The sequence below is a fragment of the Salvia miltiorrhiza genome, chromosome 1 (genome assembly GCF_028751815.1).
Source record: "Salvia miltiorrhiza cultivar Shanhuang (shh) chromosome 1, IMPLAD_Smil_shh, whole genome shotgun sequence".
Lineage (NCBI taxonomy): Eukaryota > Viridiplantae > Streptophyta > Magnoliopsida > Lamiales > Lamiaceae > Salvia > Salvia miltiorrhiza.
Genome location: NC_080387.1, coordinates 23,125,214 through 23,197,302, shown reverse-complemented (window position 1 = coordinate 23,197,302; position 72,089 = coordinate 23,125,214). Strand labels below are relative to the sequence as shown.

General features: G+C 38.4%; 3 protein-coding genes and 2 long non-coding RNA genes across 5 annotated transcripts; 2 read left to right on the top strand and 3 right to left on the bottom strand.

Moving 5' to 3' along the window:
* Positions 1–5,500: 5,500 nt before the first annotated feature.
* On the bottom strand, positions 5,501–8,951 carry LOC131007059 (uncharacterized). Its single transcript, XR_009095879.1, has 4 exons — positions 8,542–8,951; positions 8,418–8,452; positions 6,302–6,366; positions 5,501–5,716 (listed from the first exon to the last, which is right to left on the bottom strand). It is a non-coding gene; the product is annotated as an uncharacterized LOC131007059 (long non-coding RNA).
* A 7,132-nt stretch (positions 8,952–16,083) lies between these two features.
* LOC131007058 (uncharacterized) lies at positions 16,084–19,659 on the bottom strand. The gene is made up of 4 exons (XR_009095878.1): positions 19,202–19,659; positions 19,078–19,112; positions 16,962–17,026; positions 16,084–16,376 (listed from the first exon to the last, which is right to left on the bottom strand). It is a non-coding gene; the product is annotated as an uncharacterized LOC131007058 (long non-coding RNA).
* A 9,867-nt stretch (positions 19,660–29,526) lies between these two features.
* On the bottom strand, positions 29,527–31,270 carry LOC131007057 (uncharacterized). Its single transcript, XM_057934205.1, has 6 exons — positions 30,952–31,270; positions 30,793–30,863; positions 30,567–30,619; positions 30,141–30,509; positions 29,914–30,064; positions 29,527–29,817 (listed from the first exon to the last, which is right to left on the bottom strand). The coding sequence occupies exons 1-6, from the start codon at positions 31,094–31,096 to the stop codon at positions 29,680–29,682; spliced, it is 927 nt and encodes a 308-aa protein (XP_057790188.1). The 5' UTR covers positions 31,097–31,270; the 3' UTR covers positions 29,527–29,679.
* Positions 31,271–39,894: 8,624 nt separating this feature from the next.
* Positions 39,895–44,199, top strand: LOC131007056 (ATP synthase subunit O, mitochondrial-like). The gene is made up of 6 exons (XM_057934204.1): positions 39,895–40,173; positions 40,671–40,721; positions 41,864–42,107; positions 42,923–43,035; positions 43,626–43,712; positions 43,810–44,199. The coding sequence occupies exons 1-6, from the start codon at positions 40,072–40,074 to the stop codon at positions 43,936–43,938; spliced, it is 726 nt and encodes a 241-aa protein (XP_057790187.1). The 5' UTR covers positions 39,895–40,071; the 3' UTR covers positions 43,939–44,199.
* A 23,050-nt stretch (positions 44,200–67,249) lies between these two features.
* On the top strand, positions 67,250–71,564 carry LOC131007055 (argininosuccinate lyase, chloroplastic). The gene is made up of 7 exons (XM_057934203.1): positions 67,250–67,639; positions 67,711–67,974; positions 68,246–68,362; positions 69,214–69,362; positions 70,037–70,328; positions 70,508–70,672; positions 71,112–71,564. Exons 1-7 carry the CDS (start codon positions 67,346–67,348, stop codon positions 71,361–71,363), a joined length of 1,533 nt encoding a protein of 510 aa, XP_057790186.1. The 5' UTR covers positions 67,250–67,345; the 3' UTR covers positions 71,364–71,564.
* Positions 71,565–72,089: the final 525 nt, after the last annotated feature.

The window sequence follows — 72,089 nt, the reverse complement described above, 5'->3', positions numbered from 1 at the left end:
GCCTGAGAAAAGAGGCTCTAACCCTTCCAACAAATAAAGGAACCCCGAGATAAGTGAAGGGCAGAGAGCCAGGAGTGAAATCAATGCATCTCCCAATAGCTCTCTTCAAAGAAGTAGGGACCCGATCAGAGTAATATACATGAGATTTTTCAGGGCTATAGAACTGGCCAGAGATAGAACCATAAAAGCTAAGAATGTGCCGAATAGTACGCGCATTCTGCTCCGTGGCTTTGCAGAAAACCAGAATATCGTCAGCATAAAAGAGATGCGTAGGGAAAGGACGTGCTCTACACATATTCATCGGGGTAATGTGACCAGAGGAAACACAGTTATTGAAGAGCATACTAAGGACATCTTCAGCTATCCCAAAAAGAATGGGAGAAAGAGGATCTCCTTGTCTGACGCCACGAGAGCAAGCAAAGTAACCATGCAGCCGACCATTGTAAAGAATGGATAGACGAGCAGACTCCAGAATAATCTTGATCCAATTAATGAATTTAGCATCATACCCACCAACTCTAAGGACCGCCAGAAGAAAGTCCCAACGAATCGTGTCGAAGGCTTTTCTAATGTCAATTTTACAAGCCATATTAAGACCACCACCTGACCTCCTCATGCAATTAATTCCTTCCGAACCCAGCATGATACAATCATGTATCGATCTACCACTAATGAAGCCAAATTGGTTCTTGCTCACATACTTAGCAGCGACAACTCCAAGACGAGAAGCAAGGATTTTAGAAATAATCTTGAAAAAAAAGTTAGAGAGAACAATGGGCCGAAGATCACCGACCGTGTTCACAATGTCCTTCTTAGGCAAGAGAATCATAACGCTAGAGTTGCAGCCAACCGGCAGGTAAGACCTCTCGAAAAAAGCAGTAACGGCTTTACAAATGTCGTGCTTAATAATGTCCCAGCAAACTTGAAAGAATTTACCTGAAAAACCATCTGGACCAGGCGAGCTATTAGATTCCATGCTGAACACCGCAGCTTTAATCTCATCCTCATCAGGGGTCTTAACAAGCAACGCATTGTACTGATCTTCCACCACCTCGTCAATCACACCCTCAATATTAACGATATCCAAGGCCTCCTGGTTGTCCTCCTTGAAAGGAGAAGAAAAATGATCAATGATATGTTCGCCAATAGTATCTTGATTATAAACAACTTCCCCCTCAATAGTCAAATGAGAAATAAGATGCGGTTTCTTTTTGTATTTGAGCATATTATGGAAGAAGGCCGTGTTACGGTCGCCATCAGTGAGCCACGACACTCTGCTCTTTTGCTGAAGAAGATTGTTTTTTCTAGTCAACGCACTATTGATTTTAGCTTGAGCAGACACCTCCTCGTCAAACAAAACCGACGTATAGCCCTGCACCCCAATCTGCGATTGAACCTGAAGCAAATGATCCTGGGAAGCCGCAATCAATGCATCAACATTCCCAAACTCCGAATTGTTCCACTGTTTGAGCACACCACGCAAACGCTTGATCTTTGTCATCACAATGAAAATCGGGCAGTAGCTTAGGACATCCTCAAACCAAGAGTTTTTCACAACATCCAAAAACGAATCATGAAGAGTCCACATGTTAAGAAATTTAAAAAACCGCAGCCCTGGAGGAAGAGCAGGACAACAGCGCAAAATGATAGGGGAATGATCAGAGGTTAACCGGGGAAGAACCTGAGTGTAAACATTACTCCAATTAGCAGCAAACTTTGAAGAAAAAAGCACTCTGTCCAATTTGGATTCAACATGAGTAGGCATAAACCGTCTACCCGACCAAGTATACTGAAGGCCCACAGTAGGCGACTCAATGAAGCCCGTCGCATCAATAAAATCGCAAAAATCACGACAAGAAGTAGCACTAGGCATGCAGTCACTACTACGCTCATTGGCGCCTTTCACAGCATTGAAATCCCCGGCAAAGATAGTAGAACCACCGACAAAACTGAGAAGATCAATCCAAAGCTGACGTCGTAAAACATGCGAGTTCGAACCATGGATAATGGCAACTTTAAATCTCTAACAGTTCCAGACACAGTCAATAATAATAGTTTGATCAGAAGAGAAAACAACCACCGCAGCCACATCTGGATGAGTAAAAACCCAAATGTTCGAACGTTTAGGAAGCCGGGAATTTTGATGACAAGGGACCATATTGATGGAACGCCAAAAACCATCCAAAATCTTGTGAAATCTGACTTTCGGTTCTAGAATACCAACCACCATAGGAGAAAAGGAACGGCAATGTTCCTTAAGAGTGAGTTTAGATTCGTCCGAGAGCCCTCGGGCGTTCCAAACTAACATATTCATAAAAACAGTTAGAGGTTCGTGGTCGGGGGAAACCCCGAAACCACTTCAGAATCCCAACTCTTATTCACAATGTTAGTTATAGTCCGAGTACTAGAGGAAACTCCATTATCGACCATATAAGCACGTGGTTGTTGTCCCGCTTCCATCGCCGAAGCAAGCTTCTAATTGATATAATCCTCCGAAGGCGACAGCTGTTTGTGATCGGGTTTTCTAGTACCCGTCTCTTGTTTTCTCAGCCTATTTTTTATACCATCCTCTTGAATAGGTTTTTTACTTTGTTCCGACTTTGGAGGGCGACCACGTTTCTTGACCTGCAGATCAGTACTTTTGGCTGGATTCATAACCTCCATCACCCGAGACACACCCATACGATGTTCAATAGGAGGGGAAGGGCGTGCAGTAGGTGGGGCATCAGTGACAATATCCTTATCAGAATTATCCTTCGCCGGCGAGACCCGCTGCTCCGAATCACCAATGGAGCTCGCCATTTCCGGAGAAAAAACGCCCATATTAGTGGTGATCTTCAAATTCTGCCGATCAGAAGTGTCCTGAATTCCCTCTGAAGAGGGATGCACATGTTGTTCCTCGCAATTCTGTTGTATCAAAACCTCTGTTTTCTCATGTTGAATTTCGTCAAAAACATTCTCAACCTCCTCATCCTCCGATGCTTCATCCTCTTCATGATAACCCGACTCCTCAGAGTTACGTTCTTGTGTATCCTCCTCGACCACAATCTTACTAGTGTTTCCAATATTTGCAGAATGATGCTCCCGTTCCTCAGCATCAATCAAAACCACATTAGTTTCCTTAACAGGAACAGGCACTTTCTCAAGTAGATCAGGGACAGAGATCTCACCTTGAGTTTCAGGTGCCTCGTTTTCAGATAGACAAGCAAAAGCATTCGATTGAGCCCCCTCTTCAAAAGCCTTGGGTTTCCAGTTGGACTTTTTCACAGGTCCTTTGTTAGTGAAATGCTTTGCGCCTTGACCTTGTGTTTCCTTCTCTTTGCTCTCCTTTTTGTTTGCAGCTTCATTATCCTTTTTACCAGTATGATGGACCTCAACCTTTTTACACTTATCAAGTGCATGTCCGGTAAGTTTACATCTGGAGCAGTATTGCGGCAATTGCTCGTAGCTGAATTCCACGTAGAAAGATCCCTCATCAGAGTTGATTAGAAGAGTTTCAGGTAAAGGGAGAGATAAGTCGACCTCAATTAAGATACGAGCAAAGTGCCCAAACTCCCTGTGCGCCGAAGCGGAATCGATTTTGAGAGGAAGACCAACATGACGACCAATTCCGATAATAATCTCCGGATACCAACATTCAACGGGTAAGTAATAGATACGAACCCATACATGGCATAAGGATGAAATTTCCCTATAAGGATCAAACATTTTAACCCACTCACGTATCCTGATAGTTCCCGTAGAGAGTTCCCATATCACATGATTTTTAACCTTAGTTTTATCTTCCGCGCTGGAGAATTTCAACGTGAAATATCCTTTTCCCATGGGGATTAGGTTCCAATCATTCTGGACATCCCAAACATGTTGTAGTTCTTTCTTCAAGTCCATATTGTGTCTCGGCTTATCACCCTTCCTCAGAAGAAGTCTCCCTATAAGGGCATGTTGAAATTCAGAGACTTGTTTTTGGTAAATAGCAGAAGGAATGGTGAACGCTACGGCATCGCCATGCCTTTCAGGTTTAAGCGCCACAAAGCTATGGGCCGGAATATCTGCCTTACGCGGCAATCGGGGCCCCATGATCGAAGCATAGGTATGTTTTTTGACAGTATCAGCGTCGACAACCGCGTTCAAGGTTTGAACAGAATCCTCCTTCGAATGATTTTGCACTTTAGGACCAGTAGCAGCAGGAGTGTTTCCTTTCGGAGGGGGAAGGTCGAAGTTAGTAGAGACCTTCGGGAATCCAGTTTGTAACGCAGCAGTGTTGCCGGAAGCGGCAAAGTTAGGGTTTTCCGTAACCCTAGGAGTAGCAGCAGGAGTGTTTCCTTTCTGAGGGGGAAGGTCGAAATTAGTAGAGACCTTCGGGGATCCAGTTTGTAACGCAGCAGTGTTGCCGGAAGCGGCAACGTTCAGCACCGGCGCATCCATGAAGAGACGACGGCTAGGGTTTTTTAGAGAGAGTTTTCGAGAGAGTCATGCTTGGTCAATTATAGTTAGAAATTAATTACGTGGAAAACAATAATCCACATAAGCTCCAACTTATCACTCCGATGGCCGGAAAAAATTGAGGAGACGAAATTGCAAAAATTGAAAAGGTTATGATTTAATTTGCCACACTTCAAAAGTCACGTTAAAATTACAAATTTAAAATTGTTCGTGATTTTATTTGTAAAAACCCCTTTAAAATTTTATTAAACAATATTATTTGCCATTGATTTTAAAGATTTATTTTTTGAATTGTAAGTGCTACAAATGTATTCCTATTAAAAATAAAGTTGATTAGTGAAGTTTGTAAGTTTATTAAAATTTTGTATTGTTTTTTTAATGTTTCTATTGCATGTAAGATGTTGTTAATTAGCATAACAATTTTATGCATTGAAAATAAGGTATTGGAAAAAGTTGAATTGAAGATGATGAAATAAAATTTTATTGAAAAATAGAAATGAAAAAAAAAACTTAAGAACTCAATAAATATAAAATTATTTGAATTGAAGATATTATTAATGATTTTGTTTTTTAAAATGCTAAAAAAGTTCTAAATTATTGCAATAATTATTTGATCATTGTTTTGTAGTTTAGAACATTTTATAGACTAAAATTATGTAGCCAATCAATTATAGAAGACGATCATGTGTTATGTCTAGCTAATAACAAAAATCTTAATATATTTTTTTAAGAAACTTTTTTTTTTTGGTTTCGCCTAAAGCCCCCAATGTTTTTGGATACTTCTAGTCCCTCGAGAATATTTTTGCTTGCAAGTTGTTTCTTTTAACGTTTTTTTTCGTTTGTTTATTTCTATCCTTTTCATATTTTTCTTTATTAATTTGAACATCAAAGGCCCTTCTTGTCACAGCCCACTATCCCAATGACGGGTTAACCGGGGTTATGACTTGGGTGAACAATAAGAAATGGAAATTTAAAAGGGATTTACTAAATAACCAACATTAATAACAACAAACTAGTGGTATATATATATATATATATATATATATAACCACTTGGGTAATTAACAAATGAGCCAGCCATAACGACTAAACCCCAAATGAAAGTTAAACAAAATGAAGGAGTAATAAGTTCCACAATACGATAACAAATTCAGAGTGTTTGCAGCGGAAAAACGTGTGAGTTATGCATATGGAGATGCATACTCAAGGTTTCATTACATAAACATCAAAAGGGAAATCCGCTCAACACCGATCCATTCCATCGCCTGCTCAACCTGCACATTTAGAAATACATGCAGGGCTGAGTATAAAAATACTCAGTGACATAAGCGGAAAATACAACATGCATACATATATAAATTGAACTGCCATAACAGTAACACACAGGGGTTTTCATAAATGACCTGCGCTTACTAAAACATTTCGTTCATTTTCATAAAGGTGGATGCATCCCATTTTCAGTCTATATGATCCATATCTGTCCTTTCTATCACGCGCCGGGAAGGAGGCCTCCTTACCACGGACGCCAAGACCGGTCGCAAGCGACTCGCGATCTCCATGAGTGTACACGGTAACCCTAGCTAGCGACCTTTGTCTAGCATAGGATCCCAATTGGATTTCCTTTAAAGTTGGCGAACCAACACAGATAGGATACATATAAAAACATAAACATTTTGGCAGTTAATCATTTCATAAACATTTCAATTTCATAACATTTTCATTTTCATAAAGGGCATTAACATATAAGCATTTCATAAGAACTGAATAAATAGTCAAAACATATCATGCATATATATTCGCATATGAGGCCTACGTCACGCAGGGGATCTCTATATACGTAATAATAAAATAATGCCCACCTCAATTGTTCTTAAAGCTGGCGTGGAGTCGTTTCTTCTTCTGCTTCACTTTCTGTCGCCCGGACCTTCATTGATGAAGAGTCGATAAGTTCGTGAAGAAATTGTCATAAGACAAAGTCTAATTCTACGTGCCTAGGGTATCTTTTAAAGTTTTAGGGTTCTAGCAGCATCCATATTAATCTCGTTTCATTCAATCAATAAAATGTTATCACTTATCATGTAACTATCATATAGGTTCGAACCCAATTGTTCGAACATCAACATGTACATAATCCATAACTTCCTTCTACACCCGTCATTTAGTCAAGTACTCCATCAATTAAGAACAAGCTATATATTATTACCCTGAAAATTTAATCATTATAAATCATGCTTTCTCATACTTCGCACATTTTCATCACTTAAATAAATAAATCATTTATAAACATATGCTTAGCAATTTAATATCTCAATTAAATCCCAAGCTCATTTGATAAAGTAAATCATATACTTAATCATTCTATAACACAATTTCACATAAATAGTCTCAATATTTTTTTAAAAACATGAAGCCATTCTAATAGGACATTTTAATTCCATTATAATGGAATTACTCATAAAATAATTTAATCCTTTTTCTTTTAAAAGAAACCATATTTATAATATTCTATACATTTCATTTTTTTTTATGTAAATAAATAAGAAATTCCATTATTCATTTATAAATAATAAAACATTTTAAAATCCATTGAGATGAAATAAAACATTTTAACCATTTAAAAAAAATCCATACTCGTAAGCTTTGAAAATAATTTTATCATATAATAAATGGGGCTTAATCCCAAAATATTTGCTTTAAAGTCCATTAATAATTTAAATAATAGAATGGACTTCATTTAGAATAAATAATCCCAACTTTAAATATTAAAATTTAAATCAAGAGATTTAAATTCACAAAAATAATTTAGTGAAAATTCAAACATTTTTTTTTAAGAAATAAGGCCAAAATTCGTAGGCCTATATTTAAAACAATAGCCCAACCATTTAAATAAAATTAGCCCACACAACTAAAATAAAAACCCATCAATTAAGAACAAAAAGAGCCCGGCAGAATTAAAATAAAATCGGCCCACATAGAAATAAAAATCGGCCCACTCTCTTTTTTTTTAAAAAATAAATTTCGGACCACATAAATTAAAACTCGGCCCAAACTAATTAAACTCGGCCCAAACTAATTAAAACTTGGACCAAACTAATTAAACTCGGCCCAAACTAAGCCCTACCTCTTTAAACACACCCACACACACAAACACACGCACACACACACACACGCTACGCCGCTCTCTCACTCTCACACCTCTTCTCTCTCTATCTCGCCGGAAAAACAGAGCCACGCTCCGCCTCCGCTGTGCGCTGTCGTCGCCGCTTGCTTGCCTCCTTCTCCGGCCCCTTGCTCGGAATAGGGCAGCAGAGGCTACCCCCACCGTCGCATCCATCTTCGCCGCCCACAACCACCGCCGGACTCACGGGGAAGAGCCGAGCGTCGCCGCTCCCGTCATCGTATCGCCACCGCCGAGGCCGCCTCCGGAAAGATAAGTTCTCTCTCCTTTATCTCTCTTTCCCTCCCCTGTTCTCCCTTCTCTTCTCTTTTTTTTTTTTACACAGAAGCCCTAACCATCTCTCTCTCTACCCTCTTCTCTCTCGTTTTGGCAGGACAAGGGCTAGGCGGTTACCGCCGCGCCGTCGCCGGCCATGAGCAGCCGTCGGCTGCTCTCACCCCCATCACTCCGTTCTCGGACACACATCCAAGACAGAGTACAAGAACCCCCAAATTCAGTCCAGATTCACAAGTATAGCAAAGCTAGGGTTTTGTTTAGAAATCTGTTCTTTCATCATTCATTTATCATTTCCTTAGCAAAAATCAAACCTTGTAAATGTAATAGTTTAGAAAATATATAAACATGTGTGCGTGTGTATTATTCTGTTCTTCTTTTCTTAACAAAATCAATTCTTTGGAACCTTGTAACCGTAATAGTTAGGAAAATATAGTGATTATGCGTATGTGTGTATTTGTTGCTGCTTTGATGCTTGATTTAGAAATAACTAGAAAAAAATACAAAGAGAAATTTGGAGTAACCTCGATGTAGCTGGTATTTGGTGTCTAGCTGGAATCTGTGAATTATAATTCAAGCATAAGAACGTATAGCTTGGATCAGAATGTTAGAAAATGAAAATTAATGGAGTATTAAAGCAAGTTTTACCTCTTGAGGTTTACTGTAAGAGCTTTGAATGAAGTCAATCTCTTCTTTGGCTATTGAAGAACTAAGGAGGAATGGGAGGAATGTTGGCTGCTGATTTTGGTTAAATAAAAGTAAGTTGCATGTTGAGATGTTAAAGGTGTAGAAGATGGCCGGCAAAAGGAATGGGCTGATCTGGAGAAAGTGTAAAGAATCTCTTTATTTAGTGGAATGGTTGGCATATGATGAGTGTTTCCAACACCATCAATTTATTTAAGAGTAAGATGGATGTGGAAATGAAAAGTATGTGTAGGTGCTAGATGAATGTGATGAATAAAATCCTTATTCTGTATTTGTAATACTAATTTCGGGTTCCCATATAACGAAGCTTCGTTATAACTCTCTATAAATTACATATTTTATAACTCGTTTTATAAGTCAAAAATTAATTACGACTTCAAGTAAATAATAGAAATACTATTTCTATCGTATATAAATTAAATAACATGACTTTGCTAAGTCAGTTATAATCCGAAATAATAATTATTGACTGCTCAATAATCTTTTAAATCTCAAACGGATTCAAATAATAATAAGAATTTAGCACATCAAAACACATATATAACAATTAAATCACATCAGATAAATCAAATCAGTTTTATTATTAATGGATGCCGAACCCTAATTATTAAGTCTTTAATCAGTGATTAAAAACTGGGATATGACATACTATCCCCCTTAAAATAAATTTCGTCCCGAAATTTGTACCTCAGGAAATAATTCTGGGTATTTCTCCTTCATGCTAGACTCGAGTTCCCATGTCGCCTCTTCTTGATCATGGTGCTTCCAAAGGACTTTTACTAAGGGAATCGACTTATTCCTTAGTACTTGAACCTTCCGATCTAGAATAGATTCGGGTCTCTCTTCATAGCTCATATCTGGGCTTAGGATAACGTCGTCCCTTTGGATCACGTGTTTTGGATCATAAACATATTTTCTCAACTGCGACACATGAAACACATTATGCACATTCCCAAGGCTTGGCGGCAACGCCAGCCTGTAAGCTACCGGGCCCACCCTTTCTAGGATCTCATAGGGTCCTATAAAACGGGGTCTAAGCTTACCCTTTACGCCAAATCTTGTAATCCCTTTAGAGGGAGAAACCTTCAGAAAGACTTTATCCTCACACTCAAACTGCAAGTTGGTTCGTCGTTTGTCGGCATAAGACTTCTGTCTATCTTGGGCTTCTTTAATACGCTGTCGAATCTGACGGACGATCTCGATCATCTCGCCTACTGTATCTGGCCCCAAGATTCTTCTTTCGCCGACTTCATCCCAGTAAAGCGGCGATCTACATTTCTTCCCGTATAACGCCTCATAAGGTGCCATGGCGATAGTTGCTTGATAGCTGTTGTTGTAAGAAAATTCGATTAGTGGCAACACACGCTCCCAATCTTCTCCTCTATCTAGCACAACAGTCCTTAACATATCTTCTAGCGTTTGAATTGTTCTTTCGGACTGACCGTCGGTCTGCGGGTGGAAAGCTGTGCTGAAATTCAACCTTGTTCCCAATTCCTTCTGCAAGCTTATCCAGAATCTGGAGGTAAACTTAGGGGGGTGTATTCGTTGTGGATTTCCACAGACTTTAAAAAGTCCATGGAATTTAAATTCCATGGAATTCACGTAGATTCCAGACGACTTTCAAAGAATTGGTGGTTGGATTTCACCCCGATTTTCACTGATTTTCGAAGATTTTACGGGATAATTTTGGGATTGAATTCCATGAAACCAGCGCCCGCGGAGTCCCAGCACCCGCTGGAAACCCAGCGAGCGCTGGAAGTGTGGTACTGGCTGACCATAATAAGCTCTGCCTTAATTGTTTGGCTGAGTTTCGTTTGTCTCCAAGAGGATATTCCAGCGAGCGCCGGAATTGAATTTCATTGATTATGATTTAATTCATCCTATAGGATATTCTACAGCTAAAATGAGTGTTGATGCCTGCATGTTTAGTATATATCTGATCAGAAGAGGCAATCATCAAGCTACAGTGCTAAACTAGCTTTGTCAATCACTTTGTTAGTTATGATATTTAATTTATCACATAGGAAAAGAATTGAGTGCCAATGTGTTCGAAGCTTCGCGTCTCTGTCTCTGGTCACAAGAGACCTTCATCAAACTATATGCTAGACTAGCTTTTACGTTGTGTGAACTGGTCATACGAGAAACTCATTAAAAAGACCCCTTTTCTCGCTGGACACTCTCAACGATTGCTGAGTTCCAGCGCTCGCTGGCTTCTTGGCCGCGGGCGCTGGAACTCAACGCTCGCTTAAAACTTCATGAATTTCAATTCTCGTGGTTCTTGGCCGGATTTCGTCGTGTTTATTTTTTGGATGAAATCCATGAAAGTCATTCCGGATTTTAAATCAATGGAATAACGAATACACCTAGATTTGTATGGATTTTAAAAAGTCTTGAACGAATACACCCAGATTTATATGGACTTTTAAAAATCTTCAACGAATACACCCAGAATTCTGCAGACTTTTAAAAATCTTGAACTAATACACCCAGACTTTTAAAATCCATAGAAATCCATCAAATTCCACAACGAATACACCCCCCTTAGAGTCTCTGTCGGACGTGATTGTCTTCGGCACCCATGTAAACGCACGATCTCCTTGATGTAGAGTTGGGCTAACTTATCTGATCTATACGTGATAGGGATAGGCAGAAAGTGTGCGCTCTTCGTGAGTCTGTCAATAATGACCCATATTGCCGTGTTACCTCGTCTTGTTTTTGGCAATCCTGTAACAAAGTCCATTGCAATATCGTCCCACTTCCATTCTGGAATTTCCAAAGGTTGTAGCTCGCCGTAAGGTCGTTGGTGTAAAGCCTTTACTTGCTGGCAAACTAGACACTTTTCGACGAATAAAGCCACGTCTCGTTTCATTCCTTCCCACCAGAAATTCTCTTTTAGATCTTGATACATCTTAGTGCTTCCCGGGTGGGCGACATAAGGAGTGTCATGGGCTTCGCTCATGATCTTGTTCTTGAGTTCCTCGTCATGAGGGATGCATATTCTCTTCTCAAAGAAAATAGCATTATCGGCTTCTTCGTGGTAGTTCTTAAGATTTCCTTCTCTTATCTTAGCTCGTAATTTCTCCAATTTATCATCCTTCCTTTGAGCTTCAACCACCAATTTCCTCAAATTCGGTATAATCGCGACCACCCCCGCTATTGTAGCAGGTGGGTTTATCACCTCTAATTTCATCCTATCAAAATCTCGTATGAGCTCTTCTTCCTTTGTAAGGATGTATCCCAGTTTCAATGGGACCTTGCGGCTCAATGCGTCGGCTACTACATTGGCCTTCCTCGGGTGATAATTTATACCACAGTCATAATCTTTTACTAATTCGAGCCACCTTCGTTGTCTCATGTTGAGATCTTTTTGCTCGAAGAAGTACTTCAGACTTTTGTGATCGGTGTAAATCTCACACCTGACACCATATAGATGATGTCTCCAAATTTTTAGTGCGTGCACTACCGCCGCTAGTTCAAGATCATGGGTCGGATAATTCAATTTGTGTGGCCTAAGTTGCCGCGATGCATATGCAATCACTTTGCCTTCCTGCATTAAAACGCATCCTAGTCCGTTCTTTGATGCATCCGTGTAGACCACATACTCCTTGTCTGGTTCCGGAATTGTTAGCACTGGCGCTGTAGTTAGCTTTTCCTTGAGCAGCTGAAAACTTTCTTCACACTCGTTAGTCCATGTATATTTAATTCCCTTTCGGAGCAATTGCATCATCGGCCTTGCTATCTTGGAAAATCCCTCAATGAATCTTCGATAGTAGCCAGCCAATCCCAAGAAACTTCTGATCTCGTTTGGGGTAGTTGGCGACTTCCATCCTTGTACTGCTTCCACTTTGGCGTGGTCCACCTTAATACCTTCTGAAGACACAATATGTCCCAGAAATGTAACTTCTTTGAGCCAAAACTCACATTTGCTGAATTTGGCATAAAGGCGTTCATCCCTTAGCGTTTGTAACACAGTTCTCAGATGTTCCATATGTTCTTCTTCATTCTTGGAGTAGATGAGAATATCATCAATAAACACCAAGACGAACTTATCCAAATAGGAATGCAATACTCTGTTCATGAGGTCCATGAACACAGCTGGTGCATTTGTTAGTCCGAACGGCACAACTACGAACTCGTAGTGACCATATCTTGTTCGGAAAGCCGTTTTGGGTATATCTTCATGTCTAACCTTTAACTGATGATACCCAGACTTCAAATCGATTTTGGAGAAAACACTCGCGCCCTTGAGTTGGTCGAATAAATCATCAATTCTGGGCAATGGATACTTGTTCTTAAGCGTTAGCTTGTTCAGCTCTCGATAATCGATGCACAATCTCAAGGTTCCATCTTTCTTCTTGACAAATAGCACCGGCGCTCCCCATGGGGACACACTAGGCCTGATGAAGCCTAGGTCCAGCAACTCTTGTAACTGGATTTTCAACTCTTCCAATTCCTTCGGGCCCATTCTGTACGGTGCTTTTGATACCGGCGCCGCTCCTGGCTCTAGATCCATGGTGAATTCTACTTGTCTGTCAGGTGGTAATCCTGGCAAATTTTCTGGGAAAACATCTTGAAAATCCCGCACGATCTCTACATCTTCCATTATCTTTTCGGTCTCAATTCCCCCGTTCAGGTATACGAGAAAGGCTTGGCAGTCTTTCTTGTTCATCATCTTCCTTGCCTGTAAAGTTGAAATAGTGGGCACTCTGTTCCTCCTGCGTATTCCGTGGAAACTCAAAGCGTCCCTTCCTGGAAAGTTGAAAGCGATTCTCCGCTCTTGGTACAATATCGTGGCATAGTTCTCCGCTAGCCAGTCCATCCCCAGGATTATATCAACGTCCTCCATCGATATGACGTGCAAGTTGTTCGCTATGACCTTAAACGATCCTATGGTCAGTTCTAGGTTCAAGCAAGCATGTGTTACTACTGTCGTCCCTCCTATTGGTGAAGAAATTCTCAAGTCCTGATTAGTCTTTTCAGGTTGGAGCTTTAAAGTTTTTATGCATGCACTTGCAATAAAAGAATGCGAGGCACCTGTGTCAAACAGAAGTATAACAGGTGTGTCGAGTAATGTACCCATACCTGCCAAATTCCCTTGGTTGTTTCCTTGCTTATTCTTGTGCAAGGCATAGGCTCTTGCCTGTGGAATTTGCGGTGGACGCATCGCAGGTCGATGTTGTTGCTGTGGTGGTGGGTAGAGTAGTTGTTGGCCTTGAATAGCCCTGAGTGGTTGTACTTGGCTCGGCTGATTTGGCCCTCTCATTCCTCCTTGAGGTTTTCCTTGGCAGTCTCTGGCAAAATGGCCCTTCTGGCCACACTTAAAGCAGGTATTGCTGCCAGCCAAGCATATGCCGTGATGTGACTTGGAGCATTTGGGACACAAAGGTGCCCTGAGCTGGCCCTGATTGTTTCCAGCTGATCCTGGATTGACTGGTCGTCCTTGCCATTGCCCTTGTGGCATCATGTTTCCTTGCCATGGCCTCTTGTTATCTTGGTTGTTGTAGTAACCCCTATTATTGTTGTTGTTGCCATCCCATTTTCTCTTCCCACGATCGTTGTTTCCCGAAGCTTGAGTCTGGGTTGGGCGGTCTTCAGGCATGGCTGCTTCAACATCCAGGGCTCTGCTAAGTGCCTCAGAGTGGGTGAGATTACCATGACCAGCAAGCGCCATCTTGATCTCATGCCTAAGGCCTGAACGAAACTTCTCGGCCATCTTTTCATCAGTGTCGATCAGATGAGGGGCATAGCGAGACATGTCGCAGAAAGCGCGATCGTATTCCGTCACGGACATCTTGTTTTGTTTCAGATTGAAAAACTCCGTCTCTTTCTTCTTTCTGTAGCTCTTGGGAATGTATTTATCGTAGATCTCCGTCTTGAAGTCTTCCCAAGTCAGGTTTTCCAATTGTTCGAGGGTCATTGCCCTCTTCTTGGTTTCCCACCAAAAATCTGCCGACCCAGTTAGTTGGAATGCAACACAAGAGAGTCTCTCTTGGTCAGAACAGTAAAGAAAGTCGAAAATCCTTTCCATTGCTCTAATCCAGATTTCGGCATCAGTCGGGTTGCCGGTCCCGTTGAATGTTGGCGGGCTCTGTTTAAGAAAAAGTTCCTCAACCCTTCGTGGGGGTTCGTTTGCGGTTCCCACATTGTTTCTTGGGGCTCTTCTGGGAGGCATTCTGTGCTTCAAAGATAAAAGATCCTCAGTATATTCCTTACCTCAATTCATAACATATTCCTCTTGATTTAATCATGAAAGCATCATAACAAAACATCTAAATCCTTATTGATCACAAGAGGGTACTAGGACAACTCAACAATTGTAAGGCTCAATTCTTGAACGATATCAAAATAAAGTGGTGCAGAAAAATTTGTTGAGAAACTCAAACGAATAACCAGATGGTAGAAAGGAGTAACTACTAGGTCGAACAAAATGATCTAGAGTAAAAACTCATCTGGCTTTTCAATCGAAAGTTGAAACACATGGGTTTTCAACCCAAAATACGTCTACTGATATTTGGATCATGTGGACTGGCTAGGTCCAACATCATCACCTTCCAGTCACACGGGAGACATCATCCCGAACTTAGAAAGCCGTGGACAACTATTCATAATAATAAAACTCAAGTTCGTACTGGCAAACCAAAAGCTTAATTTAAAGTTCTATGTCCTATTGAACCCAAACCCCCATGTATAACATGTACACAAATATATACATATATATAGGCAAAGCATACTGTTCTTAAAATCTATCGTATACTAAAAGTCGATTCGGTGTTCCATCGCGTGTGAACATTTGAACGTAGAGACTATGCTCAAACCCTTGATGCAGCGTTTGCCTTGAATTCGTCTTGTATCATCATCCCGTGTTTTTCCTTCAACGCGTACATGTCTTTTCATTCCTCTTTGTAGTTCAAAAGAACCATTGTTTTCTTGTGGGAGCTGAAATGCTCTAAGTTCTCTTTCATTCTTCTACATCATCACTTTAAGAATCTAGATTGTAGAGATATCCTACTAATCCAGCAGTCTATGTTCTTTTAGAATAGTGATCATGCAACTTATAGCAATCTATGTTTTCTGGGGAAAGCATGTGTCAATTCTCTATCATTCTTCTCTTATCATAACATCACAACTGCAATGATATGCCATGAAAGGCAAAACATTCAACATTTCAATGAAAGGCAAAACATTCAACATTTCATCATAGCATGCTCTTTACATAAACATTTTCATGAAACAGTTTAGAATAATAACATCTTTAAAACATTGTAACTGCAGTTACCTTTTTCCTTGATTGAGCACGATGCAATGGAGTGTTGAGCGGTGTCGTATGATCCCACATATGTCAAGTGAATCAATCTAGACATGACTTTTTAGAAAATGGTTTCTAGGGCCAGAGCAAACGAACTGCTCTGATACCACTCTGTCACAGCCCACTATCCCAATGACGGGTTAACCGGGGTTATGACTTGTGTGAACAATAAGAAATGGAAATTTAAAAGGGATTTACTAAATAACCAACATTAATAACAACAAACTAGTGGTATATATATATATAACCACTTGGGTAATTAACAAATGAGCCAGCCATAACGACTAAACCCCAAATGAAAGTTAAACAAAATGAAGGAGTAATAAGTTCCACAATACGATAACAAATTCAGAGTGTTTGCAGCGGAAAAACGTGTGAGTTATGCATATGGAGATGCATACTCAAGGTTTCATTACATAAACATCAAAAGGGAAATCCGCTCAACACCGATCCATTCCATCGCCTGCTCAACCTGCACATTTAGAAATACATGCAGGGCTGAGTATAAAAATACTCAGTGACATAAGCCGAAAATACAACATGCATACATATATAAATTGAACTGCCATAACAGTAACACACAGGGGTTTTCATAAATGACCTGCGCTTACTAAAACATTTCGTTCATTTTCATAAAGGTGGATGCATCCCATTTTCAGTCTATATGATCCATATCTGTCCTTTCTATCACGCGCCGGGAAGGAGGCCTCCTTACCACGGACGCCAAGACCGGTCGCAAGCGACTCGCGATCTCCATGAGTGTACACGTTAACCCTAGCTAGCGACCTTTGTCTAGCATAGGATCCCAATTGGATTTCCTTTAAAGTTGGCGAACCAACACAGATAGGATACATATAAAAACATAAACATTTTGGCAGTCAATCATTTCATAAACATTTCAATTTCATAACATTTTCATTTTCATAAAGGGCATTAACATATAAGCATTTCATAAGAACTGAATAAATAGTCAAAACATATCATGCATATATATTCGCATATGAGGCCTACGTCACGCAGGGGATCTCTATATACGTAATAATAAAATAATGCCCACCTCAATTGTTCTTAAAGCTGGCGTGGAGTCGTTTCTTCTTCTGCTTCACTTTCTGTCGCCCGGACCTTCATTGATGAAGAGTCGATAAGTTCGTGAAGAAATTGTCATAAGACAAAGTCTAATTCTACGTGCCTAGGGTATCTTTTAAAGTTTTAGGGTTCTAGCAGCATCCATATTAATCTCGTTTCATTCAATCAATAAAATGTAATCACTTATCATGTAACTATCATATAGGTTCGAACCCAATTGTTCGAACATCAACATGTACATAATCCATAACTTCCTTCTACACCCGTCATTTAGTCAAGTACTCCATCAATTAAGAACAAGCTATATATTATTACCCTGAAAATTTAATCATTATAAATCATGCTTTCTCATACTTCGCACATTTTCATCACTTAAATAAATAAATCATTTATAAACATATGCTTAGCAATTTAATATCTCAATTAAATCCCAAGCTCATTTGATAAAGTAAATCATATACTTAATCATTCTATAACACAATTTCACATAAATAGTCTCAATATTTTTTTAAAAACATGAAGCCATTCTAATAGGACATTTTAATTCCATTATAATGGAATTACTCATAAAATAATTTAATCCTTTTTCTTTTAAAAGAAACCATATTTATAATATTCTATACATTTCATTTTTTTTATGTAAATAAATAAGAAATTCCATTATTCATTTATAAATAATAAAACATTTTAAAATCCATTGAGATGAAATAAAACATTTTAACCATTTAAAAAAAATCCATACTCGTAAGCTTTGAAAATAATTTTATCATATAATAAATGGGGCTTAATCCCAAAATATTTGCTTTAAAGTCCATTAATAATTTAAATAATAGAATGGACTTCATTTAGAATAAATAATCCCAACTTTAAATATTAAAATTTAAATCAAGAGATTTAAATTCACAAAAATAATTTAGTGAAAATTCAAACATTTTTTTTTTAAGAAATAAGGCCAAAATTCGTAGGCCTATATTTAAAACAATAGCCCAACCATTTAAATAAAATTAGCCCACACAACTAAAATAAAAACCCATCAATTAAGAACAAAAAGAGCCCAGCAGAATTAAAATAAAATCGGCCCACATAGAAATAAAAATCGGCCCACTCTCTTTTTTTTTAAAAAAATAAATTTCGGACCACATAAATTAAAACTCGGCCCAAACTAATTAAACTCGGCCCAAACTAATTAAAACTCGGACCAAACTAATTAAACTCGGCCCAAACTAAGCCCTACCTCTTTAAACACACCCACACACACAAACACACGCACACACACACACACGCTACGCCGCTCTCTCACTCTCACACCTCTTCTCTCTCTATCTCGCCGGAAAAACAGAGCCACGCTCCGCCTCCGCTGTGCGCTGTCGTCGCCGCTTGCTCGCCTCCTTCTCCGGCCCCTTGCTCGGAATAGGGCAGCAGAGGCTACCCCCACCGTCGCATCCATCTTCGCCGCCCACAACCACCGCCGGACTCACGGGGAAGAGCCGAGCGTCGCCGCTCCCGTCATCGTATCGCCACCGCCGAGGCCGCCTCCGGAAAGATAAGTTCTCTCTCCTTTATCTCTCTTTCCCTCCCCTGTTCTCCCTTCTCTTCTCTTTTTTTTTTTACACAGAAGCCCTAACCATCTCTCTCTCTACCCTCTTCTCTCTCGTTTTGGCAGGACAAGGGCTAGGCGGTTACCGCCGCGCCGTCGCCGGCCATGAGCAGCCGTCGGCTGCTCTCACCCCCATCACTCCGTTCTCGGACACACATCCAAGACAGAGTACAAGAACCCCCAAATTCAGTCCAGATTCACAAGTATAGCAAAGCTAGGGTTTTGTTTAGAAATCTGTTCTTTCATCATTCATTTATCATTTCCTTAGCAAAAATCAAACCTTGTAAATGTAATAGTTTAGAAAATATATAAACATGTGTGCGTGTGTATTATTCTGTTCTTCTTTTCTTAACAAAATCAATTCTTTGGAACCTTGTAACCGTAATAGTTAGGAAAATATAGTGATTATGCGTATGTGTGTATTTGTTGCTGCTTTGATGCTTGATTTAGAAATAACTAGAAAAAAATATAAAGAGAAATTTGGAGTAACCTCGATGTAGCTGGTATTTGGTGTCTAGCTGGAATCTGTGAATTATAATTCAAGCATAAGAACGTATAGCTTGGATCAGAATGTTAGAAAATGAAAATTAATGGAGTATTAAAGCAAGTTTTACCTCTTGAGGTTTACTGTAAGAGCTTTGAATGAAGTCAATCTCTTCTTTGGCTATTGAAGAACTAAGGAGGAATGGGAGGAATGTTGGCTGCTGATTTTGGTTAAATAAAAGTAAGTTGCATGTTGAGATGTTAAAGGTGTAGAAGATGGCCGGCAAAAGGAATGGGCTGATCTGGAGAAAGTGTAAAGAATCTCTTTATTTAGTGGAATGGTTGGCATATGATGAGTGTTTCCAACACCATCAATTTATTTAAGAGTAAGATGGATGTGGAAATGAAAAGTATGTGTAGGTGCTAGATGAATGTGATGAATAAAATCCTTATTCTGTATTTGTAATACTAATTTCGGGTTCCCATATAACGAAGCTTCGTTATAACTCTCTATAAATTACATATTTTATAACTCGTTTTATAAGTCGAAAATTAATTACGACTTCAAGTAAATAATAGAAATACTATTTCTATCGTATATAAATTAAATAACATGACTTTGCTAAGTCAGTTATAATCCGAAATAATAATTATTGACTGCTCAATAATCTTTTAAATCTCAAACGGATTCAAATAATAATAAGAATTTAGCACATCAAAACACATATATAACAATTAAATCACATCAGATAAATCAAATCAGTTTTATTATTAATGGATGCCGAACCCTAATTATTAAGTCTTTAATCAGTGATTAAAAACTGGGATATGACACTTCTTCAACTGACTTTGCCATTGATATTCTCGGTAGGGCTCTTACGTTTGTTCATGTTGGTGCCCTTATTCCATTAGGGCTCGTTTGATACACGGTATGAGATAAGTTGTGATGCGTTTGATTAAGGTATTTTTTACTATATGTCATATTAATATAATTTTTGATAGAATATATTAAAATATCTTGATTTCTAAGTTAATAAATTTGTGGGAGAAGAAATTAAGTTAATTACTTTTTTATGGATGATGTGATCGATAGTTCTTTGGGATATGAGGATTTTCTTGAGGGAAATTAAATTGTTGAAGTTTTACTCTCTTTTTTTTCATTTTGAATTATATGATATGTGATAATAGATGTTGGATTTTTTTATTTGGATTTGGATCATTCTATTCAGTTCTCTTCTTCGTTTATTCGGTCAAGTAATTATTGTCGTAAGAAAAAAAATAATTATTGGTATGAAAAAAATAATATTTTTAAATTATTACATTTGTTCACGATAATTGTTACTTTTATTCATGAAAAAAAATTCTTTTAATTATTTTGGTGAAGTAATTATTGTAGCAAGAAAAAGTAATTATTGATATGAATAAAAGTAATGTTATTTTTACTCATTAGAGCATCCACAATTGAGAGCCAAGGTGGGCTCTTCAATGTGGTCCCCGCCATTTAAGAGCTCACTCTCCACAATGGAAGAGCCGGAGAGCCCACCCCTTGGCTCTCTAATTTCTATTTTCATTTCCTATTTAATTTTGTTATTGTTTTTAATTAAAATTACCATTAAATTTAACAACTTAAAATTCATTAAATTAAAAATCAAACATTACATTAAATAAAAAAAATGAAAAATATAGAAACATTACATTAATTTCGATAAAATTAAATCTACGAACTATGGTTCGACGAGACCAAAGCGTGCCCATAGAGATGCTCGACTAAATCATCGCGGAGGCGAGCGTGCAGTTGACTGTCCTTCATATTTGCGCTTTGGGCCATAAAGGCAGCGAATTCTAATGGTGCTCCGGCATTGAACTGTGTTTGAGGAACGCTACATGATCCCTCACCACTGGCGTCGCCATCCTAAGCTGTTGCGCAAATATGATGCACGTAAACATGATACTACTCATATGCTCCTTCATCATCGATTATCATGTTGTGCAAATATGATGCACGTAAACATGATACTGCTCATATGCTCCTACTTCCATAAATGAGACGAACCTTTTATAATACCCCAACGAGCTTGAAGAACGCCTAAAGCTCATTCCACATATGACGAATACCTCCTTGCAGCTTCTTGCATCAGTTTGAACCTCTGCTTCTTCGTTGCTCGGAAATGTGAAGCTTTTGACAAATACCGGCCAGTCCGGATAGATGCCATCAGTTAAGTAGTAGCCTTTAGTGTGGTGGGATCGAATTGTTGGCGACGAAGTACACCGCTGCTTCATTGCCTGATAGGGCGTCATTGAACAACGTGGACTGGTTGAGAACATTGATGTCGTTATTTGAGCCAGCGACTCCGAAGAAGGCGTGCCAGATCCACAGATCTTGTGAAGCAACAACCTCTAGTATAATAGTGGGCTCGCCCTGATCCCCTCGAGTGTAAGCGCCATGCCAAGACATTGGACAATTGTTCCAAGCCCACTGCATGCAGTCTAGGCTCCCCAGCATTCTCGGGAACCCATGTTTAGCCTCGTGCATTGCAATGAGTCGTTCGATGTCGGCAGTGGTTGCCTCCTCAAATATACGCCGCTAAAAATATGAACAATGACTTCACAAAATTTCTTCAAGCACGCCGACGTCGTCGTTTATCCTATACGGAGATACTCGTTACAACAATCAGTAGCAGTACTGTACGCCAGTTGCCGAATCACTGATGTGCACTTCTGGATCGGTGAAAAGCCAAAGCGGCCACAAGCATCAGGACGTTATTGGAAGTAAGGATCGACTTCTAGCGCATTCACAATGAGTAAAAATAATGCTCGACTCATGCAAAAACGACGTCGGGAGCAAAATGATCCCAATAAAGGCGGTCGCCACATCACAGAGAATAACTTTATGCTTCTTTTTCATTAGAGGAAGAGGATCGAATCGATAAGAACTCGCCACTTGCATGAAAATCACAGCAAGACTCATAAAAAATATTTCGGGATTTTCCATTGGATCGGGAAAAAGGAGGAAGTTGTGGGTTTGGAACTTCTTCGTCAGATAAAGAATTGGTGGAAAAACGGTTTGAAGAATTGTTGGATGATGACATTTTTTTGTAGGATGAAAGGATTAGAGAAAAGTGAATGAAGAATTGAATGGAGAAGTGAATGGGATTGAGCTATATATAGAGGAAAATTAAAAGAATAAAAAAAAGGGAAAACAGCCGTTGAACGGGTGCCTCCCTCAACGGTCAAATTCAAACGGTAAAATCGGCAGAAAATTTTTATTTATTTTTTAATTATTTATTATTATTATTATTATTATTATTATTATTATTATTATTATTATTATTATTATTATTATTATTAAATCGACACTTTTTATCTGATTGGGCGGCGCACAACACGCGCCCAACCACCATCACGTTTGAGCCCGGAGTGCAGCATCGGGGTTGGCTCGCAAGCCAAGGGTGCGGCAACAGGGGCGGGCGCGGAAAATGGGGGCTCAAGCCAATTTCCGAGCCCCCATTGCTGATGCTCTTATAACTTGTACTTTTAGCTATTTGGTCAAATAAGCATTGCCGTAAGAAAAAGTAACTATTGATATCATGAAAGATAATGTTTCAAAAATATTACATTTCTGCATGCCGATAATTACTTTTCATCATAATAATAATTACTTTGAAATAACATAGAAATAAATAAAATATTGAAGAAAAAAAATCAAGTAATCATTCAAGTCTTTATTGTCATAAGAAAAAGTAACTGTTAATATAATGAAAGGCAATATTTCAAAAAATATTAACTTTATTCATGTCAATAACTTTTCATCATAATAAAAATTACTTTGAAATAATGCAGAAAAAAGAAAAATAAAAAAAATAATTATTAATATGAAGAAAGTAATGTTTATTTTACTCATTATAACTTCTATTTTTAACTATTTGGTCAAATAATCATTATTGTAAAAAAAATATCCATTATCGTAAGAAAAAAAAATCATTGATATTAAGAAATGTAATGTTTCGAAACATTATATTTCTTCAGGTAGATTATTACTTTTCATCAAACAATAATTTCTTTTCAAAATTGTATCCAGTTCGCCTAGCCTGCCTACCTAGCTCGTGCCCAACCAGCATCCAACCCGACCCGACCAGCGCCCGAACCGTCTTTTTCATATATTTGAGTGTACAGAAGACCAACTCATCTTTTATACGTGAGTAACTAATATTTATGATTTTTTAAGTAGCTAAATTTTAATTCAATTATTTAAGAATATGTAATGTAACTTCTACATTCTTTGCGTTATTATAATTAATTAAATGCATATGAATTAAAAATATACACCATATTTTATAAATACGAACCATAGTACAATAATAATTTATAGGGAAAAGGTGCATATACACCCCTCTAGGTATAGCCCTTATAGCGTATACCTCTCCTTACTCATTGTGTGTGCAATTAAACCCTCGAACTCAGAAAAACAGATTAAATAAGTCCCTCATCCTAAACGGCGTCTTCTCACCGTTAGTCATCCCATTTTTATTTTTATTTTTTAATTTAGTGTTATGGAGAATAACAGCAGATCAACTGAATTTCAACTTCCAGAAGAAATCATTCAATGCATACAATCTCGTCTGCGTCCAAGAGATGCTGCTCGATCCACTCTCCTATCCAGATCATGGCACCGCGCATGGTGACGCGCCCCAACCTCTGTTTCAAGCAATCCGAGTTCAAAAATTGCGTGGTTGAGTTTGCGCGATTCACGAAGAAGATTATGCAGAGGTACGAAGATCTGAACCTAAAGATTAAGAGTTTCAAGTTGATCATGATGAAGGAATATGATGAAGACCATTCGTTGCTGACTAGAGAATTGATTTTGAAAGCGATCAAATTGGGGGCCACTAATCTTCGGCTTCATATTCCAAGTAGGTGATGCTTTGTTCTACCAGATGAGGTGCTTGAATCAGAAACCCTAGCTAGATTATTTGTTCAAGGCCTCACGATTGATCTCCAAAAGAGGAATAAAGTGGTAATATTTCCAAATCTTAAATCCCTTCGTTTATGCTGCACGACTGTAAAAGGTGATTTAATTAGGGATTTGATTTCGAGATGCCTATCCATTGAGAGATTAACATTGAATTACACCACCACCACCACCATTGAGGGATTAACAAATTGTTGGGAAATTAGTTCCCCATCCAAACTTGGTAGAAGCAAGAAATAAGAATAAAACTAGACACAATTTAACAACACAAGAATTTAACGTGGTTCGGCCAAACTGCCTACGTCCACGGACCCACACCAATATATTAGAGAATCTCAAAAGGAGGAGTACAACATAAAATACCACTCTGTATTTTATCTGCCTAAACCAAGACTATATCTCAACTCACTTTTGTCACTCGTGTATAACTTCTACTCAGAAGCTATCCTCACACAAGATTTCTCTCTCTCTAATATCACACATTTTCTCTGGTGTTGTTCTGGAGGTATTTGGTATGCTGCTGAAGAGGTTTATTTATAGGGAAATGATGTGGTAGGTGGGAGGTGGTTGCACGCCAACTTTGAGAATTGAGGTAGCAAAGTTGGAATTGGGAGGTGCCCCTTTTTGACTAACAATCTCCCACTTGAAGACTGATTTCAATCTGTCTTCACACCTCAATCAACGCAGCAGCCTTTCTGTCTTAACTGTAAAGACATAACCGGTAGTGCTTCTCCTGCGATCTACCTCACCGACAAAATCTGCATCTACAAAACCTTGTAGTGCTACATCACCTCGTCGAAAGCACAAGCATCTATCAGTAGATTCACGTAGATATCTCAATATCCACTTTACTGCTTCCCAATGCTGCTTTCCAGAATTTGCCATAATTCTGCTCACAACTCCCACTCGATCTGGACTCCTTGGATCATTTCTGATTTTTCAGCTAACCACCGTGTTTAAAACACCTTTTGTCGACAAACCGGAACCGCCGACAAATTATGATTCTTATCACAAAGAACCATCATCCTCAAAAGAGAATAAACCTACTCCACCAAATGAGTAGAACACTTAGAATAAACCATTCTAAGAATTTTACTTCGGCACATGTCGAAAAAACCTTGCTGAAATTTTTGGTGCAACCTTCTAGCTTTTGGCCCTCCTAGAAGTCATCAGCCATCGACATACTTTTCACCACACACCTGCATCCATGCCAAAAAACCATGCACATGTGGTCCAACTAACATCGTCACATCCTCTATCATGGCCATTGGACATGCCATAAGGATATTCATGTCCTCAAAGGACATCATCAAACACGATGTTAGCTGATTGTTCGGAGCTTTCTGCCGAATCCGCTCCACCTTGACGAGCTCCACCTGGACAGTTTCGCTTCGTATGGCCGGGTTTTCCGCACCTCCAACAAACAACGCCCTTGGAGTCTTTCTTTCTCCCTCTGCTAAAGGCCACCATTGCTGAATTTTCCGATGAAGTACGTCCTTCACTCATCAGCCTTCTTTCTTCCAAAAGAAGTTTGCCCGTGACTTCAGCAAAGACCAGAGTTTCCTTCCCATAAACTAATATTGGCTTCATGTGTTCATAGGAACGTGGAAGAGACAAGATGAGTCTCAACGCCTTATCCTCATCTTCAATTTTTGCTCTAATACTCTCCAGTTCAGAGATAATGCCATTGAGAATACTCAAGTGATCTGAAATCTTCACACCTTCATCCATCCGTAAGGTATGAAATTGTTCCTTCAAATACAACCGATTCGAGATGCCTTTTGCTTGGTACAGAGCTTCCAGCTTTTCCCAAAGCTCCTTCGCACTCGAAATCCCATGTACATTTGCAAGTACATTCTTGGCCAAGCAGAGACGAATTGTGCTTGCCGCCTTCAGATCCAGATTCTCCCAATCTTCATCACTCATACTGGACTTTGCGTCATCATCTGCACCGGGCTTTTTGACTGCACCCGGACTTCCTTTCAGGGCCTTGTGTAACCCAGATTGTATCAGCGCATCTTTGACTTGCACTTGCCACAAGCCAAAATTTATTATTCCATCGAATTTCTCCACGTCGAACTTCATTTGGACTTGAAGTTAACTTGACGTACCGCTTCTCCACCAAAATGAACAGCCGTCTCGCAAGAGACACCCCGCCCGGATCTTTCTCAAGAAATCCTTTCTGATGTGGAAGATCAGACAATGCTGCAACCACAGAGCATACTTGGAATATCAAGAGACCTCAACCAGGCTCTGATACCAATTGTTGGGAAATTAGTTCCCCATCCAAACTTGGTAGAAGCAAGAAATAAGAATAAAACTAGACACAATTTAACAACACAAGAATTTAACGTGGTTCGGCCAAACTGCCTACGTCCACGGACCCACACCAATATATTAGAGAATCTCAAAAGGAGGAGTACAACATAAAATACCACTCTGTATTTTATCTGCCTAAACCAAGACTATATCTCAACTCACTTTTGTCACTCGTGTATAACTTCTACTCAGAAGCTATCCTCACACAAGATTTCTCTCTCTCTAATATCACACATTTTCTCTGGTGTTGTTCTGGAGGTATTTGGTATGCTGCTGAAGAGGTTTATTTATAGGGAAATGATGTGGTAGGTGGGAGGTGGTTGCACGCCAACTTTGAGAATTGAGGTAGCAAAGTTGGAATTGGGAGGTGCCCCTTTTTGACTAACACAAATAGCTTCGAGTCTCATAAGCTCAAGTATTTGCGTTTGATTGGTATGGATGCTAAATTACATGATCTGTGGAAGAAATTTCCTTACTTGAAAGAATTTCTAATTCAGTAGCCATATATGCTCGCTAGATTAATCTGGAATGTGGAGTTTGAGGTTCCAATAAATATTTGGCATTTTAAGATGAGCAGTCGTAGTTCAATTTGGGTTGACTAACAGTGAGAAGACGCCGTTTAGGGTGAGGGGCTTATTTGATCCGTTTTTCTAAGTTCGAGGGTTTAGTTGCACACACAGTGAGTAAGGGGAGGTATACGCTATAAGGGCTACACTTAGAGGAGTGTATCTGCACTTTTTCCCTAATTTATATATAGAATTATATAATACTCCACAAAAACAAACAGTTAGGGCTCATTCAGTTTTCAGTAAAGGATTATGTAGGATAATTTGTAACCGGGATATTTAGCGTGGATAATGACAGATTATTAATACTAAGTTGGTGTTTGCTATCATGGCTAAATACAGAATATCCTGATTTAAGTTAATCCTAGGGGGGAGGTGGTATTATTAATCCTAAGAAATCTGGATTAATAATACTGGGTCGTGGGATTAAACCGGGTCATCCGCATTATTACTAAATAATACCAAACACTAGAGTGATCTGTACTAAATTAGCTAATACAGTGTATTAGCCAATATCAAACACGCCCTTGGTCTTCATGTATTTTTTTTTTCTTTTTGAGAAATCAATTATTTGTAATAAATATTACTCCATTCGTCCACGAAATAAACTCTCATTTGATGATCGACACGGAAACTAAGAAATCTGATAAAGGTGTTGGGAGTGAAATATAAGGGTAGTTGACTAAAGTGATAAAGGTATTATGGAGTGGACCCATGAGTAGTAAATGATAGTAAATATAGAATATAAAAATGATAAAGGTGTTGTGGGGTGGATCCATGAGTGGTAAAGGATAATAAATGTGAATATAAAATGGGTTAATAGTGTTTTATGTCCCGAACTTTCAGTATTTTCTATAAAATATCCCGAACTTTCATTTTTTCTTAAAAAGTTCCGAACTTTCAACTTTTTCCATAAAATATCCCGCTATACAAAATTCGGTGATGAAAAGATGACAAAAAATCCCGAACTTTCAACATTTTCCACCAACAGTGGTTCCTAATATGGTTTTTCAACGATGGAGATTTTCAAAATATTTCATCCGCGAGAGATAGATTATCTTTCTGCCACCAAATTTTGTATAGCGGGACATTTTATGGAAAAAGTTGAAAGTTCGGGATTTTTTAGGAGAAAATGAAATTTCGAGACATTTTATGAAAAATGTTGAAAGTTTGGGATATAAAACACTATTAACCCATATAAAAATGATAAAAGTATTGTGGGATAGGTCCATGAGTGGTAAATGATAATAAATGTAGAAAATAAGGGAGAGCATAATTGTCCAAAAAGTAGAATAAGAGTTTATTTGATGGATAAAATTTTAAGGGCAAATGAGAGTTTATTTTGTGGACGGATGGAGTACTATTGATTCGTTCCATTCAATATATGGTGATCTAATTATGATAACATTAATTTTTTATATTAATTATATCTATTTATTCAATCCATTGAATATTTAGAGATTTATTTATGATTATTATTTATAAATATATTGAAATTATCTAATTAAGGTAATTGCAGATTTTGTATTAAAAGAAATAAATATACAATTGTAAGAAAATAAAATAATTTTTTTTATTAATTCACGTAAAATTATGAACCAATGATAGAGCAGTGATTATAAATCGTGGTATATAAGGATTGAATAATTATGAATATACAACTATAAATAGAATAAAGTAGAAGAAGCCAGAAAAGGTATAATTCATGTATAATGAAATACTACCTTATTACAAAATCGGGGTTCATGTGAACTTGTGCGAATTGGACAAGTGTAGATTTCTAGACACTACAAATACATATCGCAAACCCCACACAAACCAAAAGCACAAAAAGAAATTTTACCCTTAATCCCAAAGTCCAACTTTGTGATAATCTAAACAAATTTCACTCTCATCCCCTTTTCTTCACCCATTCAAAAGATTCAATCACACAAATCCCATCACATAATCTAAACAAACTCCGATTTCATAGAGATGCTGCAATTGTTCTTCGCGGTGGCGTTCTCTGCAGTGCCATTGACTCTTTACATCTCTCCAATCAGAAATCTGAGCCGATTTTTAGAGACAGTTGATGAGATGTGGAGAGAGACGAGATTCAATTCTCGTAGATTGTACCCTCGTTTAAGGTATGCTTATCGAGGAATCTTGAATTGTCTGCTCTGCGACACTAATTAGGTCCACTTTTTCTTCAAGATTAGTGAGGCTTCGATTCTAGGATATTTGTGAATCTCGTTCTTGCTTCTTGTTTTTTTTTCGTTGGTATTGTTGGGCTTCAAATCTAATTAGGTCCAGTTTTTTTCGTTGTTTTGGTGTTGGGCAGTAGATGATTTTGAATTTTGGTGCTGTAGTTAGGGAATAAATAATATTTTCGAGCAATGTTACAGTTTGATTTTGTGCTTTTCGGCTTTTGTATATATATATTTGTTTTTGCAGAGATGATGATGATGTTTTTATCTGGATTAAATTGTTATTTACGCCGCTCATTGATAATCATTCAAGAAAAATAAAGAACTGGTGAATTTTATTTTATGTTTTTATGAGCATCAATCAAAATTACAGATTTAGAGAGAGGAAGCAAGAAATCACACTGCAACAAACAGAGTTTATATAAAGAACTGGTGAATTTTATTTGATAAATCTGTGCCATCAATAACAAATGAATAGAATATATAAAATGTTGTAATTCCACACGAATGATTGAAAAAAATTTAAAGAATGAAAGAATGATGATTATTCGTTTGTGTATGAGTTGGAATTAACTTGATAGAGTGTAAGGTTTTAGGAACCAGAAAACATCCAAAGATCTTGCTTCCTTTTCAGCCACCTCTCCTCCTCCATTGCTGCTGCTGCTGCCCTTCTCCATCTGCTTCAGCTCCTGCAGAATCCCTCTCTCCTGATTCATCCAATCATAAAATTTAGTCACATAAAACTGATAATTTGCTACTCATGAATCTATCAATCTAACATAAGATGAAAATCCTATGCATACCAGAGGCCTTGGTCTGAAAGGCTTGGGCGTGGCGGAGAAGCACTGTGGCGTGGGCGGGCAATTGCGGATTGGCAGCCTGCCCTCGGCATCAAGGTGTTTGATGCTCTTCACGTCCACACTAATTGGGGTGTTCTCTCCATCGTCGTTCCTTCTGCACACCCAAAATTCAACTTCACATAAGCAAAACTCGAAAAAAATTAACCATTTCTACCATCAACAAAACTCACTTCTTCCTTCTCAGCCTCCCCTTGGAACTGCCCGTCTCTAGCAACGGCTTCCTCTCTTTCTCTCTATCGCTCGCGCATTCTTCTGCGTGATTCTCCTTTTCTTGAGCCCTCGTAGTCAATTTCTTCAACTCATTGCAAAACTCAGAAACTTTACTCAGCAAGTCCGTGCCCGAGAACAAATTCCTTGCAGACAAAGTGCTTCTCAGCTTTGGTGCTCGTTCGCCGGCATCACTGTCTTGTTTCGATTTGATTGTGGCCTTTCCAACCCTAGCCTTGTACTGTAGGGGGGTTGAGAAATTGGGGTCTTGATTTTCAGCATCTGATACGAAATTAGGTTGATTCGTCCCTCTCTTCTTCAGTGTTCCATCTCTGCAAATGTGAAGTTAGTGATATGCAATAAGAGATTAAACTGGAATTTGTGTGTACCTGTTGCCTCGTTGATACAGAGGAATATCGGAAACGCTAGCTGATCTTTGAATCTGTGTTGCCATAAAATCAGACACTACATTATATAATGAATGTCAATCTCAAAATACACAAGAATTTGTGTGATTTACCAATTCTTGCAATCGAAAGGGTGGTAAAGGTGAACAACTACCAAAAGAAAAAATCCGCAGTAACAAATCTTGAATTCCTAAATAGATAAACAAACCTTGGGATTGGAGATGGGAGAGCTGTCTTTGTGATTGAAGAAGTCTTCAACTTTCTTGGGGTGATTGCAATCTAATTGAAGCAAGAATATAAACACTAAATCTCAATCAAAGGATATATAATGCAATTCTCGAAAAACTGTGTGTGGGTGGGTGTTTACCTGGGCGGCAGAACCAGGCTTCATCATCAACGGGGTCATCCTGGGCGGTTAAATCCGCCCATTTAGGAGCATTGATGTGCTCATACAAATCGTCTATCACTACTCTCGAATCGATGCTTTTCCAATCGATGATTGCTACCTCCATTAAGTTGTATGCCTTCCAACAACTCTCACTTAATCGCCTCTCTGATAGAGAAGGAAATTATATCTAAGCAGCGAGAGTGCAGATCCCAAATTGTAGAAGGATTATCGCACCAGCTTTTAGAGAGAGAGAGAGAGAGAAAGAGAGCTGAGACAGTGGACCGTTATTGTGGGTCCCGGCGGTATTATTTATAATTTGACGTTTATAAATTCATTTTCGACCGTTGGTGATTTTCACATTTAATTTAATTTGGATCGTGCTTGACGTTATTTCCGCTGGAGGTGAAATTTAATTCGAAAATTCTGTAGGTAATAGTGCCTCTCTAAACATGGGTTTGGATTAGATGTGACTTATTAAGTTATTACTAGTACCACCGTTCGTGCGATTTACGATAAATATCAAAGTAAAATGATATAGGGCTAAAGTGCAGATTGGTCCCTGAACTCGACCCCCCTAGAGCGTTGAGCCCCCCATACTCGGTCAAGGCGCGTTGACCTCCCTGAACTCTCGAGAAAAAGGTGCAACTAAACCCACGAGTTTAACGACGGTTTAACGCCGTTAAATGTTTTTTTTTTTTATCATCTTCTCCGGCTGGATTTCTTCAATTTTCCGGTGTCATTCATCTGTCGAAAGGGGAAATCTTGCCAACGCCACTTCTTCTCCGACGAGCGCCCTACCCCAACCAAATGCGAGGCGTAACCGGAGCAGAAATCTGTAGCGACGACTCCTCCTTGGCCGTTCGCTGCCGGAAACGCGAGAGAGGGATGAGGGGGAGACGGGCGGCGGCGGCGGCGCTCCATCCTTGGTCGTCCGCTGTCGGAGATGCGAGAGAGAGAAAGAGAGAACATATCTGTTGCCGAAAACACGAGAGAGGGATGAGGGGAAAGCGAGCGGCAGCGGCGCTCCATCCTTGGCCGTCCGGCGCTGTCGGAGATGCGAGAGAGAAATGGAGGACATATCTGTTGCCGGAAACGCGAGAAATGGATGAGGGGGAGGCGAGCAGCGGCGACGACGCTCCATCCTTGGTCGTCCGCTGTCAGAGATGCGAGAGAGAGAGGGAAGACAGATCCGTTGCCGGAAACGCGAGAGAGGGATGAGGGGATGGCGAGCGGCGACGGCGGCACTCCATCCTTGGCCGTCCAAGCCGGTGGTTCTCTCTTTCTCTCTTCTCGCCGGATAAGATAACCAGAAAATTAAAAAAAAAACAAAAAAAAACGTTTAACGGCGTTAAACCGCCGTTAAACTTGTGGATTTAGTTGTACCTTTTTCTCGGGAGTTCAGGGAGGTCAACGCGCCTTGACCGAGTATGGGGGGCTCAACGCTCTAGGGGGGTCGAGTTCATGGACCAATCTGCACCTTTGCCCAATGATATATCTAAATAAATAAATATAAAATATATTTTAAAAATAAATTAAAATAAACTAATTTAAATCAAATGTGATGATAAATATAATTATTAAATAATTTTAAATTATTTAATAATGGAAAGTAGCATTACATATTAGAGTTGGTCTTGCATGCGGTTGACCGCATAGTATGCGGACGGTTACTTTTAATGGAATAAGATGTACATTTGTTCGCACAAATATATACTTATGCAATAGTATAAGTTTTCATGAATAAAAGTAAAACTTATCGTGAATAAATGTAATAATTTAGAAATATTACATTTCATTGAAGATTTTGGTGATTTTTTTCACCATATTAAAGATTTTGTCACAAACTTAAATTTAAAATACACATTAAACATTTCTTCATAAAATAAATTTGAAGATATTTAGAAAATAATTAAAATTATAAAGAAAAGTAAAGAGGAAAATAGTGAAAAAAATTGGTAGGAGAAGAGAGAGAAAAAAAGAAGGAAAGGTGGAGGGAAAAACCTCATCTTTTATACTCCCTCCGTCCACGAAATGAGTACCCATTTGTGGACGGCACGAGTTTTAAGAAATGTATGGAGTGTAGTGTGAATAGTTTAAGGGTCCCACTTTTTGAGTGTATTAATTAAAGAGATGTGTGGGGTACACTTGCCAAAAAGGGAAATGGGTACTCATTTCGTGGACGGACGAAAAAGGAAATATGGGTACTCATTTCGTGGACGGAGGGAGTATATTACTTCCCCCGTCTCACTCCAATAGGCTAACTTCTTTTGGGCACGGAGATTAAGAAAATTTACTTTTTAATAGGAAAGTGATAGTAAAGTGATGTGGTTCACACCAATTAAGTACAACTTTTTTACCTAAAAAGGAAAATGAGCTTATTCGAGTGGGACATCCCAAAAAGAAAAATGAGCCTATTGGAGTGAGACGAATGAAGTATTATATAGAATGTGCAAATTGTTGCTCAAGAAAGAATGCTATTTTTCTTTTCTTTTTCTTATTTTTGCAAACAGCAAACATGAGAGATAGTCAATCTAACTATCTTATGAGCAATAAAATATTGGTCGCGCTCAATATTTCTTAGCTTGAAAGCATAATGAGCCGATATGCATGACTCACTAGATTGCTCACGGAAATGTTGAAGTCTCACTTTCCATCATCTTGTTAATGTTGAAGTCTCACTTTTCATCGATTGTGTATCGACAGTTCTCTAGTCTTCTTCTTTTGTTTCTACTCTTACAGTCTTTTGTTAGCGATATCAAGACTGTAAAAACTGTCATCATTTTGAATACTTCTGGTGCTCTTTACACTTGAATGAGAATTTCATACTTATTTTTTTAAAAAAAAAATGAAAAAAAGGAGCCGATATGCATTTGAAGGATAGAGCAATCGAATCAAAGCTTGACATATTCACTTCAGTCTTCATTCAAAATGATTGCATCACCAGTAATTTTACAATCGGGACTCTAGCTAAACCTATTTTATTAATTGGAAAAAGTGGACAATGTTAGATTTGAATTAAGATAGACTAGCATGTCTCCCGTGCTATGGACGGAGAATATTATATGCGTTGTAAATTTAATATTTTATTAATGAATTTAATTTTTTTTAAATTTTATTACTTTTTGTAAAGTAATACTCCCTTTGTCCAAATAAAAACTTGCCACATTGTGGACATCACTTTAAACTAGGGTGAATTTGTGAAGGGAGCAAGGATCTCATTTTAAAATGTGGTGATTATGTGGACCGTACTATTATAAATAGAGTATTATAAATAGAAGAGACAAATTTAGAAAATTTAACTACACAATAATTAGTAACTAATTTTCTCTATTTTGGTTAGTTAACTCCACATGATTTAATTATTTCTAGATTTTAATATATAATTATTTTAATATTATTTTATTTTATAAATTATTAATGAATTCAAAAAAATAGATACAATATTACTCCTTATTTAAAAAATGTTTACAAACATCATTTTGCAATATGGTCATTTTGTAATTTTTTTCATAAAAGAAACTATAATATATAATTTGATGTCTTTTGATAGTAATGCTATTTTGTTCTATTAATAATTTGTATACATAAAATAAATAAAAATTAATAATAAAAAAAGAAAAAAGGAGAAAATACGAAAAAAATACTTGGAAAATTTAAACATGTCAGATCCTTATAAAAAAATATACAAATAAAAAATTATTATTTGGTTGTTGGTTGACATAATTAGGGGTGAGCAGTCGGTCCGGACCGGACCGAACCGGACCGAACCGATAAAACCGAGGACCGAATTTCTAATAATTTTAGGACCGAACCGGACCAACTTAAACACTGGGACCGAATCGGAACCGGACCGAAACCGCCGTCGGTTTTCGGTTCGGATCGGTCCAAAATCGAAAATTTGGGCAGATTGCAAAATAAACCAAAAAATGAGGGGAGACTGGAGACGGAAGTGCTAGCGAGGTGCTGGAGGCTGGGCGAGGCGATTTTGAGAGGCGACGGCGACGGGAATAGGTGGTGACAGTGGGGGGGAGGGCGAAAATTGAGGGCGACGGGAATAGGTGGTGACACTGACAGTGGGGAGGCGACTAGGCTGGCGACTTCGGGGTGAGGGTGAGCGATTGGAAACGGCGAGCCGGCTGGGCGAAGTGCGTGTTGGGGCAGACGGAGGGTGGCGAGCCGGCGACAGTGGCGGCTGGGGGGCAGCGCAAATTGAGGGAGAATAACTCGGAAGTCAGATTCAAGAGGGAAGGAGTCTGGGAGGCGCCGCAGGAGCGTTTTTGCTTTTTAAGGAATTAGGGTTTCATGTTTTAGAATATTAGAAATAATTAAAATATTAATAATATTAATAAAAATATTAAATATATATTAAATATATATATTCGGTTCGGTTCGGTTTTCATCGGTTTTTGCCTCCTCCGGACCGAAACCGAACCGACTATAATTCGGTCCAGGAAATTTGGACCGGACCGGACCAATCACTGGACCAAAATCGGCCCGGACCGAAAAAACGGACCAGTTCGGTCCGGTTCGTCGGTTTTGGTCCGGTTTTGCTCACCCCTAGACATAATGATAATTTATTTAAGAGGGGAAGAAGGAGGGAGATGCGAGAAGGGGAGGAGACACTGTCAAGGAGACTCTGTGGTTTGCGTGGTGTGTGCGTGTTTTGTGAGTGTGTGTGTTTAAAAAGTATTTAGGGTTTAGTTAGTGTGTTAATTAGTGGCTTTAATTAAGTATAATTTTTCCTTCTTTTAGAAAGTAGCCAAGAATAATAGGATAAACTAAAAAGGAAATGTGACCAATAATATTGGGACGGAGGGAGTAATAGATTATTTGGGTTCATTAATTCAAAGTTAGGATATATAATTTTTTAAAGGGAAAAGGTGCAGATTAGCCCCTGAAGTAGTTGCCCCTATAGCGTAAAACCCCCCCTTAGTCACTGTGTGTGCAACTAAACCCCTGAACTCCGAGAAAATGGCTGTTAACGACGTTAGGTCAGAGTGGGGAATTTGCACCCTTTTCTCGGAGTTCAGGGGTTTAGTTGCACACACAGTGACTAAGAGGGGTTTTACGCTATAGGGGCTACTACTTCAGGGGCTAATCTGCATCTTTTCCCTAATTAGTATTGAGAATGGTGAAATATTGAAAAATAAGAATAAATAAAATATTATTAGCGGTGAGATAATGTACCAAAATGGGTATGAAGTTATTTGGGGGAACGAACGGAGTATATTTTATGAGGACAAGAAAAATATTTTTTTGTTTTCAAACGGTTACATCACAACTCCTCTTTATTACTATTCTCATATATTGCACAAAACACAATTTCTTTTCTATTTATTTTATGTAGGGGGTGAATCCAACAATTACGGAAGTGACGTCAGTCACGTTTGGATCGACGGGCACTAGCAACCTGAGATCACAAGCAACGTTAGAGCCCTCCGAAGAGCACCGGTGGAGGTGTTGATGGAAGGGCCTCCGACGCTCAAGTCAGTAAACAATATTAATAAAAACCGTAATGAATGCAATTGAAAGTAAATGAAAGAATAAATCGGGTCGATTTGGTCGACGGAGCTGAAGGCAATTGAGCGACGAGCGAGGGCTGTTGGGTTGTCCCGGTTGATCTGATCACCGAAAAACCTAAGGCTGAAAGCGTGGAGGCAGAATAGTGCGAGTGGAGAGGGAAGAGTGAGTGAATGTGTAGGAGTGCGAATGATCCTTTTCCTCGAATGACCTAGTTGGCTCTTATTTATACCGTGATCACCTGACGGCTAGGGTTTTGCTGGAACGTCTCCTTAAACCCTAGTCGTTCCGATATTCGGGAGATCGTATCCCTGACCCCGTTCCTTTCTTTCTCCCCAAGTCGTTGCCCTATCTAGGGTTTGGGTCGATGGGCCTTGCTGACCTAAATTACCGGGTTGAGCTGAATTAATTGAAATTAATCAGTTTTTCGGATTGGGCTAGGTGCTCGGGCTTCCCGAGCTGGTCTGCTCTGGTCTTCCAGAGTTGCTATGCTCTGGCGTCCGAGCTGCTCTGCTCTGGTCTACCAGAGCTACTCTGCTCTGGTCTGGAAGTTAGCTCTGCTCTTGCTATCTGTTCAGCTCTGCTCTAGACCGTGTGCTCTGCTCTGGCAATCTCATCAGCTCTGCTCTGGTAATCTCTCTGCTCTGCTCTGCCATTCACTTATGCTCTGCTCTGGCAATCAATTCTACTATGCTCTGAGGGCCTGCTCTGCTTGGCAATCTGCACCTTTTCCCTTTTTTAATTTCAGCAACCCACCTCCGGCATCAACTTAACCACCACCGTACTCATCGATTCTGACTTGCACCTTGTCAGCTCGCAGGCGCCCAGTCTCTTGGTTGTCGACTGCCCACCGCTTACATGCAGCAACGCCACCAGCTTCTTTACCGCCCTGCACAACAGCATCTCCTCCAACACCTTAACCTTTTAGGCTTATCTATATAATATATATTTAAAATTTATTTATTTATTTTTGAATAATTATTAAAACTCTAGATAATAATTATGATTTTATTTTTGGTTAATTTAATATTTGTAAATTGATTTTAAAAGAGAAAAAAGAATGGGTCAAGACTCGAGACCCTGTGAATCTAATGGATCTGGACATGAATCTCATTTTTTTGGACCTAATGGATTTGGACCGGATCCTGACCTAAGTAAAAATATACGGATATGGATTTGGACCAAACAGGATTCGATCCAGGTCCACATCTGGAGTTGGTGATGCTGCTGCATGTCGGCAGTAAGCAGTTGACGATCAAGAGATTGAGCACGTGCGAGCTGACAAAGTGTAAGTTGGAGCCGATGAGTACAGGGGCGGTTAAGTTGATGCCGGGGTGGATTGCTGAAATTATTATTAAAAAATAAAAATAAAAATTAAGGTGCAGATCCACCCCTGAAGTAGAGGGTGCAATTAAACCCAAACGTTAACGGACACTTAACGGCGTTAGGTCGGAGGGGGGAGTTTGCACCCTTTTCTCAAAGTTCAGGGGTTTAGTTGCCCACACAGTGAGTAAGAGGGATTATACGCTATAGGGGCTACTACTTCGGGGGCCAATATGCACCTTTTCCCTTATATAAATAATATTATTATGGATGCGGGTCAACCCTATTATACAGTACACCCAGCTGTATCCAAATTTTATGTACTTTTAATATATACAAATGATACTTTTAAATGTGAAGAAAAAGAAACTTGAGAATTATTTTTCTTTTCTTACTTTTATAAAAAATGGTTGAATATATATAAAAAATTTGTGTTGTGCAATCAAAAGAGCTCAACTCATGCATTAAAGGTGCTCAAAACGCAAGCACATAGGTGGGACTCAAAGCCACTCAAGTGAGCTAGCTGTTCAGTTGGTATTAAAGCCATTCATTTAATTTTTAGGGAAAAGGTGCAGATTGACCCCCGAAATAGTAACCCCTGTAGCGTATAACCCCTCTTACCACACTGTGTGTGCAACTAAACCCCTGAATTCCGAGAAAAAGGTGCAAATTTCCCCTCTGACTAACGGCTATTAACTCAGAGGGGGGAATTTGCACCTTTTTCTCGGAGTTCAGGGGTTTAGTTGCACACACAGTGATTAAGGGGGGTTTTACGCTACAGGGGCTACTACTTCAGGGGCTAATCTGCACATTTTTCCTTTTTTAAATTCTAAATTTTAGTGATAAATATTAATTAGAATTCATAATATACTAATAATTTTTATTTTTATAAAAAATAATTATAAAATAAAAAAAATTAAGAGTGGTACACGTTGATACGCACTATATTATGAGACAAATGATCCCATATGACTAGGGGTGTCTATCCGGGTCGCGGGTATCGGGTATACCCGTCCCGTACCCGATACCCGACCGGGTACCGGGTACCCGACACCCGCAAGAGACGAGAACCGGGTCGGGGTCGGGACAATGCCATGGAAATTGTACGGGTATCGGGTATACCCGCATACCCGTCAATATTAGATAATTAATATAATTTGTAAAGCCCTAATAAGTAATAAACTAATCAGAGTACCAGTCCAGCCCGCTGCCCGCCCAGCGCCCACCTCCTACGTGAAAATTGAAATCAGAGTATCTCTCCCTTCCCTCTCCCTCTGCGTCTGCGCCGCGCGGCTCTGCCTCCCCACCGTCCCGGCGTCCCCTCTGCAGCAGTCCGACGTCCGACGTCCTGCCTCGTTTCCGGCGTCCGACGGCCTCCACCTGCGTCCGGCGATTAGAATCGTTTCCGGCGTCCGACGGCCTCCACCTGCGTCCGGCGGTTAGAAGTAAAAATATTGCCTCTTTAATCTTCAATGTTCATGTATAAATATTAAATTATAGCAAAATATTGCCTCTTCTTCATGGTTGAATTCTAATATCTTCAAGTCTTCAACAAATTTTGTTGCCCATTTTTCTAAACTAATAGTAGATGTAATCATGTAGATGTGTAAGATATTCATATTCTATTGATTGATTCAAGTATGAAGTATTAGTATAATTTTGCAAATGGTGATTTATTTTTTAAAATTAACAAATAACAAGTGTCAAGTAAATGAAGTAATTGTATTTGAATTTTTGCAATTCGCAAAAGGTGATCGTGATTAACTGATTATGATCAATTTGCAAAAGGTGATTAACAAATAACAAATCCCATTCCATATTGATTAATCGAAAAAAAAAAAAAATAGGCGGGTATGGGCGGGTACCCGAATACCTGCACCGGGTACCCGGTCGGGTATTAGGGTACCCGACGGTAGCGACGGGTCGGGTATCGGGTGGGACATTCTGTGAAATTTCGGGGTCGGGTACCCGCAATTCTCGGGTAGGGTACCCGACCCGCCCCGAATAGACACCCCTATATGACGATTTAGTGCAGTAAAATACAAGATCGAAATTACCACTTCAAGGACACGCGGCAACTATTAACCTAGGTAGCACCTAAATCCCATACATCCCGGGGTCAGAGGGTTCCGATTTTCCCTTCCCAATCTTTGAAAACGCAGTGTTTGAGCAGAGCACCCACCAAAAACACCTTGCAAGTCCCAGATTCAGGAAAGTTTAATCAGAAAAAAGAAATTCAGAATATCTGCAACGGCAATGGCAGGGCGATTAAGATCGGGTCTTCCTCTCCTCCGCCGAGCTCTCACCGCTGGTAACATCTCCTCCGCTCCGAAAGCCGTCGTTTGCCCTACTACCGAGGTATGCTTACGGATCTCCGATTTAATATGGTTCATCTATGTTCTCGGAAATGTTGTTTAATCGGTTCCATTTTGTTGTTTGTCCTTCTATTATTCAACTCACTTCGGGGAAATCTCTCGATAATGGGTGATCTCTTTCTCCGCGGAGGAATTAATTTATTTCAGTATTTTTGAATTTTGATCTTCTTTCCTTATTCCTTTCAATTGATGATTTTTATTTTATTTTTTATGGACTGTCATTTGCCATATGCTGTTTGTTTCACCTTTTAGTTTATGTGCTGTGTGTTCCACGTATGGAAATGTTGTAGAAAATCAAAATCAACGCCTTTTTCTACTGCAGTGTCTCCAATGTTTTACCAAGTTCCGAATGCCCTAAAAAGATACACATACACACATAGCTACAGGATGATTGTTTTTTTCTTTGTCTGATTGAAGTATTATCTCATATGTGGAGACATGGAATTCTGCTAAGCCATTATTTGATGTAATGTTTTTCAGTCCGCAAGGAGCTATGCTAGTGCCGCTCCTGCAAAGGAGAAGAAGGTCAAGGTAATTGTCATTTGATGCTACATTTTTTATTTTTCTTTGAATACACTGCTAGTGGTGTAGATTTTGCATGTGACGGAGGTTATAACTGTTTGTTGGATGAAAATCATGGTAGACTTGTTCAAAGTTGTTATGCACTTGTAGTTTCATTTACTAAAAGGGCAATAGTATATTTTCAGAACCAAACTATTGGAATTTTACTATTTGCCGATTAAGCCTGATGTTTTCAAGTGCAGCTCTTGACATAGTCACATAGCCATAATAGGAATTTTGTTGCTGACATCTTTTGAGTTCCTTGTGTGAAACCTTCTTTATGTTGTTATTTCCGACATCTCTGCCCTTCCCCTTCTTTCATAAACTGCTTTTATCTTCTGGAATCACAGTTTGCTCCACAAAACAGTACAAAATTTGATGCTTGTGCTTATGTTCGTCCATTCAGTTTGTGCAGTTCCCTCAGGCAGCTTACAAGTTTTCAGCTTTATCAGTTGTTGCTTAAAAGTTGTATTATAGTGGAACAATGCTGACACAAATCTTGTGACTTGGTTCTGATTTTATACAATGCAAGTTATATCTGCCTAATTCTTTTGTTTGTTTTTTTCCACAGTTTTTTAAGCTATCCATTTGTATAGAATTTCTGTTTAATGCATTTAATTGAGTATCTTATCAATTGACAGCATTAGGAGTGTGTGCGCTAACATCTGTAGTATGTACATGCACCTGTTTTAGTTATGATGCCTTGAAGAACATAAAATTTCCTGATATTGTTGCCTTTGTAATCCTATCAAGCCAAACCTTTTCCGCTGCATGACTTTATAAGTTGGGGACATATGGATGCACAAGTTGGGGATTATAGGAAATATGTTTAGATGCTTTTAGATTTGCTTCATTTGGGTGCTTCATTTAGATTCACAGCTCAAACCTAAGCTTTTTTCTCTTGCCATATAGCTACTTGTATAGGTTTCGTAGATGGTTATATGAACATTGGGACTGGTCAACTGTTGATTGATTATATGCCAATTTGTTATGTTTTCTGGTTGGAACACCCAATTAATTTTCTGTAACTGTACTATGGGAGAAGGTCTTATTCTAATTCTGTGTGGGGCATTGTAATATCTTGGTTCTAATGTCGGTTGATATCATTTTAGGTGCCTGTGACGATGTTTGGGGTGTCTGGAAACTATGCTTCAGCGTTATATATCGCAGCAGTCAAAGCCAATACGCTGGACAAGGTTGAATCTGAGCTTCTTTCCCTAATTGAGGCTTCAAAGAAAAGCCCTACATTTTCTCAATTCATGAAGGATCTGTCAGTTGATGCGGACACAAGAGTGAAGGCTATAACTGATATTTGTGGTCAAGCTAAATTTTCTGATATCACAAGGAACTTCTTGGGTTAGTGTCAAAATATGAATTTTTCATGTTGTATTTGATGATGACTTTTTGGTAATGTGTGCTATTCAACTAGAAAAATGTCTATGGTAATGGTTTTCTAGTTGATCACTTGATCTCATTAGAGGACTTATTTGATACCTTGAATTTGAACTGGGATGTGGTTTATTGGTTTTTTTAGTGTCTTGTGGATTCAAGAACAACAAATAAGAGCTATTAAGTCATTTTGTACTGCCATTGGAGAATTGTATGTGTTTGAAGGAAAATGAGTTCGCTCAGTTATGATGGTGGATGATAAAGATTTTGGGGAATGGAAGGCAAGAAGCCTATTATAATTGTTTGAGTTGTTGAAGTGTTAAATGAAGTGAGTTGGGGGGTTCAGGCTGGGGGAAATTGACGGTGTTCATTCAGCAAACACGGTAACAGCAACTGAAGAATTTTTTTGGGGAGCTAAGAAGGGAATGCCCTTGAATTTATCCAATCATTTATCATTTTACTTGAATTTATATAAGGGAATTAGTACTGCGTTTTTCTGAACATTCCTCCTCTTGAGGTAAGAAATATATTGGAGGGTGTAGTTAAAGTTAAGGCATGGAATGATAGGGGTAGTCAATTGATGAAGCAGCTATCACCCATAAGGTTGTTTCTTCATGGATATTGTTTCATTATTTTGATAGCTGCTTGTGACATCAGTTTGATGATTGGAATATACTAATGAAGGCTAAATTGTTGCATTCACTTTCTTGAACTTGATGATATTATCTAACTTGCTGTTTATATATTATCTTACATGGCATAGTCTGTCTTCTTTGTTATAGTTATCGTTGCTGAAGCTGGAAGGCTGGGACACGTAGAACGTATGGCTCAGAGATTCTCTGAGCTGACCATGGCACATCGAGGGGAAGTTAAAGCGACAGTGACCACTGTGATTGTAAGTTTGTAATTTTGATATTAACTTCTTAAGTTTGCGTTAGAAAGATGAAAATAACCATCAAATCATAGATACCTCTCCCCTCTTAGCCAATTAATTCCCTATATATATGTGATCTTTGTGTTTGTTTAAAAAGTTATTTAAATTACTTTTGGGTTCTTAATAGGCAGGAATATATGTTATACTGTATTTACTACATTAGTCTAGGTACCCTGCCAAAACAAAACTTAATTTATTTCCTTCACGCTGAGTCGTGTGGATCGTGTGCCCTTTCACTGTCTCGCTATTAGGAGTATAAGGATTGGTTTCTCACCTTCAATTAATGAATAGCATTATAGCCCCTAATATTTGGTGAAGTAACTGTGCCCCCGTCATTGTTTGAATTTAAATTTGTTACTTTTCATGATTAGTATTTGTATTAACTAATAAAAGTTTAAGGGCCTATATCTGTAAAATTCACGCCTAAGTTTACGTCATAACCCTTCTAGTCACGGTCATCATTAGCATTGCCTTATTCACTAGACATTTTGCTTGTGGCATATGCCTGCCTCTTTTTCCACTTAGCACTCTGCTGCCTATTCTGTGTGCAGGCTCTACCTCCAGAGGAGGAGAAAGAATTGAAAGAAACATTGCAGTACATACTTGGACAAGGCAAGAAAGTTAAGGTTGAGCAGAAGGTAAATGATTGTAGTATTTAAAAAACTTCTGGTTTTGTTAATTCTCACCAAGTGACGTGACTTTTTGATGTGTATCACTTTGGTTATCGCCCTGCAGATTGATCCTAGTATTCTCGGCGGTCTTGTTGTCGAATTTTCGCAGAAGGTATTCGACATGTCTATACGCACAAGGGCAGCCCAGATGGAGCGCTTCCTGCGTCAACCTTTGAACCCAGATGGCAACTAAATCAATAATACCTTTTCTGGTTATTTCTCGTCATTTTGCTCTAAGAAATTATCTAAAACACTAATCTTTTGTTTTGGTTGCGAGGGGCTAGATGCCCTTCTTTTATGATTATTGATGGCGTGCAAATAAAAGCTACTCGTCTTTGCTGTTAGACCTCATACCAACCCTGACTTGGAATGAAAAAGACCTTTGTATCTATTTTGAAACAATCAATTTCAGGAAGTGGCATTCTTCTCTTCTGTGAGTATGCTATTTAGACAAGTCACTTTTTTACCTGCTATAATTGAGCTGTCTATTTTATTTAAATTTGGTGCAAAATTGACTCCCTCAGAGCAGTTGAAAGTTCCTTCTGTATTAGCATTGATCTAGGATATGAGGTTTTTTTTCGGTTTCAACGTGTCTTGTATCAAGAAAACTGCTCGACTCTTGGACGAAATAATTGATTATTGTTATTCTTATGCAGATAAATGTAAATGAAATTGGACTGTTTAGTACACATTGTATGTGTGCTTTTCATCGCCCTTTGCCCAGCTCAGATATTTTGTCAAATACCTCACTAGTTTCCCCAACTCTTTGCCCTTTTCATTTTTAGTAAAATTTATATTTCCATATCCCGATCAGCATTTACAGTCAAGAATTACATCAAGCTTAAAATTTCATTGTTTAAAGTTATGAATTGAGCGAAATTTAGGCAAAGCTTTTATTTCACGAAAATGCACTTCGAACAAGTATGAGATCATTACTAAAGAAACGAAGAGCATAATTGTCTTTATATTTCAGGGATATTGTAATGAGTATAGACCGTATAGTATGCATATATATAACAACTAGATTTTCGACCTTTATCTCTGAATATAAATTTACTCTCGGGGACGGTGCAAAACCATGAAAATACAAATATGTCTGATTTCAGCTCAGGCAAATATAACTTACTTATGGTTATATAGTCCTATATATTTGTTAGAGTATTTTTCTATACTCTACTTTAATTGTCATTATGTACACAATGGTGTGTAGCTGCGAATGTTCTTCGTTAAGTTAGTACTGTCTCCTTCAGTGTTTTAAATGACAAAAGAGACGTTTAAGAGCCTTCAACTTGCGAATTTTTGTAGATTTCTTGGAGTTATCATTTGCATGATTTATGGATAAACATGACCTCGATTCTAGAGAGTATGTGAAGTATTATTGGTCAGTTATTACAGATAGACTCCAACTTAATCTTTGAGTCTTATTCAAGCTAAAACTCATCTAGGGTTTTCCTATATAATGACGATGAAGAGGAATAGCAGAGGTTGTTGCGTTTTTATCACTCTTTTGACATTTTCCAGAGTATTTTCATGCATTACTCCAGAGCATATATTGTGTGTGTGTGTGGTCTAGTGACAATTTCAATTGGTATCAGAGCACGTCACTTAAATTATCGATGTTGATCTTGTCTTCCCGCCACCTATCATGCGCTATATTCGATGGCTACTCAGAGAGAAGGTGGATTTGTTGTTAGGCCATCATTACTAGATGATACTTTGAAAGTAGCAATGAAAATGGATACAGACGCAGATGCATTGGCCTTCACAATCAGAATTGAAGAAGTGCAAAAACCAGTCTCTGCCGATGTTACGATAGTCGATGATATTGACAGCGATTCAGAGGAGTTGGACGAGGATTACCTTGCCAAAAACTATGAAATTATGCATAAAAAAATGTGTAGTTGTTCTTGAAGTAAACAGATCTTTATCTACGCAGCTGAATGAGGTAACAAAAGAAATGGATGAGCTCAAAGATCTCTCTGAAAGTCTCAAAAAGGATATTGTCGTTCTTCAACAAACCATGAAACTAAAGATTGGTGAATTGGAACATCATCAGAAACTTGTGAAGATGATGAACACAACTACTGATAAACTTGAATAAATTCTAGAAAGTGGCCAAAATTTTGAAAATAAAAATGGAATAGGATTTCTAAAGAAAGAGTGGATCCCCTAAGCTAATACTCTCAAGCCCGATGTTGTCATTCCAAAAGAGAAAAATCGAAAAACAACACAGAATTATCATAACCCAGCTGCATACATAAATCTTCCTTCAAGAATGAACAACTTTCAATCTTTTGTTCCTGTTTGTCATTATTGTGATCGTTGTGGTCATATCCGACCTCGTTGCAAATTTTATCTTGATGATAGAAGAAAGATGGTGGATACAAGAATTTATTAGTCAAATAAAGTTCCTATTACTAGAGAATGCGGCAAGGAGGGCATTGATTATTCTAGAGAAAATATCGATCAACCTCTTCCGAATAGATCATCTGCTAGTACGTGCATCCTATCTGTCACTACTGTGATAAGCCAAGTCATATTAGATCAGATTGCAGATCTTATCATAGGGATAAACGGGGAAAGAAAATAAGAAAAATTCAGAAAAAAATGAGTACAAAAGCTGATACATATTCATGAGAATGTTAAGATAGAAGGAGAAATCACATCGGAACATGATGCCACTGTTGTTGATATGAATGAAATTGTTTCTTTTGTTGGTATTTTAGATTCCAAGCATGGTAAAAGAGCTTTTAATTTGTTGGAGGAAAGTACTCATGTATCAGCATATGTTCGTTCTGCAGAAGCTACTGCGCCAGCATGTGTTCCAATAACTGTTACAGAAGTCACTCCCCTCGTTGTTCATAGGACACTTGATTTTGTCGTTAAGGTTTTACTCCAAAATATGTTCTTTCATAAGAGCACGTCTATCTCTTGTTAGAGATTAGTTTTGAGCAGCTGATATATAGATGAGGATGCAGAAGTTGGTACGGATGCGGAGATAGAAACTGGTACAAATGAGGATACATATGATGGTTCAGATGATAACACAGATGATGGTACTGTCTATGCTTGCTTGCTTTTGTTGTCATTGGCCTGTTGTTCTTGTTGATTAGCTCTTTGATATTGTTGAGGGAGAGTTGTCCTTGATCATTGACAAAAAATGGGAGAATATGGATTGTTGGTTGAGCGGGAGTTGGTGCTGCATTAAGGGGGAGTTTGGCTTATCTCATTGCTTGATTTGAGATTTTGGTGATCTAGTTTATTCATGAGTTGTGAGCTTATTTTGTCTACATCAACGACAAAGGGGGAGATTGTTAGAGTATCTTTCTATACTCTACTTTGATTGTCATTATGTAGACAACGGTGTGTAGCTGCGAATGTTCTTCATTAAGTTAAAACTGTCTGCTTTAGTTTTCTAAGTGGCAACAGAGACGTTTGAGAGCCTTCAACTTGCGAAGTTTTGTAGATTTCTTGGAGTTATCTTTTGCGTGATTTATGGATAAGCATGAGCTCGATTCTACAGAGTATATGGAGTATTATTGGTCAATTATTACAAATAGACTCCAACTTAATCTATGAGTCTTATTCAATGAATGAAATTGAGGTTTATTATAAAAGAAAAGAAAAAATAGCATCCATTGAAAGCAAAATGACGCAGACTCCGGGCACGAAACTCAAAAGGAGATCGTAAAAGTAAAGAAGATTAAAAGACAACAAATCAATACATAATATCAGGATAATCATCAATTTCCTCCGACCAACGTCCATGGACAATATTATTCATTGCACGCATACTAGGACTATTGCAAAGGTCAACCACAAAGTCCCTCGGCTTGTAACCCATTTCACCCGCATTCCTGAGGCGACTTTTTATGCCACCTTCCGGAGCTGCCTGCACAGGCTCCCTTCCTATGCCCTTTCCCGAGCCCTTTGTACGGCTACGTCCTCGCTTTGGCTCCGAGAGAATCTGCATCCCCTGATTAACCTGCTCCTCTAACCGTCTAATACGACTCGCAATATCCTCTAGAGCAGTAGTGGACTGCCTATCACCGGAGCTCGATCCAAAACCAACCTCTTGCTGATCAACCGACTGCTGAATAGTCGAAGAAGTAACTTGCTGAATTGCTAATCCTTCCACCCCAGCTGCATAAACAATCTGCATACTGGTCTCATTCGAATCAATCATCGTAGCCTTCACTTGCTGCAAAACTTTCTCAGGATGTGCTGCACCATGCCCAATCTCGATCTCTGGCTCTTCCGCCACTATTTCCTCATCCAACACTTTCCTCATCAAGAACACTAAATGTGTTAGACTCGGGAAGAATTTTGTCCTTAGGAAATATAGTATGCGCAACTTTTGCTTGCCATGAAGGCGTCGAAACCGCAACTTTAGTAGGCTTCTGCCCCACATCAGGTATAGCTCCCGTCTTTCTAGTAATTGCCTTTGCTTTGTCAGCTGGCAAAGGTCGACACTTGTCCGTCGAATGACCAGTAATCTTACAATGAAAGCAGAAAAAAAAACATCGTCTCAACACCAAACTCAATATAAAAAGAGTTATTACCATCATCAATGTAGTTACAGTTCAAAATCGGGCGAGCCATGTCCATTTCAACAAGAATTCGAGCGAAATGCCCAACTTCAGCGTTAACCAATGAGTGATCAATGCGAATAGGATGTCCCAACGCTCTTCCAATTCCCACGATCACCTCAGGGTTCCAGAATTCCCAAGGCAGATAATATATACAAACCCATATTTGAGCTAATAACGATGATTCTTTGTATGTGTCAAAGTAACGAACCCATTCACGGAGACGGATATGGCCAGAAGACAACTCCAAAATCGAATTATTTTTAACTCTAAGCTTATCTTCCAACGTCGAGAATTTCACCGTTAAATAACCCTTCGCCATAGGGACGAACTTGCAATTGCAGCAATCTTAGATACTCTGTCATTCACGAGTAAACTCCACAAACGGACGCAACTTGCATCCCTTACGAAGTACAAGACGACCAATGAGGGCACGTTGCTTGAAATCGTCCAGTTGATCCTGAGAAGTAGGAGGAACCGACAACGTAACAATGTCTCCCTCTCAGTGGGATTCAGCTCACGGAACCGGTGAGCCGGAACATCGGGCTTCTTTACCAGATTAAGTTATACAGCCGCTGCATAATTAGCAGCTGTGGTAGTAACAACCATGGCAGCGGCCACGTTTTCCACAGTATTTCCATGATTAGGCGGCAACGTATCAACCTGCAGCGAATTGATGGATTTCGGAGCAACCTTGTTCTCCACGGTATCAGCAGCGTGTAGAACCGGCGATGTAGTATTCGCCTCCGGCGAAGCCAGACGACTAGAGGGAGAGGACACAACAGAAGACGTCGCGGAGGCCTCTGCGTTAGGGATCGACGACTTACCTATAGGAGAGCGAGCCAGGTGAGGATCAAAGTTTGACGAGACCGTCGGGAGTTTGAGGATCTGGAGCGGTCTCCGGCGGGCATCATCGGACACAGCGGCGGCTAGGATTGGAAACTAGGGTTAGAAAACTTCATCCTTAGAGAGAAACCTGCGTTTCCTCATAAATATTTGATGTTGACTGCACGATATGCTTCTGCTTTTATAGAGTTTCCCATATAATGACGATGAAGAGGAAGAGCAGAGGTTGTTGCGTTTTTATCACTCTCTTTATATTTTTCAGAGTATTTTCGTGCATTACTCCAGAGCATACATTGTGTGCGTGTGTGGTCTAGTAACCTTTTCAGTATTCATAATAATTTGAGACACGTGTAAAATGTGTGTATAATTACTAGTAACATTTTTTAGCATGAGCCTAGCTAAGGTTGTGCATGGCGAGAAAGAACAACATGAATACCCGATAGAAGTGATTGGTAAGGCGCTGCATGATGCGTATTTAACAGCAAAACCAACGTATGCGGCTGAACAGTTATTGGGTGTCAAGCTTGGAAAGAAGAAATAGGAGAAGCCAAGGTTGGGGGTGCTATAATGTTGATGTTGATGCACTTGTTCTCAAAGAGACGAAGGCATTTGGAGCTGGTATTATCATCAGGGACCATGAACATGGACGGATTAAGAATTTTTTTTATTATGGGGGCATAAAATAATTCTAAGGGTGTGATTGTTTTTTATCCATCTAAATAGAGGAATAATATAAATTTATATCACTTGAATTGGAGATCACATTTTTTATATCTTGTTTGTTTGAATAATAATATAGTTATCCACTCACTCCTCATAAGGTTTTCTTAGGTATAAAATTATTCATTTTTTCAAGGGAAAATGTGCTGCCCGAAAATTAATACTATCTACCCAATTTTTTTATTACGTAAAAATAAACGAGGTATAAGGTGGTAAATGAATCTTATTATTTCCTTATACCACAAAGCAAATACACCCTAAATATAAAATACATTTAAAAAAAGTTACTACATAATAATCCAAGTCTATTGAGAATTGGGAGTTTAAAGATTTACTTATTTATAATATATTTTAGTTATATATATATATATATATATATATATAATAAAAAAAATTAAAAAGTTGTGGGGGCACGTGCGTCTGTCTCTGACCATGACAATCGTGTCCATGTCACGACTGCTTGGTGGAAGATGGCACCAATGTCGACGGTCATGATGGGAAAGGTTATGGCTATGATTTAAGGCATTATGGTGAGTACGGAGCATGGCATTGCACCTATAGAGATTTTCATTGATTCTATTCTTGTTGTTCAGTTACATTGTATTTTCAATCCACTTTCATTTATTTTCTTCCTTAGATTGTATTGTTTCACTTTACATTTATCTTATATTGTTTCACTTACATGTCAGGAAGATATTTTTCAATTGTACAACAGAAGCAATTTTTTTTCAACCAGTAAGATATTTTATACTCCCTCCGTCCACGAAATGAGTACTCATATTTCCTTTTTCGTCCATCCACGAAATGAGTACTCATTTCCCTTTTTGGCAAGTGTACCCCACAAAACTCTTTAATTAATACACTATAAAAGGTGGGACCCTTATTCTATTAACACTACACTCAATACATTTCTTAAAACTCGTGCCGTCCACAAATGGGTACTCATTTCGTGGACGGAGGGAGTATAAGATTTTTTTTTTGTAATACACTTTTATCTTAAGTGCTCCCACATGTCCCGGGTGGAGTAATTTTTAATTGCATAGAAGATAATGAAATAGATCACAGAGAAGCAACAAATTTCTATTTTTTTTATTTTTATTATTGCGATTTTGAAATGCATTGATGAATGCATCTTGAGACTATTACTACACAATACTATGTGGTATTATATAAAACTACACAAGTTTCCAAAATTGTGTAAAAAAAATACCCATTTTTTGAAATCTCTACATCCTATATCTTTTCACATTATTTAATAATATATTGTGTACCATGCGTGTGCTTCTGTTTGCGGTAATCTAACTTCAATTTTTCATGAATTTCTCGCGTTTCAAAATTCAATGCAAATTGCGTGAATTGAATTATTTTTAGAGGTAATATATGGGACTAACCAATTTTCTATTGTAAATTTAAAAAATAGCATATGAGATAAATTTTTAAAAAATTGGTCATTTTTTGTATAAAAATACAAAATTACACCTAACATAAAAAAATACAAAATTGGCCACTCTACTTTTATCCCTCCCTCACACCATCCTCTACTTCATTCTCTCTCTCTCTCTCATACACCGAACATGAGAAACCTGACGCCAAACAACAGTCCACTCCATGCACAACCAAACTAGACCAAGCAACTAGGTGTAACTTCTGTTTGTATTTAATTCCAATTCTACTGTGTGTTTAGAGTTCAAGGAGCAAGGTTCAAGCTCTACCAATTTTTGTAAATATAGCTTGCCTGGGTGCTTGTGTACGTAAGAGAATTAGGTGTTTGTATGTTGTCTTTTTTTGTGTGAAAATGATGTGATTAATTATTGTGTAAAGAAATTTATTAATTTCACCTTAACAATGTTGGTGTTGGGTTTTTGCATTTTTTGATCGATCAACAATTTTGAAATTTGACTTATGTCTAAAACGACAATCTGATAAGCAAGCATCTTTGAGCAATGATTTTTCTTGTATTTCTTTTTAAACCGATCTATGAATTGACAATTTAATGTTCTTGAATTCATAATCAGATCTAGGAATCCACAACTTAATGTTCTTGAATTCACAACCAGATTTATGAATTCACAACTTAATTTCTTAAATTCACAATTAAAGCTAGAATTCACAACCAACTCGATGAATTCACAACTGAATCGTTAGTATTGGTTGTGAATTCGAGTTTAAAAGCTCGAATTCACAACCAGTTGTTTTGGTTGTTAATTCGAGTGTTAAAACTTGAATTCACAACCAATTGGATGAATTCACAACTAAGTTGATAGTGTTAGTTGTGAATTCAAGTTTTAAAGCTCGAATTTACGACCAACTCTATTGCTAGTTGTGAATTCAAGTAGACATGAATTTGAATTTTAAAGTTTGAATTCACTACTAACACTGTTTCTAGTTGTGAATTCATGCTTTAAAACTTGAATTCAAGACTAATAATATTTATAGTTGTGAATTCACGCTTTAAAACTTGAATTCACGACGAACACTATTTTTAGTTGTGAATTCAAACTTTATAACTCAAATTCAGGACTACTTGAATTCACAACTAAAATGAATGTTGGTTGTGCATTCGACTGGGTGGGAATGCACAAATAATGTTTAAAATTTTGAAACAATATACTCACATGACCATTTTGAAGATGCAAACACAATATTTGGCCACTAATTGAAAAAAACACAAATTTTGGTCATTTTTTAATGTTTTCGGACTGTTTTGCCCTTAAATAAGGCGGACCGAATTCGGATTTGCGCGCGGGTTAGGCACATATGGCACTATTAGTGCCATATGTGCCAACCGAAAAAAAATAAAAAAAATCTAATTATATGGCACTAATATTGCCATAATGGCACTAATAGTGCCATTAGTGCCATATACTCAGTGTTGCACGAATGATACTTATGGTCATATTAGTGCCATTAGTGTCATACGATTGGCACTTATGGTCATTTTCGTGCTATTAATGCATTTTGAACACTTCCCCGTAAGGTTTAGATTATCCATTTAGAGTTTAGATTATTCATTTAGGGTTTAGATTCTCCATTTAATGTGTTGTACGAATGGTACTGATGGCCATATTAGTGTCATTCGTGACATATGCTTAGATTTTTTTTTCGGTTGGCACCAATATCAAGCGACTTTCCTTTTCTTTAGTCGATTGAGTGTCTGTTGGAAATTTTTTCCAGAACCTTATAAAGAGTTCCTTGCGCTCCTGTATAAATTTTTCTTCTTTCTCTATTTCAGAGAAAAGTTGGTGTAGTCTGAATTCTACAGCCATTGTTTGTTTTAGAAATCTCTTTGAGTGTAAGGATTGAGAAAGAAGAGTTTTCTGGCAAATGGAAGTTCTTGTTGATTCTCTATTTATACTGTGGATAGTCAAATTTTTAGAGCAAGCGCGAATTGGATGATTCAACAAACAATTCATCAGTTGTTCAATCATGCTATTTTTCTGATTCAACTTACTCTTCTCAGGAAGCTCCTAATCTCACTGGCAGTTGAATCATGTCATTTAGGTGATTGATTCCACTTACTTACATCAGTGCATGTAATACGAATACTAACATCACCGGAAGGAAGTTGTACTATTTTGTATGACGGTTTCGAGCTGTTAATGAGTTCCTGAGCTCTTTGTTGCTGTTTCTAAATCGGTATGTAGGCGAAGAATAGAATCCTTCGTTGCTGGATTCAAGGTTTGGTAATAGTGCCATATGTGCCTAATCCGCGCGTAAACTCGAATTCGACCCGAATCCGGTCCACCCTAATTAAGTGCAAAATAGTATTTACACGCAAAAAATGGCCAAAATTTATGTTTTTTTCAACTAGTGGCCAAATATTGTGTTTCCTTCTTCAAAATGGCTATATCACGAGCGCTCTCTAAATTTTTTATATGCAAGGATAAAATAGTAAGTGTGGCCAATTTTTAATTTTTTTTATCTTAGTGGCCAATTTTTAAATTTACTATTTTAAAGTGGCTATTTTCAAAATCCATTCTTATTTTTTTTACGTAAAATATGTTTAAAATTTTCGATTTTATAAATGTTATTTGGGAATTTGTTTGCTTTAATATAGATATGAGGATATATAGTTTGTGGTAATTGAACTTCAATTTTGTGTGAATTTGTTGCACAAATTTCACAATTCAATGCGTGAATTTCAAACTTTGCGTGATTTTTATTTTGTGTGGAATTTATATTTGAGATATGAAAATTTATTTTGCGTGAATTGTCAAAATTCTAAAGTTTGTGTGAAATATTATGTTTTTTTGCTTGCATTAGGTTTTTTGTGTGGAAAAATTTTTACATGCAAAAACCTGCAATATTTCATGCAAACTTTCGATTTTTGACATTTCAACAATGGGAATTATGCTAAAATTAGCAAAAATATATTTCACCAAAAAATGGGAATTTAGACATCTCAAATATAAATTATGAATTACGCATGCCAGAAATGAGAATTATGTTAAAATTAGCAAAAATATAATTCACCAAACATAATAACCAAGTTCAGCAACAATAAAAAGTACATGACAATAAATAATACTCCCTCAGTTCCGTAAGAGTGTATTACACAAGGGATGATACGAGTTTTAAGAAAAAAAAATTGGTAGATAAAGTGTTAAGTGGAAATGAGTGGTTGTGGTTGAATTGGTTGTGGAGTTATGTAGAAATGAGTGGTTGTGGTTAAAAAGAGAAAATGGGGTCATGTCCCAAAATGGAAGTGATACACTTTTATGGGACGGACGAAAAATGAAAAATGTGATACATTCTTACGGGACGAAGGGGAGTATAATTTTGCATATAATCTCAAAAAAGTTTATAGAGTAAATTTGAGAAAAACTTGGTATTTGATCTCTTTTATTCGTTAAACAAACAAAATATTTGAACTCCAAGAAAACTTCCTTCCAAATTGTTTTGTTTCGTATGTTGAAGACAAAACAAGGATATCTCTTTTGTTGCCTATGTTTCACACATATTTTGTTGTGTTTCATTTCATCCTCCACTACAATATATCATCAAATTTTCTTAATTTAGCCTTGAATTGAGTGTACCTTATTGACACTGACAATTCATTCACAAGGGAATAGAATCTATGTACTAATATATTCACGGGCTAAATAAAAAAGTTATATGCAATATTCATTTAATCAATTATTCATTTCTTTTCTTACGCTTCCCATCAAACTAAATTTATCAAAATTTCAACAAATTAACGCAATAAATTTGCGCTAAAATCGGTATATAATCACAAAAAAAATGCAATTCCAAAAATTCAAAAATTGCGTAATTTGGGAAGTTTTTCAAAATTGTGAATTGTGAATTGGCACAATTCACGCAAAATTGCGCGAATGATAAAATTTTACGGCAAATTAGTCCAATCTATGATTGTATTTGCGCAAATATAATGCAAATTTTGATTAAATGCCCCCAATGAATTTAGTTGTCACTATACTATACACGTTGAATTCAAAAATGATTAATCAATATGCCAATCATCATTACTTTATATGACATAAACAAAGCTTCTCGGTACCAATGGAATATTAAAAAATTACAAAGATTATAGGATGTAGCAAACCAAAAAAGTAGATATCAATATAATACGATTAAGGATTCCTGCACTCTCCTTAATTCAAGGTCCCACATGGCGTGTCTAAGAATTCAATATTTAAAATCTCTGCAATTTTAGAGCTTTTAGCTTTAAAATATATATCATACGTGGCAAATCAATTCCACATGTAATTTTATTTTACATTTAATATTTCAATAAACAATTATTCAAGAATCAAAATTCACATCTCACTCCACATCTGCAAACTACCGGTCACCACCTTATTCTCACCCCATCGCCGCCGCCCCTGAAACTCCAGCGAAAGCTGCCGCTGGCAAGCCACAGCCACGGCTTCTGTCTCGACCCCCACTCCATCTCTCAGCCCCTAATCTCTCTCCTCACTCACAAAGAAGCTGTTGGGAACTTAATGAAATATACTATCCCTAGTTTTGATGATACCAAAACTATCTTGTCCCTTCTAAAATAGACTAGAAGTTTTTCGAACTCAAGTGTTAGAGTTCATACTTTTTGTTGTCTGAAGACTGAAGAATGAAGACCACAACTGAGGAAAGCTGGAAAAGACAAGTCAAAATACAACAATCTTTGACTGAATGAGAGCTTCACTGAACCATCAGTGAAGATTAATGCTTTGATGCAGACCAAAGCAATCAGCGGACTGATACTCCTGACAAGTATCAGTTAACATTCTTCATCGGACTGATACCCTAAAGATAGCATTAAATGCTTCTGCAGCCGCATTAAATGCAGATATTTTGGAGATCGTCCTTTCTCTGCAAATAGTTCCTATTTGATGCAACATGTTTTAGAGGCACCCTACCGAATGTACTATGGCACGCCGTTCTTCACCAACAACAGAAATCTCAAAGATTGCGGACTCAGCCAGATTCAAATCTACTCTCACAACGGCAGAAACCTTGAAGACCATCTCTCCAACGGATCTATTCAAGACTTCACCTATAAATAGAGCTCGAGGAACAACTACAATCTTTCACCGATTCAAATACACAAGCTGAAACTCTGCCAAAATTGCAACTCAGCCTTCTACTGCTATAAGAAGTTTGAATCGAAGAAGAGAATCATCAAAGCTCAAATCAGTTTACTGTTTACACACATTCTCATAGTTCTTAGGCAACCCTTGTATACCCAAAGCCTAAGATTTTGATTACTTGAGAACCAACTCTCAGTAATCCTAGTTGGAAGAATCCAAATCCCTTTTCAACCGTAGCGAAAAGCCCTTTTCAACCGTAGCGAAAAGAGAGTTGGAGTGGTTGTTGTTAAGTACCGGTCTAAAACTAAACAGATTCGGTTACCTTGGCACCTAGAAAGCCAAGAGGGAGTTCAGCTTAAAGATTTCGACTCCAAAGACCTTAGTGTTTCGCTGTGTGGACACGAAAGTGTAAGGGCGCACTAAGTGTAAAATCCAACCAAGAGTGGTGTTGGTAGGTTTGCTGTGCACCTCAAGCATTACCCGGAGTGATTGTCAGATTGATCATCTAACCGTGGAGTCGGAACTTTGTTTCTGAATCACGTAAAAATTCTTGTGTCTTTTACTGCTTTCAGTTATTGTATTTTCTGTGATGCTGCTTCTATCTACTGAAACTGACTAACTGAAAAGTGTAACCAAGAATTTTATTTGTGTCACTCCTTTTAAAGGCTAATTAAACTAAGTTTATTTTCCGCTGCGCGTGTTATCCATTTAACTGAACAATCTTTGGATAATCAATAAAGCTGATAACACCACTGTTTTCGTTAAAAGTTTGTCTGAAGCCTTTTCTGGACAAAAGTTATCTGATTGACTCGGATAACTTGTCACCCACTGATTGTTTCATCAGTATCAGTCAATAGCCTTTTCTTTAGAAAACTGATAATTCAATGTTTTATTAAATCAACTTTTTGAAAAGATTTACCCTTCAGGTGTATTCTCCCCCTCCCAATACACTTGTTCAAAGACCCTTCGGGACCCAACAATTGGTATCAGAGCAGGTTGTTCGCAAGAACAAGCTGCTTTGACCCGGTTCTACTGAACTAGACCCTTTTAAGAGGGTTTTTAAAACTTTCTAAGTCTTTCTCTTCTCAACGTGCTTTGTGCTTTTTATCATGGCTACTAACCCTGGCAGTACATCATTCATTCCAATATTCTCGGTGGAGAATTACAACATATGGAAGTTCCGAGTCAGGAGCTACCTCATTGCCCACCACTACAGAATGTGGGAAGTCATCACCGATGGTCCAATCATCATCTGTACAATAGAGAAGATAGTCCCCTTGGACACGACAAAGGATCCGTATGACGAAGTTAGGATCAAGCCAAAGTCAGATTACACTACAGAAGAAATGAAGCATGATGAGCTGGATAACCACACCAAAAACATCATCTCCGGCATCGTACCAGATAAACATATCGCCAAGTTGATGAAATGTGATACAGTAAGAGAGATGTGGGAAACGCTAAAAAGATGTGCATCGGATCAGAAGAAATACTGGAGAACAAACTGTCAATCGCCTGTTAGAAATTTGATTCATTCAAAATGCAGAAGAATGAATAAGTCGAAGAAATGGAGTACAAATTTAATCAACTGCTAAACTAGATTTAGTCAATGTCAAAAGATAAGTACAATCAACAAGACATCAATCTCAAAGTCATTCGTGCTCTTCTATCTGGAGATTGGCAAATGTATGCAGTTACTCACCAGCACAAACTTGGATTCAACCATCTACCCACTGAAAAATTATTCTATGAACTCAAAGCCAATGAGTTTGACATCAACAAGAACAAAACAGGCGGATCTGATGAAGACATCCCTACATCATCAAAGGGTGTTGCACTGAAGGCTTCAACAAAGGAGAACAAGAAACAGTCGAATGAGTCGACTGAACTAAAGCCGGAAGACTTCCTCAGTCAGTATGCTTTACTGACTGAAAGATTCAACAGAATGGAGTCCAAGTTCCGCAAAGGGAACTACAAAGGAAATGAGGGAGAGCACAAATCCAGAAACTCCACCGAAAGGAGTGAAGAGAAGAGATTATCCACTTCCAACTTTAGAGATGTTGAATGTTTGCAATGCTTGAAGAAGGGACACTTCAGGACAGACTGCCCTGATCTTTCACCAGAAGAACGCAAAACGCTTCAAGACAAAAGGGTCGGAAGTGGTCAAGAAGACGATCAATGTTGGTTGGAGACATTGAAGACTCTAGATCAACATCAGCGTCATCCTTCAGCAACTCTACAAGCTTAGATTATGAGAGTCAAGCACTCATGGCGAAGGACACCGAAAGCGTGGCTGACAACTCTGGAAACAGCTACGACAACGGATTAAATGGGCCTGAGGTAAACTCTCAATCCAAAACTCTTAATACTGATAACTCCTTCATGATTACAGGAGAATACTTAGAATCTAGAGACGCTTCAACCAATGAAGTTGACGAGTTTGATCAGCTCATGACTGATCATCAAAAGTTGAGAATACTATTCGAGAAACTCCTGCTTCAGAATCAGAAATTGGAAAGAGATACCAGTGAAGATCAGTCAAAGAAAGAGATAATCAGAGTATACTATCCGGATGAGAACTGTCTCAATGATCTGATCAAGGAAAATACTTAACTGAAGACTAAGCTTCAGAAATCAGCAGTGGAATGCGAGAGAGACTCACATGAAATCAAGAGGCTCAACTACAAATTGGAGCAAACAGCTAAGCAATGCATGAAAGAATATCCAATGATGAGCAACTATCCATCAAAAGCTTTGGTGGAGAATATTGGAGAAAAAATCACAACTGCTAATAAAGGAAAAACAATCATGATCCGGGAAAACACAAAACCATCCGACGATGACACTCCAAAAGAACCCAAGAATCATGACAGAGAAGAAGATCAGAAAATGGAGATAATGATGAATCAGAATGTTCATCCTCCTCAAAACTACAGACGATCAAAGGAGGCGCCCAATCAGCTCGCCCTAATAAGGAGACTGGAAAGCCGATTTCAGTCAAAGTATGGAGAAGGATCCTCCAAACTGAAACAACAACAACCTGCTGGAGCAAGGAAACAACCTCTCCCTCATCAGTCAAGAAGGAAGTTCAGGAGCAATCAGAAGTTGAAACCTGTTCAATTTAGGAAGGAACAACAACCATGGAGACAAGAAAATAATGAGTCCAGTCATGGACAGTCTCAACCTCAACATCATATGACTGGACCCCATCAGTCTCAATACAGACAACTCTAACCTTTTGCTAGACACCATCAGTCAAGACCAACTCCAGTATCTCAACGGAGATATACATCTGATCAAAGGAGACCTCCAGTATACACAAGACCTGACTTCTATAAGAAGGATGATTCAAAGAAGAAAAAGGGTCAACCTAGGAAAGCTCATGTACAAACTAAAGTATCGACCACCACAGCCAACCGATCAGTCAACCGCAAAAAGGCAGCAACACGATCAGTGATGAAGCAGATCTGGGTTTCTAAGGGAACAATTTTTAACACTCTAGGACCCAAACATTGATTGGGCACCTAAAATACTTCTTCCTTGCAGGGCAAAACCAAAAAACACAAAAAGAAGGAAAAGGTCAGAGCTCCAATCAAAACTTGGATTCTGGACAGTGGCTGTTCGACGCACATGACAGGGTTTAAAGAATATCTTACTCAATATGTTGAGAAAGCTGGATCAAAAGTTGCCTTCGGAGACAACTCAACTGGTGAAACAAAAGGATATGGTGTACTCATCATGGGTAACGCCAATATCAACATGTCAGCTATGTTTCTGGACTAAAAGGATATGGTGTACTCATCATAGTATCCAATGATGTAGATGTGAAATAAACTCACAAATAAATCTGTAGAGGATATAACAGTACTTTGTGACGTAACGTTCGGTAGAAGGTTTTCCCCAATCATTAGCCTTGATTTGCAGCTTAACATGAACAACTCGACCAACTGTGGGAAAAATGGATACCATTATTTAAGAAACATAATAAAATGTAATACCTAAATTTAATTGACTTACTTCTTCGGGAAATGAAAAATTCAGCCTAAGAATGTCATGAAAAAAAGTCTTCTTGTATTTGGCGTTACTTTCAGTGATGATGACGTACTCTTCTCCTCCATTCATGTACTGCATAGATTTATCCACCACTTTTTTAGGAAGAAGACATGGCTCTCCAGTTGCTAGATTGGGGGAATCTAGCAATCGAGAGGGAAATCTTTGACGTTCACTCCTTCGGGGCATCGCTGGTGTTTGGAAATGATTGAACAATAAATTTTGGAGGCCCTCAGTGGTCACAACACCCAACCCGGACCTCAGTCCCTTAACAAATCAAACAAAATAAAATTGTAAGTATAAATATATATGAAGATTGAAATGCTTGCAAAAAAAAATTGAACTAGTACCTGTGCCACATGCTCCATATATCCCGGATCAAAATTGTAATCAGATGGATTTTAAAGAGAAAAACGTGGTTGCTCCTGATCAAAACTAGATGTGCTTCCATACTCATGCACATAATATTGATGTGGCACCTACAGTGGCTCATCATCATGAGGTGACATATCATGGGCCACTGGACCACCATCGTCGGGTTGGCCATCATCAGAATTTCTGGTCTCTGGTTTAGACGTACAACGAGGGGCATGAGAATATACACCCTAGGGTGTACAGACTTACAGCCGAAAAACCCCTTCAAATCCTCCAAAAAATCCTTCATTGCCCTCTTCACTCGACTCCCCATATCATCGTTATGCCTTCTCATTCGGATCTCCTGTTTTTCTCCCATCCTAGTGACAATGCCTTCTAAATATTCACGGTCTCGTCCTCGGAGCACGTGATCTCCACTACTAGATGATGATGTGGTAGGTGGAGGTCGACTACGCTTATCTCGAGACGTCGTCGCCCTCGTCCTCCTTTCCTCTTATCTCCTCGGCAGTTCATGCTCCTGAACGCGTATATCCTGTGCAGGTCGCCGGGGAAATTGCCTACCCTCTCTCAACTAGTTCATCGGTCGCTCATAGTGAACACCAATGGGCACGGGCACGGGCATGACTATCGTAGCATAATAATGGGTCGTCATCTCATAATTGTCGAGCTGGATCGCCAATATATGATGCGGTTATAATAAAAAAAACAAACAAACATTCAAAAAAATTGATAATTATACCGCCGGATAAATTGATAATACCGCCGGAGTAGTTCAAAATACCTTCGTGAAAATTATAGAATACGTCCAGCCGGTATTCGGATCTGCTCTGGCGGTGTTATCAATTTATACGACAGTATTCTAAACTATTCAATACGGTATTCTCAAGCATAACATTGAATTTATAATGAAATAAGTACCTCTTGCTCGAATAGGAGGCATAAATTCGACACAGTGGGCCTACTTCGAAACTTCTGCCTCAAACACTTGGGGTGTGCACCGCCATCCAAGTGCGTACCAACTGCAGTACCCAACTCGGGTATGATCTCCAGGGACCATACATGTAATATGCCCACACCGGCCCGTACAATTTATACCTGTCGTGTGTACTACTGTTATTCACATACTGACATAATAGCTAGGGATGGCAATCTACCCGCGGGTAACGGATATCCGCGAAAACCCGAACCTATTAGGGTGGGTTTGGATACCATTTGATATCCACGGATAGTTTCGTGGTTGCAATTCACTATCCATTTAGTTCGTGGGTATGGGTTTGGATACTTACTATCCATACCCACGAAAACCGTTTACCCGCGAAAAATACCCGCCAATTACCCGTCAAATATTCACAAAAAATTCCATAAAATATGGGCTTTGAATATATATTTTGAGATTATTGGCTAGCATATTATATCTTAAAATAAGCCCAAACAGAAACTGAACTAAGGCCCAAATTCTAATAGTCTAATTTAAATTTGAATTTTGTTGAGCAATTATAGAATTTTGTTGGATTTTATATTTTAGGTGATGAATTTTAATTTAAACATTGTTCTTTGTGGATTTCAACATATGGATTTGAATTGTGTTGATTTTTTTCTATTAAATTTGTTGTAAATTTATATTTAAATTTTGTTTCGTGAGTATCCGGCGGATAGTAGGTGGCGGGTATCCGGCGGATAGTGGGTATCCGCCGAATAACGGGTGACGGATACCTGCCGGATAGCGGGTTCATGGATACCCGACGGGTAGTGGGTATCCGCGGGTAGCGGGTTTGGATACCATTTGATATCCATGGATAGTTTCGTGGTTAAAAACCACTATCCATTTAGTTCGTGGGTATGAGTATGGATAGTCACTATCCGTACCCGTCGTACCCGATTGCCATCCCTAATAATAGCTGATACGTATAAGCTGCCCATGGAAATTGGGCAAATGCATCAAGATCATTCACCAAAGCCCAAACCCAGTCATCCACGTTCTTATCAGACTCATACCCTAGTAGCATGCCATACAGTACTATCACGTGTGCCACACGTAATAGTAAACTCTCATCCTGATCATCAATATCATAATTCTCGAAAAGGTCAATGAGAGTGTCCACCTTAACAGTCCTCTGCCCACAACAAAATTTTCTGAACACTTAAACATTCCGGAGATCGTGGTGTGCCATTGTATCAAAGTCAGTTTCTCCAAAATTCAGCCCTGTAACAAGAGCATAATCCCTCTCTGAAAAGTTTAACCTAGTCCCGTTAATAAAAAACCACAATCCATTATCATTTGACCGGATTTGGTGAGAAACTACATGGTGAAGAACCATAGTACACTTTGACCCCGGATTCCAATCTAATAAGTGTCCGAAACAACCACCCCAAAATCTGTCTACCAACGGTTGACCACCTTTCCCATTCAATACCTTCCTAACCATTTTCAAGTATTTAGTCTTGTAATATGTACCAACATGTGAAGCCACATTAATTGTACTCGGCCTCAAATAAATAGGATCCTCCTATAATTTAAAAATAAAAATCATTAAAAACAAATTATAAATAATATTAAAACACAAACTTTATTGATATAAAAAGGCAAAACCCATCTAATCTAGGCAAAGCATTTTATGAGCTAGCAAATACAACCATTTTCCCTTCTTATATATTGATGAGGAGTAATATGTGCAGAGTAGGGAAAGAATACAAATCAGAGGAATCGACCCCATTGGCGGGACGAATATGGCAGAGGAGATACGCTCGCCAGAGAAGTCAATTCCATCAGAGAAGTCACCACCATCAGAGAAGTCATCCCCCTCAGAGAAGTCACCATCGTCAGAGAAGTCACCATCATCAGAGAAGTCAATTCCATCAGAGAAGTCACCATCGTCAGAGAAGTCCTCCATGCCAGATAAGTCATCCAGGTTAGAGAAGTCCTCCACGCCAGAGAAGTCATCCACGTCAGAGAAGTCCTTCATGCCAGAGAAGTCATCCGTGCCAGAGAGATCGCCTCTTTCAAAAGGATCGCCAAAGACGCGGAGGATTTTCCCGCGTGAAGATGAAATTCCTGATATACCCTTCAATCACGTCAAACGCATGCACTAGCATCGATTTTACCTTTTTACCCTCAATTGTAATCTATAAATAGGTCTCGTGCTCGTGTATTACATTTTTTACGCTATCATTTGCTCTCGAATACTACAGTTATATTTTGCTCTCGATTCTCCGATTGTTACTTCATCCTTTCCGATCAACTTTACTAGGTATAGTTTACGCTTTTCATTCCGTAGTTTAGGTGTTGGTTTCGTTAAATACCATATATATAATCTATTTTTCCAATCTGTACAATATTCTTTCATGAAAAATACAACACATTATCTTGTCAAGTCAGTTTTGCTTTTTATAAACCAACATGCCAATTTCTCCAATCATAGTTATTTTTTTTATTTTTTATTTTTGTAAGTATTATTATTTAGCTTATTTATACAGCTAACCCCTAGACCTCTTTTTTAACATATAACTATTTATACAATAAGGTTGTTTAAGACAATTTATATCATCAATTAACTCGAGAGCTGATATTGAATTAAACATAATTTATTGTAATAATTATTAAACATATATACAACAATGAAAATATTTTATCTCCTCTAAAAACTAAAACATTCATCTTTCATATCACATTCCAATATTAATTCTTAAATAATGAACACGTTACAAGGTATTATTCTCAAGGAATTCTCAAGGTACGCTAAAAAATCAAAGTGCAAGGACTCTTATATATGTTTTTCCATATAAAAACGTACAAGGTATTCTCAAAGAAAAAGACAAATACCACCGGGAATGAGTTAAATACTGCCGGAAAAACTGAATATACCATCGACAAACTTAACATACCGCAGGAAAAGTTCAAAATACCGCCTGAAAAACTTAAAATACCATCGATCGATATTCTCAAATATTGTGATGGTATAGTAAAAAAATCACGACAGTATTTTCAATTTTCAACGACGGTAATCTAATTATTTACGGCGGTATTAATCTTTAGTCCGGTGATATTCTCTTCTACGTCTGAGAGTTGGTAGGAAAATAACTAAAATCGACTAACTAATAATACCTCTTGTGGTGCATCCATGACGGAATGGAGAGAGGCGAGAGAGAAGCTGACGAGATTTCAGGCGGTAGCTGATAGTTCGCCGGTAGAAAGCCGAGAGGGAGTTAGAGAACATTCACCGAAAAAACGAAGCCGGCGAGACAGAGGCTGAGTTCGTTCAGAGCCTGAATTTTTTGAGAGGCGAGATGGAAACGGCGAGAGCCTGAGTTCAGTGGAGAGAGGGAGACGACGAGGCGAGAGGAAGACGACGAGAGGCGAAAGGGAGACGGCGAGAGGCGAGAGGGAGATGGCGAAGACGGCGAGGCAAAGGGAGACGGCGAGAGGCGACAGGGAGATGACGAGATCGAGGCGGAGATGGCGAAGACGGCGAGGCGAAGGGAGACGACGAGAGGTTTCAGACGCTTGCGGCGGTATTTTTTTGGAACCTCCTTTGTCTACTTGCAGCGGCGGTAATTGAGAAATATCTCCAAACCCTACTTGTAGATGGGTCAAATGGAAAGAAACAAGAAAATGTTGCGTTTTGAATTTAATGCTAGGTAGGTGAAGGAATAAATTCTGTTATCTTACACACACCCACCACTTTTCAGATTGTCATTTTCAAAAGAAATAGTATAAAATTGAAATGGGTATAGAGTGGAGGATTTTCAAAAAGTGGGTAAAAGTTTTAAATATTCGGGTAGTTTTGTATATTGCCACTATTTTAAAAGTATGAATTTTTTGATCTAATTTAATTTCTCAAATATAATTTATCTTTCAATTTATTTTTAGAAAAGAGAAGAGAATGATTTATCATTTTGTAATTTGCAAACTACTCCTTTCATCCATGAAACATCTTTTAAAGAGGGAATAGACATATATTTTTAAGATTTTTTTATTTTTTATTTTTTTTGTTTTATATATTTAATGAGTGAAGAATGAATTGCATAAATTAGAAAAAGTGATGATAATAAATTAAATTATTTTTGAAAATGATGAACTCATTAATGACAATGCGTTGAAATTATAAAATTGATAGTTGATGAAATTATTAAAAAAAATGTAGTAAGAAAATGGGGTTATTGCCATAAAATACATCAAGTTTGCTAATTTTCTGGTTTATATCATGAGCTTTTTTTTTGGCAAAAAAATACATGAATTTATAATTGATTCTTAAATATCCCACCATTTATAATTTTGCCCAAATTAATCTGAGGTGGCTGCCGGCATTCCCAACGTGGCTGCCGGAATTGCCAATGTGGCGGCCAAATCACACACACACACACACACCTCTCTCTCTCAGACACACACACAAACACACGCACACACCCACTGCGCCGCACGCACACGCACGGCCCCTCCCCCTTCTTCCTTCTCCGCGCGACGGCAGCGTCGTCGCCGCCGCCGCCACCGCCACCCTCTCATCCATTAACCATCCCATGTCTCTCTCTCTCACCGCCTCTCTCTCTCTCTCTCTCTCTCACACACACACAGACACACGCAGAGCCGCCGCCCTCCTCCCTTTCCCCGGCGTCGTCAGCCGCAGAAACCACCCACCGCCGCTCTGCAACGCGGCCTCCCTCTTCAAATCGCCACCTTCAAATCGCGGCCTTCCTCTACAAATGGCGATTTCCGAAATCGCGCCCTAGGCCACCCCAAATCACGGCACCCGTCTGCAAATCGCGCCCTAGGCCACCTAAATCGCGGCCTCCGAGATCGTGCCCTAGGTTGAAGGGGATAATTATGGTGAAAGGGAAGAGACATCATCCGTCCACGCCGCTCAAAGGCGACGGTGGATTTGATGGAGCAGAGTGAGAGATCGAGAAGAAGGGGAGGGGGTTGTTGTGAGGAAGAAGAAAGAGGGGTAGGGGTAGCGCAGTCGCCTTCTTCTCGCGGCCGCGGCGGTGACCGATGATGGATTCAGGATGGCGGCGGTCCTGGAGGATGGGTTTGGGAGGTGGTGGTTGACGGGTTTGGGGAAGGGGAGGGGGTTCAGGCCGTCAGGGTGTTTGGGGTAGGCGACGGGTTTGGGGAAGAAGGGGAGGGGGGGTCAGGGTGTTTGGGGTAAGGTAGGTGATTTTTAATGCCACATAAGCCACCTAAATGCCACATCTATGCCACATAAGCCACCTAAATGCCACATAAGTTTCGATTTTTGTCGGAGTCACTCGCCGTGGGATATTTAAGAATCAATCATAATTTCATGAATTTTTTGGCCAAAAAAAAAATTCATGATATAAATTAAAAAATTGACAAACTTGATGTATTTTACGGCAATAACCCCTAAGAAAATATTCATGAATGCACGAAAATAGAAAATTAAGAAAAGCGTTTAGTATAGTGACGACGGAGCAAGAAAACATTCGACTAAACCCCGACACCCCATTTGCCCTATTTACAATGATGGAGTCGCTCTTGTTTCCCGCCGCCGAAGCCCTCCCATTTCTCTCCAAACCCTTCTCCGCCGCCCCCATTCTCAGAGCCCCAACTCCCACGCCCTCCATTCCCCGCCGCACATTCTCCGCCGCCGCCATCCAGATGAGCTCCAAGGAGGCCAAGCTCTGGGGCGGCCGCTTCGAGGACAGCGTCACCGACGCCGTCGAGAAATTCACCGAGTCAATCTCATTCGATAAAGCCCTCTACAAGCACGACATTTTGGGCAGCCGCGCCCACGCCTCAATGCTTGCTCGTCAGGTACTCATTTTTGCTTTTAACAGTATGCGTATTCGCTGTTGATCGCGCCTTTGCTATTGTTGTTGTTGTAGGGATTGATTTCCGACGATGATAGGGACAAAATCTTAGACGGTCTTGATGTGATTAAGGGGCAAATTGAGAGGGGAGAGTTCGTGTGGAGGACTGATCGAGAGGATGTGCATATGAACATCGAAGCTGCTCTTACCGACTTGGTTGGCGAGCCCGCCAAGAAGCTTCACACAGCACGCAGTAGGAATGATCAAGTTTGCACCGATTTTCGCCTCTGGTGTCGGGACGCTGCTGATGCAATTGTTTTAAGAATAAGGAAACTTCAGGTAGTTTTTAGTAGTATCTTGTTCTGTTTCTTACTTGGCCTCTGATTTTCTCTGGATTTTTTTCAAAATGAACGGATTGTGGCTTTGGTGTGTTCGGGAATACTGATGATATCGAGTCTCAATTCAATGCATCTCTTCTTACGTGGAATCAAAGTGTTGTTTAACATGTCTGATGTTTCATGATTCTCTGCCAAGTTTGTAGCATTCTTCATATCCATGCTGATTTTCTTGTCTTGTTCTTACTTAGACATTTGTTTTGTGCATTCTACAGGCTGCTTTGGTGAAATTGGCTTTGAAGAATGAGAATCTCATAGTTCCAGGGTACACTCATATGCAGAGGGCACAACCTGTTCTTCTGCCGCATCTTCTTTTGGCATACGTTGAGCCAGTTAGTTGATTCAACCGTACTATAATATGATGAGCTTTCTGGTTATTACTTGTGTATAAATATGGTCAAGGAAGAAGAGTATATGGTGTGGTGGGGTTAGACTTAGACAACAACATCAAAGTCATAAAAAATTTCAATTAGTTTAATGGATATCCTAGATGTCTTACCTAAGCAAACTCATCAATTCTGTGACTTGTGTATGTATGCCTGATTTTGGTTATACTGTTTGGGAGCTTCATAGCTGCACTGCTTTCATTATTCAAAAGAAGACTTAAATTTGTCTAAAGTTTGGTCCTTGTTAGGTTATGCTGTATTACTGTTCTTTCTTCAGATAGTCTTATTATTTTGACTATATAAAATGTCAGTTTTTTTAAAGAAACTATATAAAATGTCTTTTGCAAATTCTAGTAGTCTTTGTAAGGTGGAATCACATATTTTTCACTGCCTGCTTTTGTTCTCGTGTTCATGATATATACTATATAGTATGAATTGAAATGCTTTGCGTCTATCCGAAGTTAAATTTTTGTGTATAGGCTCGTGGGTGAGAGGACCAGCTATTCATTTTCTTATACTAGAGTCTAGAGATACTTCAAAGAGTTGATGAGGTCTAGTCAGTGGCAAAACTGAGAAACCAATCTCTCTCTTGCAAGAGGTCATTGGTTCAAGTCCCACCGGCATGTGGGTTGTATTTCTATTTTATTGTACTTGCTTGGTTATTGGTTTGGTTATAGTCTAGCTTGGTTAATTCTTTGCAATATATATTCAATTTCATGATATGATATGTATCCTGTATCTCAAAAAAAATAAAAAAAGATCAAGTGCATAATAAGTGGATCAATCATGTATTGTAGCTTGAACGTGATGCACTACGTTTACTGGATTGCCGTGCAAGACTTAATTTTTGTCCCCTGGGCGCTTGTGCATTAGCTGGAACTGGCTTGCCCATCGATAGATTTATGACTTCCGAAGCTCTTGGTTTCACAGCCCCCATGAGAAACAGGTGGGAGAGAGTCTTTGCATGGAATGCGTGTTTTTCTTTTTCCGTTCTAAAGCTAATTCAGAATCTTTGAATTGTTTTTCAAATGTTGATATTGTAGTAGCATAGGAAGGATTTGGCAGATATAGGCCGTGTTTCCATGTCCATTTTACTATACAATGACTTGGTTTGAGTTATGACTAAGTTATTGTTGATAATTCCATATATTCGTCTAGGTAATTTTTATTTATTATTATTATTATTATTATTATTATTATTATTATTATTATTATTATTATTATTATTATTATTATTATTATTACTTCCTCCGTCCACTAATTCAAGGCCTACTTTCCTTTTTGGTCCGTCCACCAACTCAAGGCCTATCTATTTTTAGTAAGTTTTTATTCATATTTTAATTGGTTGGTCCCAACAATCAATACACTTTTTCTCCACTCAACTAATAAATAATACAATTTGTGGGTCCCTTTCTCCACTCAATCAATAAACAATACATTTTGTGGGTCCCTTTCTCCACTCAACTAATAAAAATACACATTTTCTTAAAACCCGTGTTTTTTCATGTAGGCCTTGAATTAGTGGACGGAGGGAGTATTATTTGTTTTTTTCTGTTGCTCTAGGCCCCCATGTTGATTTTTTTGCTTTCTCTTATTTTTGGTAACATTTATATGAAACAGCATTGATGCAGTTTCAGATCGAGATTTTGTGTTGGAGTTCCTTTCTGCAAACTCCATTACAGCTGTCCACCTTTCTCGTCTTGGTGAAGAATGGGTGTTATGGGCATCAGAAGAATTTGGCTTTATCATTCCTAGTGACTCTGTTTCAACTGGAAGCAGTATAATGCCTCAGAAAAAGAACCCAGACCCAATGGAACTCGTCCGAGGGAAATCTGCTAGGGTTATAGGGGACCTGGTTTCACTTCTTGTGCTGTGCAAGGGTCTTCCTCATGCATACAATCGGGATTTACAGGTTAAATCCAATATAAATGACATTTTTTGAATTGAGCTGCTCGTGGCTCTAGCTAGTGTTGGTGCATGTCTAACAATGTTTAATATAACATTAGTGTACAAAACGATGCCCGGTGTGCCTCTCAAGTTCACACTTATGTTGTTTTGCATAGGAACTCATTATTTTGTCTTCTCGAACAGGAAGACAAAGAACCTGTATTTGACAGTGTCAAAACAATAATGGGAATGCTCGAAGTGTCTGCAGAATTTGCTGAAAATATAACTTTCAATCAGGACAGGATAAGGAGTGCTCTACCAGCTGGTCACCTTGATGCTACAACACTTGCAGACTACCTTGTCAAAAAGGTATATCCCGTTGCAAAACCACACTCTATATTCATTCACACAGTATGTAATTGTCACTGCTGTAAACATAGTGCTGTTTTCACATAGAAGTATTTCTATCAATGGGGCATAAGAATTAATTAAGATAGCAAGTCTATGTTGCTGGCATCATAATATCAACTAGTCAAACACAAAACTGCAGTCTGGATGTGGATCAGAAATAGGGCTTTTTTCCTTAATAAAGAGACAAATTCAAAGTGAACAACTGAAAACACAATTATGCCCTTTGACTGTGCTATATACGAATGCTGTTAATAATGCATGACTATCAGATTGAGAGGCACCATTGTATATTTTGTTGTTGAAAGCGCTCTCTTCTGCCAAGAACCTGACAATGTAAATATCATAAAATGTTCGTTGGCTAGTCGTAGCTAATGGCAGAACACGGTGCTCTGTACAGGGAATACCATTCAGAACTTCTCATGATATAGTTGGAAGATCTGTTGCATTCTGTGTTTCAAGAAACTGCCGACTTGAAGACCTGAGCCTCGATGAGCTCAGGAGCATAAGCCCGACATTTGACAAGGATGTGTACGAGTATCTTGGAGTCGAGAAAGCAATACAAAATTTCAGTTCGTATGGCTCAACAGGCTCGGAATGTGTATCCAAGCAGCTAGATTATTGGATTGCTAAGTTAGAATTAAGTAGGTAAAGGAGAGGCTTGAATTCGGGTTTATGAACTATTTTTGTTTTTGTATTCTATTTCTATCAGAACATATCTTGTAAGCCTATAATAAACGGGACAAAACGCATTTTGATGAATTGTTGAACTGAATCTTGGTACTACGCTCAGTAGAAAAGCTATAGTGACATCTATATAATAATATAATAAAAGAGGAATTTCTTCCCTTCATTTTCTCTCTTTTCTGCCACTAATTTTTCCATTATTTGTTCATTCTTCTTCTATATTTTAATGTTTTTCTAAACATCGTCAAATTTGATTCATGAAAAAATATTTAATATGCATCTTTAATTTAATATAATATAAAAATCATCAAAAATGAATTTTAAGTGAATAAATTAAGAAAAATTTTACATTTAAAATATTTTATTTTCTATTTCTTCATTAAAAATTTACAGCTTTTTATTTAAATTTGTGTAGGAAAATATTTATATATTTATTATGATGCGTAATGCTCTATAATAATAATGTGTAATTCTAATTTTCATTATCGAATATTTTTTAAATTGATTTAATAATTATAATTATGATTACACTTTATACAAATTAAAAATTTACATTTTCAAATTCATGATTTCATTGAGTTATTGATGTGGATTACTTTATTTTATTTCTAAAACATATTTTGTATTTGTTATATTTTAGTTTTGTTTAATATTTATATTTATTTATTTAAATATATCATTTGATTTCGAT

Coding starts and splice junctions, on each gene's coding strand:
- LOC131007057 (XM_057934205.1), bottom strand. CDS start 31,096: ATGGAGGTAGCAATCATCGATTGGAAAAGCATCGATTCGAGAGTAGTG. Junction 30,510..30,566: donor CTGTATCAACGAGGCAACAG/GTACACACAAAT, acceptor TCACATTTGCAG/AGATGGAACACTGAAGAAGA. Junction 30,065..30,140: donor GGGAGGCTGAGAAGGAAGAA/GTGAGTTTTGTT, acceptor TTGGGTGTGCAG/AAGGAACGACGATGGAGAGA.
- LOC131007056 (XM_057934204.1), top strand. CDS start 40,072: ATGGCAGGGCGATTAAGATCGGGTCTTCCTCTCCTCCGCCGAGCTCTC. Junction 40,174..40,670: donor TCGTTTGCCCTACTACCGAG/GTATGCTTACGG, acceptor AATGTTTTTCAG/TCCGCAAGGAGCTATGCTAG. Junction 42,108..42,922: donor TATCACAAGGAACTTCTTGG/GTTAGTGTCAAA, acceptor TCTTTGTTATAG/TTATCGTTGCTGAAGCTGGA.
- LOC131007055 (XM_057934203.1), top strand. CDS start 67,346: ATGATGGAGTCGCTCTTGTTTCCCGCCGCCGAAGCCCTCCCATTTCTC. Junction 67,975..68,245: donor TAAGAATAAGGAAACTTCAG/GTAGTTTTTAGT, acceptor TGCATTCTACAG/GCTGCTTTGGTGAAATTGGC. Junction 70,673..71,111: donor CAGACTACCTTGTCAAAAAG/GTATATCCCGTT, acceptor TGCTCTGTACAG/GGAATACCATTCAGAACTTC.